We start from the raw sequence: 64,969 nt of genomic DNA on the forward strand, positions 1-64,969 counted from the left end.
TTCCCCTCCTTGTTTTACAGTAATTGGTTTCTAGGGACTGATAGGATTTTCCTTCGGTTTGTACTGTTACAAATTGGCGTGTTTGGGGTTTATTAATAATTGTCAAAGTGAAAATATGATAATGCTATCAAACCAATGCAAGAATATCAGCTACTGTATATTGCTGCCTATAGTCAGGAATGAAAACCAACCATATTGAGCATGCGTCTTCTCTTTTTTCCTGGCTCCACAGTGACATGGTAGAGTTACAGAGAGACAGTCACAAGAATATTCACTAATGGGCTTGCCAAAGGTAGTGAGAGGTAGGACAATCCAGTGAAATTCTTGATTTCCATGAACAGTTGTAAGGTTTCTAGTGTTGGAACAGAGTGACTGGGCATTAGAGAAGACACACAGAATCCATGGAGGCCGTTCAATGAAACATAAAGTAATTTCAGTGTTATTTTGTCTCTCCATTTTTGATTACCAGCTGCTATGCTGCTTTTTTTCATTCAATACATAATTTATTCATCTTCAGCTCTGAATATGTTATATGACACCCATAAGTAATACTTCTGTTTTGGCTGGAAGATTCAGTTTCTCTTCTGTTGTTTTCCTTACTTTTGTATGCACTGTCAAACTCTCCATCGGTTAACAATTTATACTCCTGTTAAGAACAGTCAGCATTGCATATTGCTCTGAACTAATCATACACACTCGTACCTCTTTTCACGAACGTATTTCGTACCTAGAAACCCTTTCATATAACGAAAATCCATAAAAAGAAAAAACTATTTCCATTATTTCTTAAGGGAGAAAAATTACGATCCGTTCCGGACCCCAAAAATGTCACTGCTACTTATTGTTATTGCAAACTAAACCAAGCTACTTGGTTATTCTTCCTTTTATATTTATTTCTATTTTTTCAATTTTTATTTATTTATATTTATTTATTATTTGTTCAGCATGCCTATGGAGTTTCTAGGGAACCTCATGCATTCTCTGCTGAATTTCAAGGGCCGAAGAAGTTTGACTTCCTCCATTTATGGTTTGTGGTAGAGGCCCCCAACAGATATTTAGCAACACTTATTATTTTGGAATAGGGAATTGAAAGACACAGATGAAGAACTTTTCTAGGACAATATAAATTAATCTTCCAAAATTCCTACTCACTGAGCAAATCACTTACATTTTCCTTGTAGAGTACAGTTTGACCCTTGAAGAAACCCATCCCTAATCCTTTATATTCATGTTATCCAAGAGCTGCAATTGTACACATGCTTTGGGAGTGCCAGGTGGACATGGTTTGGAAACTGCTTTCCTCTTTTCTGTCCACTCAAAAGAAATAGCCCTTGCTCTCACATAGTGTTTTTGCTAAATGATGACTCCAGTGCTGACCTCTCAAAGATACAGTTAAAAAACACAGGTGCTGCATTGAGAAGCTTGGCTTTCCATCCCTTCTGTCATTAATTCTTTTTCTGTTTGGCCACTCTTCTTATAGAGATCTCCACTGCACAAATCTATGATTTTTCAAGCTACTTAAAAAACAGTTCCTAAAGCTAAGAAGTAGATGTGGATGTTTGCCTGTTACGCCTTCCAGCATGTTGGGTCACAAACCCACTACCCTAAGATTATGAGTCTCATGCCAACAGACCTAGTCGGGGCCGTAAAGCTAAGAAGTACTGATTACTAAGTTCACATTATTCTCCTCAATAAAAAAAATACAATTCAAACTTAAATAAATGTCCAAGTCCATTTCAGTCTAACTTTTCTACATTATAAATATAAATTAATCTAAGAGGCCGCTGTTTAGATATTTCAGTCCTTGCAATCATTTGAATGAGATCTGCTAGTACTTTGTCATTACATATCATGAAATCGAAGCATACATGATTGCTCTTAAGTACCAGACACAAACAGGCAGAGTGCAGTTTTTGCTCTCTCTGCCATTCATATTTCATTGTACCTTATCTCACAAAGATTTCCCCTTCACAAGAGAGAATGATTTAGACACTCATAATAACGATTTTGTGGCTCTTTACAGGATTTTGCTGTTTTATCATGCAGCAAGCTGTCATCTCTTCACTCTGACCTGGAGGAACATAATTGTAGTTTTAAAATGCTTAGAAAATACATGTTGTTTGGTCTTTAAAGGACCAATGTTAGTGTTCAAGAAGAACACGTTATTTATTTAATGTAGAAATCAGTAGCTCAGTAGATGTGACCGCACGATTCATTGCTGCCTTACAGCGCTGAAGCCTTGGCTTCAGTTCCTGTCCTGGGGTGCTATCTGTGTGAAATTCTTATGTTCTTCCTGTGTCCGCTTGGGTTTCCTCTGGGTGCTCCAGATTCCTCTCACAGTCTAAAGACATACTGGTAGGTTAATTGGCTCCAGAGAAATCTGGCCCTGGAGTGACTGTGTGCATGTCTGTGTCTGTGTGTGCCCTGCAATGGACTGGGGCTGTACCCCAACTTGCACTCGTAGCTTGCAGAGATAGGCTCTGACTTCCCCATGACCCTGAATTGAATAAAGCACTCAGAATGTGGATGGAATAATAAAATTGCATGTATTTTTAAGTACCATAAAGATCACTAAGTAAGGAGCAAAAGGAGCAAAGTACATTTGGATGAATAGCATAATGGCTTAATTTTTCTTGTAGTCTGAGACATGTCTTAATGTGCTCTCTGATTTGTATGATGCAGCATGAGTGCAATTGTGAAGCACATTACAGTTATTAATTATGATCCTTTGACACCCCAGAAAGCAATATATTCAACACACAGCTTTAAATCAAACTGACAAATGAGCAAAATGAAAATTAGACAGACACCTATATTGATAATAATTGTTAAGTAAGAAGTAATTGCTGCTACTGTATAGTTAGGGTTAATGCAAACGTGACAGAGTCTGTTGCAGTTAAGAATTGTATTCAACATGTGCTGAGATTGGCCAGTAGAATGTAAGCAGACAGAAATTGTGGAAAGTGTGAAGCATGTTATTTTATATACAGTATAAACACTATACAGTATACAGTATATATATCACTACAAAATAGGGAGGAATGTCCCAGAGTGTTGTATTAATGTAAAAGTAAAGTGTAATCCTTACACCAATCTAAAATACCAGATAGCACACCTTAAGGAATGAAAACTGATCAAGAGAACACATGGATTATTTGTTTCTTTGGCACAGTGAGATGAAAGAGCAATGACAAAGAGCATTACTAAAATTGGAATACAGCAATTAACACATAAACACGCAAACTGTTATTTACAAATCATTAGCAAAGACTGAAATTCAGGCCTTCTACAGCCAAAAGGCTACATTATAACATAGGAAGATAATGCTGGTTTCTGCAGGACAGTCAGCTCTCTAAAATATATACAATACAAACATATGAGAATCATTTCTCAAAATCAGACAATGCATCCAGAGATACAAGCTCTGCCTGGCTGATATTAAAAGGGAATAAATCTTTACTCTAGTATAAACAGAAACAGTCCTTCACCCTTAAATGTATTTCTGGTTTCTTTCATGATCGAAAGCTGGTGCTTTGGATTTGTAGACATGTGGACATTACTCACAGCATCTTGCTTCTTCTGTTCTAGAGGTTGAGAATGAAAGATTTGAGTTGTGCCAATCCCTACTCTTTATATACAAGTTGATCTTCTTGGACAATCCACTCGCCTATAAGCTTACTGTTTTGTTGGCTTCTTTGTTTCAGCTTCTTCCACAGAGTATTCAGCCTAATTGGTAAGAGGCTCAGCATGAGTGAATAGGGATGAAGCACGTTTTCACTTTGTAACCTGCCACAACTGACCTCTTAGGGCATCTCATTTCCCAGCTCTGCTTTAGCGACAGCCTTCCTATTGGTGGATAAGTATTACATCAACAATGGCAATTGTTGCAACTTTTAACAACACTTCCAACCTGACCTGAGGCTTTGCAAGCTGCCCAGTGGAGTTAAGACATAGTGGAGCCACTAAAGCAGGTGGCCCAGGCAAGTCATCTGCGTCCCCTCATTGTTTACTAACCTGTATTGGTACAATAAGTATTGGTACAATAAGTACCACATCAGGTTCTTACAGTATGAGGTTATATCCTGTGCATAGTCCCTTTGTTTCATATTTAATACTTTCTGTGGTATATTCCTCATGTATCTTTTAATGCCTATAACAATAATGGATTTAGACAAACATTTCCAGTATTTGACATCCATAATGTAGCAATAATGCTCATGCCTCATATACAGCAATTAACCTAGTTGTTGTTTTACAGTAGAGTGTTTCCATCTGTTGATAGACTGTGCCACTTACAGATTGCGCATCCAACCTCATCCTTTAGAAAGGGTGCTCCCAGAATTTGCACTGAAAATAAAAGGCAGCCTAGTGCTGAACATCTGCAACAGCACTGTGCTGAAATGATTCAGGATAGCACACTCCTGCCCAGACTGAAGGTCTGTCATGTTTCTGATGCTGTTTGGTTTCCAGCAGAATAGGGGTAGATTGTGTTTCTGCTGGTGAGACAGATTACTACCTTTGCTTAGCTTCTCAGTCTTTCATGTAACTTTCAGCACTTTTCCTGAAATCTTCCTGCAGAGCAGACAATATGTATATAAAAAATGCATGCATTACTTTAAAATACATGTACTGTATTTGTAGAACTGTGTGCATCAAGTATATTCTGTAAAACAGTAGACAACAATATATATAGAATCTTTAAAATTGGAAGTTTTTTCATCAGAAAAGAATCAACGAATATCAAAATTCTTTGAGAAAGAAAGTAAACTTTGTAATGTGAGTCTTAGCTAAACAGATCACTGATTGTTTTTACAGGTTTGACCATATCAATTAAAATGAAATAGGTGACATCTTTTTCTGTCACATTGTGATCAAAAAGGCTGCAAATAACAAATGATGTGTTTAGCATCTAATGGTATGTGTTTTAGTATTAAACATACAGCACAATTGCTGGATAATATTGCCTTTGAGATGTAGAGTAGAACTATTTAATATAAAGTAAATAAGTTGGAACATATTTGCATTATGTTTCACCATAATTAGGTAATTATCTCTGTGTTGATAAATGCCATATGGTTATTATCTTTTATTTATTCCTTGCTGAGATTTTTGGAATGTCAACACCATGATGAACTTTATTCAGCCATGTTGATGTGTTTGGTTTTTCCTATACTTCAATAATCTTGAACAAAGGTTAACAAAACCTTTTTGAGTGTTATTGGATTTTCAAGTTTATCTCAAACAGTTTTACATTTTGCTGTGAAAGACCTTGCACTTCAGAATAGTCAAGGAGAATGTTGTTTATTTTTTTGCTTTAAAATTAACTAGATTGTGTATTGCCATTCTCATAGGAAGTTAAACTGTCTGGTGACAATCAGTCTACACTTAGGATTTCATAACTTAGTCAATGAAAGAAAATACTATGAAACCTTCATTACTGATTTTGACAAGTTGCTATGACGAACATGTAAACAGTATGTATCATGGTAGTTATGTTTTTGTGAAAAATGTTTTGTACTAAGCATTAACATATTCAGCATGTAGTTTAAATATCTTGTGAGCATTGAAAGATTGTTCAGTGACTTAGAAATCCTAATTTCTGTAAAGACTGATTTAATTTACCATTTTTAAGGTTTAGCCTTTGTAACACAAACATCACAAAATGTATTACTAGGAAAAATGCATAAAGATTTGTCTCAGCTGGTGGTTGGCAGTCATTTGATTTCAGCAGCTTAGAAAAATTCAGATAAAACGAGGGGAAATGGCCAGCTGTGATGTGTTTTTCTCCTGATTATTTGTAAAAGTATATATCTTTACAAGTGAAATACAGAAGTGCTAATAGAAAGGTTCAGGCATACAAGACATCCTGCCTACGAACTAGGAACATGAATCTCTGAAATACATCTCCTCAGCATGTTTACTTTATTAAAATATATCAAACAAAGAAAATATACACCCTATCACACTTTCTGCAAAACACTTTATTCTATCACAATAGGCTAAAAGGACAAAAATACCAAATTAACTACAGATTACCATGGCAACCATTTCTGTTTTTTATATACACATTGTACAGTATACCATTGATTGTGCTAGGTATGAATGACATGTAATGAGGTTTTGGTGTAATTTTTTAAGACTTATATTCAGTATCATGCAAAAATATTCAGACCCAAGCACAATGTTCACACTGTTGCTTTAAAGCTTGCAGTTAGGACACTTAGAATTAGCAAATAATATTTTTTTCTATACACAACCTACGCATATTCAAAAGCAACAAAAGGAAAGAACTAAGTAGATAAAAAAAATGAAGAATAAGTTGTGTAAGTTCAAACCTTTTGCAGTTTCTCTGTCTAAACATAAATTAATTTAGATGCATAAAATTGGCATGGCACGTCACAGTTATTTGAATGTACTCTGTCTGTGTACAATAATTCAAATTCAGTCTACCAGAATGTTGAAATCCCTGAATATCTCAGTGAGCACAGTCGACTCAATCATCAGTAAATGGAAGATGTATCATACCACCCAGACACTGCCTGTCACGCCCTCTGCAGCCAGAGGGCGCTCCTACTCTGTCCTGTTCCTAGTTTCCTGTCCTTTGCTCTCCTTCTGTTGTCTCTCTCTGGGACTAGATATTTCCGGGTCACTTATTCTGTTTTGCTCAGCATTGACGTTCGGATATCCTGAAACCCGCCTAGCATCCAGGTCGCCCCACGTCCGCTGCCTGAGGGCATTGGTTTCTATTCGACTCCTGAACTGCTGAGCCCGGGCTTTTTCCCCGTTCCGCCGCTACGCATATGGGTCTTTTTCCGCTCTCCTGCCTCTCCATGGTTTGTCCCTTCTGACATCCGTGACACTGCCTAGATCAAACTGTCCCTCCAAACTGAGTGGCTTTGCAAGGAGGACAATAATGAGGGATGCCACTGAGAGGTCAAAGATCATTTGGAAAGAGCAATAGAGTTCAGTGACTGACATGTAACAACATTGCGCATCAGTCAACAATATCCCAGTCATTCCACAAACTTGTCCTGTCTGGCAGATCAGAAGACCAATCTCAGATCCTGAATGGAGTTTGCAACCATGCACCTGAATAATCTTGCAAAAATGTGGCAAAAGATTTTGAGGCCAGGTGCGGCCATATTGGAACATTGTGATGTACATGCTTTCCTTTATTTTTGGTGCGGACAGAATCCAGCACATCTGTAGGTCAACACCATCCTTGAAGTCAAGCATGATTGGGGCAGCATCATGGTGTGGGAATGGTTTTCCTCAGAAGGGACTGGAAACAAAAAAGTGGATGAAGCAAAGTAATGCAAGTACTAGAGGAATACCAGTTTCAGTCTGCCAAAGACAAAAAACTGGGGCAAACATCCACCTTTCATCAGGCCAAAGCTACACTGGAGTGGTTTAAGAATAAATATTCTGGAGGGATCTAGTTAAAATCCAGACTTGAATCCTTTTGAGAATTAGTGGTAAGATTTGAAAATAGTTGTTAATAAGCAATTTGCAAGTAATTTGAGAGAGCAGAAGCAAATCTGTCAAGAGGAACTCAAGTGCACAAGGTTCTTAAACACTCAATAAGACTTGTAATTTCTGTCAAAGGTGTTTCCCACAAAAACTGAGATCATGGGTCTAAATACACAATAAAAAAATTAATTTATTTAGCTTACCCTTGGATGTCTTTACTTAGTACTGTACATTCAGATTTTGAATCAATGTTAATTTAAAACAATCCGTGGGCATCATTTTGTAATTTCATAAAATGGGATGCTTTTGTAGTACAAGGCACTGCCTATGTACAATACTATATATAATCTAAAACCCCTTTAGAATTGTTCCTGGTTCAAAAAAACAATCTCAATACAATTTCATATAAATTAGTCAATTAACTTCCTTACAAAATCAAATGAAAACAGAAAAAGTATCATCTGTCAAAATGCAATGCAAGTGCTCCCTGTTATTATTTTATGGTCTGCACTGTGTAGTTTGTATGATATGACTTTTTTATTATTTTCATTAATAAAAGGCAGGAAACACCCCATTTCATTGATCTATTTAGAAATACTCTGGCTCCACCTGGTGCCTGAAATTATTTTTAATACAGTGCCATGACATATACTGTATATGAAACATTCTGTATCGAGAACAAATTTAAGGAAATATCTACACTTTTATTTGTAATGCATGTATACTTGGGGATATTTTAATTTCAGACTTTAAAGCTTTAAAGCAATATATTTTAGGGTGTTTTAGAAAAATGCAGGGCACACACAGACACAAACACACACACACACTCACACCAAGGGCAGTGTTTCCAGTAAATGATTAACCTACCAGTATGTCTTTGGACTGTGGTGGGAAACTGGAGCCCTGGAGGAACATGGTGAGCACATACAAACTCCAAGCAGATAGCACTTCAGGTCTGGAACTAAGCCCAGGGCCCTAGTGCTGCAAAGCAGCAGTGCTCACTACTGCACTACTGGGCCACCATCATACTTGAAATCATTTTTGAAACATAAATGGATCACAGTATTACCAGTTTTGAAACAAAAGTCAGAACAGTGTCTTAGTTTCCACTTAGCGATGATTTTTATTGTGTTTCTTTTTTTTAATTCTAATGTTCACCAATTATATTTGTTTTATGTATGCATACATGAGAATGATTTACTTTAGTTTAGGTGGGTAGCTGCATCAGCATGTGTAGGCTGCAAAGGAAGAAACATGCCATTGTGTTTTCTTTCTTCTCTTTTCAGCATGGAATAAACCTATTACTTGTACATAAGAATCATGATCAGTTTTTTTTATTTTATTTTGGCATATTAAAATGTAGCCATACATTCAAGAATAAAAAGCAATGAAAACGAGTCACCTATGGTCACAATGTGAAATACCCTTGTAGTGGTGAACTGCTAAGAAACTGTTGAATTTAGATTTTGTCAGTATATTTTTCTGGAAAAATGTAACCTCATAACAACCACTTAATTTTTATAGAACATCAAAATAAGATATTATATACAGCATGTTTAATTTCTAAGTGTTAGGTGACCCCTGTACTTTTCTTCAAAAAAAAGATTTGTAAAATAAAAAAGGTAATACAGCAGTAAGAGGATGGAGGCAGATGGGTGAGGGTAGATCTCAGGGGAATGGGAAAAGAATCAGAGTCCAGGCTACAGAGGTGAAGCGATCATCAGGCCCTTATTTCAGCTGAACTTAAGCCACCCTGCAGCAGCATGAGAGGAAGAAAAAGTTTTCTCTCCTTTTTCTTTGCCCGTTTCCCCTGGCAGAGCTCTCTTTATAGCTAGATCACAGAATTTACAATTCTCATTCCCACACAGCTACCCTCTTCCAGCAGCTGCATGACTTTCCTTTCTTGCCTTTCTGTTATCGAAAACTTAATTTGGAGCTACCTGCGGTCTACACATTATGGCAGAATCTCAAGGACATATTGTTAACAAAAGAAGTGTTTTAAACATAAACAGCGTTTTACAGATGCAAGGGCATCGGTGCTTCAAGTACAGGCATAAAGTTACAAGGGTTATAATAGCAATCATTTTTAGTTTACTATGGTGTTGCATAAAAGATATATATTAAAAACAATGCTTCAGTCTCCCTTTCACCCACTGCAAACACAGCTAGCATGCAGATGCATTTAACCCTTCTTCACCCAGAGTCGCGTCTACCCCCGAGCATTGCTTTTTACTGCCATAGTCATCTTGGTCATCTCTGTCTTTGACTCAGCATGAGAGAATCAGCATGTTTCACCGTAGAATCTTACCATACCACTAAACAGGTACAATTACAACATGTACCTCCACACACCTAAAGAAGGCTCGACGGCTGAAACGTTGTGTCTCTTTTCTTTTCAGCATGGAATAAACCGTTACATGTTCCTTTGCAACTACCTACTTGAACGTATTCACTTACAATGTGGATTGTTTGGATTACACTGTGTGAGCAAGCCCCAAGCCAACACCCTGGAAAGCTTGTCTCCTTGTAAGCCACACTTGACTGTACTAACTCCACACGTTGCCCACTAGTCAGGCACACAGAGTTATTTGCCTTCTGGATTGGGGGCCTCGATGCCCTAGCCTTCTCCACGTTGCCAAAGAGCACTACACTCCACCCTCCCAAACCTACTCTATTCTGAACAGTCTCATATGCGAGCTTGTCTGTTCAGTGCCCAGTTAGCTAACTTGCCTCCACACTACTCATCAGGAACTGAAAAACAAAGACAGATTAATATGTGTGTAATCATTCATTCAACCCATTAATTCTGGAGATTTCTTTTTGTACCTGTAAATATAATGAGGTAAGTTAGTCTGACTCACCTTGGGTTGTTTTGAATCTGGTGGCAATTTCAACTTGAGATCAATATCTCACCTGGAGTCCTAATGCAGACAGATGTTCTGGATCCCATCTCAGATATAAACTTCCTCTAACCTGACTTTTCACATACACTTTCTCTCCTATTTCCGCTCTCGAAGTCTCCCTTGCTTCTTGTTCCCTGTGCTTTTAATCTTTTTCAGCCTGTCTGTCACGCACTTGTCTGTGATTTTGTCTCACCGATTGGTTTAAAATCCTGTGATATTTCAGTATTCGCTCTTTGAATAGTGTAGTATCTTATCAGTATATCAGGGTGCATCCCCTGGTAACCTCGTAGCACATCCTGGCCTTCAATCAAAAGGTGTCAGTCCAGTAGCTTTGGATGGGCTTGTCCTCAAACTCCATATAATTGCAGACAGCATTTGATGCCAACCCCTTCCTTCTGTTGAACTGCCTTTGCTAACTGTATCTTTATAGTCCTATTACTACGTTCCACTGCTCCTGAGCTGGAGGATGGTAAGGAATGTGAAACTTTGGTTTCACCCCCAACAACTGCGTGGCTTCTTTCATTGCTTTCCCTGTGTTCTGTGATCTGAGTCTATTTGATCTGATAGTCCCAGTCTTGGAAAAATGTCAGTCGCCAATGTGCCTGTACCTGTATTTTAACCTAGTAGCCATAAACATTTTTGCATATTCTCAGAAGCCTCTGTATTTTTTAATCTAATTTGCCTGTAAAGGCTGCAAAGCCATAAGCAAGGCAGATAATAATTAATGCTCTCCTGATGACGATATGTTGTACACCAGACAGCAAACCAATTCAGACAAAAGAGCACAAAGCCTGGAGACCCATCAGAGCACATAACCAGTAAAGCAATCAAATTGGAAGGCCTGTGCTCAAATCAGAAATCAAGACCATTGCAATCACTAACCTATTGCACCTGTCTGAGAAGCGTAAGTGGGACTGCCAAAACGTTTAATAAAGTTTGAAATGGAAATAGAGCGAGTACAGACCGTCTAGGGACGCCTCTGGAAAGATGAACATGGAGTCTAGGCTCAGGAGTGAATTTTTAGTTTTTACTGACGAATGCCTGCGCATAGACTTTCCAGTTTCCACCCAGGGCACCGACACTGTTCCCAGTGACAAACAATCCACATGCACTCACTCACACAACCACTCGCAGAACAGGACACAAATCCTGGTACTGACTGGTTCTGTTCCAGCCTCCCTCCAAGATGGGAACCAGGCACACAACACAGAGGAGCAACTCAGACAGACCAGGTATTGTCAGAGCAAGGGCATAAAAGAAGAGCATTGTCAAAACAGCACTGCATTCATTTTCAAGTATTTACAGTCCTCCAAAGTCCTGTGTTACCTTACACAGAATTTTCAGTTAATTTGTAAACCTTTATACCTGTCTTGCATAAAACCTTTTTTAGAATTTAGGAATATACTGTATTTAAATGTCTGGTTAATATAATTTTTTATTCACTTTCAATAGAATCACTAGTGCAATTAATTTCCTTTTCATACTCATTTTTAATAGCCTGATTCATAGTATAACTTTTTATATAATTAATTTATGCATGGGTTGTTTCAATTTGGAGACTTGATTCAATTAAACATTTAAGGCTTATCAATTTTGAATAGTCGTCTAATGTAGGAGGTTATTAGCAATCTATTTTAATTGTTTTAATTTCTAACTTAATCTAACATTGCAAATTATTTAATTGGATTTCTTAATCTTCGTGTCTTTTTTTTTTGCACCTAAACATCATAAAGTGCACATCTGCACTGTAATGATGTGATTCCCAGCGCTGGTCCTGGAGGAACACTGTGTCTACTAGTTTCATTCTGTCTGAGCTCTACATCTCCTGTGCTGACTGACGACATATTTGATCTACTTGCTTGTTTAGTCTTTCATTTTACCTGTTTCTATGACTTGGACAGTATTGAGTTACAGAAATACCCCAATTACTTCAAGAGACCTGTCTCCAACAACTTCAGTACACAGAACTTTACACTGTCTCTTCTCCAGTTGTTGGCCATTGTTTCTTACTAATAGATCAGTTTATGATGAACAAACACCAATGAGAATGAAACTGCAACAGACACTCCCACAGTGAGATCTTTTCCCTTCTGCAGAGGCTCAGTTGCTTACATTTCACACAGCACTCCTGAAGGGCAGTTCAGAAACTTTGAAATTGGTGCAGTGTTGAAACCGATTCCAAATCCCATTTGACCTTTTTTGAGAGCTGAAGGCAAATATCCAAAAAGGCCCCAAATACCAAACTGAAATTCAGTTTTCTGTTATAAGCAAGTCAGCAGGAGCAGCAGCCAAAAGAGAAAATGTTTGTACAGGGCCAGAATTTGGGAAACACACAGTAGGTGTAAAGAATGCACGTGTATCACAGCTCATACAGCACTGAGCTTGTTACATAAGGAAAGCAATATCACCCCCTTAGAATCTGGATAGTGTAGATATTCTAGAATTCTCCCTTGTCTGGAGTGTGATGCTTTGATCTCTGAAGCTGGAGGTACCCCTGAGTGGCTATGTTTGTGGGTGCAAAGCAGAACCTTCCACACTGGCGCTCTGATTAGGATCCAATAGGACTGTCCATCAGTTGCTGTGTTTGTTGTGTAGGAGAAGCCTACACAACAAAGAAGAACCTTAGAGGGTGAGAATATTTGGCACTAAACTGATAACAGAAGATGGGGTTACTGGAAATCATTTCATTCTCCCACAGTGGGGTCTTTTGGCTTAGCAGAATTCTCCACTGCCTGGGGAGCTGCTTTGTGTGGACTGAAGCTGGCGATGGCTGTATGTGGGCGTGATCGAATCCCAGCAGGGGCAGAGCCATGCTTGTCACAGCCGCTCAGGATATTGTGCTGTTCATTAAAATGTAAACACAGTCTTCAGGAACATGATGTACCATAATTGCACCAGAGCAACTGCAGGGTAAGTGCACCTGTTGTGATGCATTCATGCTCAAAACATACAGACCTTTGGTTCTTCCGTGGGCTTGCAGATGAAAAGATGAAATGGTAATTTTCTTCCATTTTGACTGGCTGTTCGGGTTACATGTACAGAACACACAGTTTGCTATATATGAATATTCTTGATTATGCTGCCTCTATTGCGAAATATTAAGAGCAAAACTGTGAATGAAAATATTAAAATCAGAACAGTGAACTCATTTTCGCATTGGTAGAACAAATTCACCATGGTAGTGTTGTTTGTTCAATCTTTAAGGCATGAGCTGAGAGGTTTTTTTTTTCTATGAGTTATCATTTCAGAAAACCATCTGTCTACCTATAGAACGGATGTGATATCGATGGTCACACTAATTTGTGCTTACTTTTTGAACATTATTTTTGTGATACATTCATGTGTGTACACAAATGAAATATCATAGTTTAGCAAACCAAGACGTTTAAGGCAGCAATGCAAAAAAGAAAGAAAATGTGATAAGAAACATTTTATGTTGCCCCTCAGAATTCTGACTTTCAGATACTGTTTATTGTGCACCTCCTACTACTCTGAAGACAGGTCACCCATGGACAATTGTTTGTAAAGTAATTTCCCACTTGGAGTGTCAAATTCCTGAGAGTGCATTATAATACATATATAGTACAGTATAAGCTGTCAGAACATGACAAGTGACAGAATCCGATAGTAAGAAAGGAAAATTCTCCAAGTGAAGTTTTTATGTGCATTATATTAATTAAGATATTAAATTAAATGTAAATTACATTTAACATTTTAGCATGTACAACAAAATGATCTGCTATGATGCATAGGCATATATAACAATACAGCCAGGTTGTCTGTAACACTTTTATGTATTATTGGAAAACCTCAAGCAGTTCGCAAGTATTGTAGTCATCATTGAGGGAGCAATGCTCAAATGCACCATCCAGATTTCATACTTTCCATTAATCCATTTTCTAGCTGCTTTCCAATACCAAGGCCAAAGAAAAGATGGAGCCTGTCCTGGCAAGCAATGGACACCCTGGAGTCCATCTCAGGGTACTTACAGACACAGACCCACACACACTCACACCGGGACCATTTTCCTCAGAAACCAATTAACCTACCAGTATGTCTTTGGATTGTGGGAGGAAACCCACGCAAGGATTTGTGGAGAATGTACAAACTCACACAGATAACACCCCAGGTCCAGAATTTAACCCAGAGCCCCAGCATTGCTAACCAATGCACTGTTATTCTACTTTCATGAATTAATTTTCAATTAAAAATATTTTCCTTTCTGTGTTCTAATTGATCTGTTTCAATAACATGTTGTTCATTAAATAAATAGAAAAATCCTGAATCCCAAGGTCATGTGGCTTGAAGGTTTTGAGCTAGGAGCCTTTTCTAAAATGGCAACTATCTTTAGAAAACTAATTAAACTTATACTCTGTCTGTACCCTGACTTCTGGGTATTTTTCATTTTTCTTTCCTTTCTTTTAATTTCCAAGCGGACAGCATTGATACTTTAAGCCTGGGGGAACCCATATATGCTTTCTTTCATTACTGCAAAGAAAGACTTCTTGAGAGAGGTCGAATACAGAGGCAAGGAAGAAGTATGCGCGCTTTTTGGCAGAGGATTGGAGTGACTTTATTATTGAGAACATATTTTAATTTTCAGCCAAGTATTGGGAAAGCTAATGTACCTTAGAGGTGATGAATGTACTCTGGCGAAGCTTGTGAATTGCTAAAATACTGTCAAATCTAATTTTCCCCCATTTCCTTACTGAGTTTATAGCACCTTAATTAAATGTCACCACACTGCTACAAACATTACAGGCTGATTGAGTACAAATCATATCAAAAGGTGTCTTCAATTTGTTCAGTTCTGCCACTAGCCTCGATTCCACAAGAGGATGACATTCCTGAAGTAAAAAAAAGCACAAAACTGAGAAATCTCAGTTTTCAAACTTTTCTCAAGCATTTTTTTTTTGCCTGGTTTAAACCTTCATGCTTTCATCATGCTTTCATTAGGTATGAATTAATGCTTTAATTTTCAGCCTATGCTGCAACTCCACCTCAGCAAAAACACAAAATCAGAGACTGAAAAATTGAAAAATGTAGATGTAAACTACCTCTGGTATCTTTAAAGCAGTAATGGAATCTGTATTTTGTTTCTCCAAAAACAATCATTTTCAATATATGATAACCAAGTTTGTATTGTGCATCTAACATAGATTTTGAAATTACATTGTATACATTGCAAATTTTTAAACAAAATGAATAAATAATTGATTCATTTGTTTAGGGCTTTTCATCCCAGAGGATTCAGAAAGACTTCACACATAAGAAAAGGACCCACTTCATCCTTCACTGAAGTGTTAGTCACTATGCAGGTTACAAGCCAACAGTCCCACTACAAAACAGATCAGGAGGAGAAGTGAGCACTTTACCAATTGAATAACGCTGAACGTTAAACAATTTATACATAGAAAGAGAAACAACCTCATTTAACATTGCAATGGCAATGATGTCTTCAGCTACAGTTCATTAAGATGCACATTTACTTGATAAGCAGTTAATGCTAATGCAATCAATCACATGCTAAGATTTGAATTTGGCATAGATCTCATACTGGAATACAACCAAAAAGTTAATGGACAATGGCAAAGAACTTATCAATGTCTTTTTACAACAAATACTCCAAATATTATTATTCTTAAGATTAAGCTATAGGCTATCTCATTATGATTTAAAATATTATTGGCCTTGCTTTTTCTTCACATTATTCAGTGAAGCATTAATGAAGACTAAGGGCAGCACAGCAAGAGCAGTGGGTAGTTTTGCTGCTTTGCAGTACCGGGGCCCTGTGTTCTAACTGTGCTCACGTGGGTTTCCCCCAGGTGCTCCTGTTTCCTCCCACAACCCAAAAACATACTGGTAGGTTAAATTTTATTTAAATTATTTTGATTTATTTTCATTTAATTTATTGCATTGTGGTTGGTCTCCCTTATCTTCATTTGCAAGTTGTCTAAATAAGGTGAGGCGAGTAACTAAGGGGAGTCTGTTTATGTTTTTTGCAAATGGTTTTGGAAGTCTGGAACAAGATACCCAATACTGTTGTGCAAGATGACACTCTAGTTTTTAGAAAGAAACAGTTGATTTAGAGCCCGTGATCTATTAGTTAATAGCAATTAAAGGAGATAGGTGGCAGCAACCAGTCAGCAGCAATATTACCCTGCAACTCTCAACTGGCAACCCCTGTGAAGTTAAGCATGTGTGAGCCTGGTCAGTACCTGAATAGGAGACCTCCTGAGAAAAAATAAGGTTGGTGTGGAAGTGGTGTTAGTGGGGCCAGCAGGGGGTGCTCACCCTTTGGTCTGTGTGGGTCCTAATGCCCCAGTATAGTGACACTATACTGTAAAAAGGTGCTGTCCTTCAGATAAGATGTAAAACTGAGGTCCTGACTCTTGGTGGTCATTAAAAATCCCAGGGTGTTTCCGGAAAAGAGTGGGGATGTTACCCTGGCATCCTGGCCAGATTACCCATTGGCCTTTACCAGTCATGGCCTCCTAATAATCCCCATCTATGAATTGGCTTCATCACTCTGTTCTCCTCCTCACTGATAGCTGGTGTGTGTTGTGTGTATTGTTGCAGGTGAATGCTGCACATTGGTGCACTTATTTTCAGTTACTTTTTGTGGGTTGATATTGTAAACAATTCATTATGTGATTAGCAATGTAGTGAACTCTTTTTTGTTCAGTCTGGTTGTCTCTGTAAATAATTCTGCCCCTTGTTTGCTGAATCATGAAAGTCTTTTTGTTAATATTTGTATTTATAACTTATTAATTATTAATATGTTTGATGTTTAATGTAAAGTCCCCATTTTGCTACTTTTTTGTACTATATACTGTTCAGTATGTCCTTCCTCACAAATAAAGTCATATATCAGTGTCATATTAAAATAGCATTACTCATATGGCTATCCATTTATGTCCCCTAGTTGCTGTTTCACTGTTGATTTTGAAGTAGGCCACTGGATTGAGTCCAATAATGGTGCTAAATCCATCTTTTTATAGTATGAGAAGCCCAAAATGACATGTAAAGTTCGCAATTCAAGTTCAACGGGCCGTGTCTGCAAAATATTATTGCTTCTTCGCAGCCTTTGGGTCAGAACAGTGGGAGAAAAACTGAAAACTGATGTGACTATTTCACGCATCAACCAGAAGAGGGCGTAAGTGTATTAAAATGCCGTGCTTTGTACAGGTTTCAAGATTAGACATTCTTATATGTTTTAACCCAGTAAATGAGATCTGTGTCTTCAACAGAACCGTTGGAAAAGAAGCGCTTCAGCAATAGGAGGCAATACTAGTAATGAGGAATGGTCTTTGGTCTTCCGTTATCAAAAACGTACAGATGCTAAAGAGATAGGGCTCGTATTCACTAAAACTTTTACCGGTATCGGGACTCAGTGCGAATTAAGCGTAAAACACAATCTCTCTGCATCTTTCTCAGCAACAAAATCATCTTCATAACTCAACACCCGTAGCTTACATCATGGAAGAGTTTCAAACATTTCAGTTTCTATTAACAACAGGCAATTACATGTCTTTAATCAGCAGTCAGAAATCGATTAAATAACATCCTGCAGATTTAAAGAGCAGTGCAGAGTATCCTCTTTGAAATTCCTGCTGTGATACATGTATAGACGCTGTGTTGGATTTCCTTTGCTAACGTTATTTTATACGGAGTCTAAATCGCACTGCTGGTGTTGTTTCTTTCTAAACATGTTAGGATGAGTATTCCCTTATACTGTATATAATATATGTAACACTAGAGGGAGCTACAATTTTATCAAATAATAAATTTGATCATTGTAATTCTTAATTACTTATTTGAGAAAAAATAGAACAGGCTTTTTCTAGAACAGTAACAATAATAGGTGAATTCTGGAACAGTAATAGGTGATGACACAAGACACATGGTTAATGCATGAGTGATATATTTAAGATTAATTTGGGAATTTTCACATGAATTGAGGTTTTCTTCAAAATTATCATATGCCATCAGAACGAGAAGCAAAAAAAAAGGCTGAATTTTCAGTCATTTGGTTGATCTTGGCTTGTTAGCAGTACAAATCACTGTTAGCAGTAGAAGTAAATGTTAGTGCATAAGAAAAGATTTAGAGAGGTAATGAAAGAATGTCATTTGGCCTAAGTGATCCAAGGATCCAGCCACTTCTTGGAAGCAACCAGGGTTTCACCCTCAAAAATATAGCTAGTTCCATCTTCCCACAAGCCGTTGTGTAAAGAAGTGCCTCCTTTTCTCAGTTTTAAATGCAGTTCTGCATAGTTTCTACTTGTGCCCTCTGATTAGTTTCACTCTTCATTCTGAAGAGATCCCCTGGGCTGACTTTGTCAGTCCCTTAAGGGTTTTGAACTCTTGTATCAGGTCTCCTTGTAATCTTCTCAGTTCGGGACTAAAGAGGTTCAGTTCCTTCAGCCTCTCAATGTAGGAAATTCCCTTAAGCACAGAATGTATCTGCATTTTCTTTTCTGGTCATGAATTAGAGAATTTCATTCATGTACAGTAGTACTTACGTGGGTGCTGTTCTTTGTGGATATTGCTACTGGTGTAATTGGAATGCTCAATAATCCCCAATTTTTCCCAGGAGCCACTTAACCTACCCGTAAATCTTTGGACTGTGGGAGGAAACCAGAGCACCTGGAGGAAACCCACACGAACACCGGTAGAACATATCAACTCCATGCTGATAGCACACCAAGTCTGGAATTGAACTCGGGTCTCCAGGGCTGTGAGGCAGCTATGCTAACCTCTACACTGGGGTACCAATCCATATAGAGCCTATGTACACTCACAATATTCCCTACATATTCCAATCATTTTTCTTTTTTTTTTAGTCTTGGAATAGCACTGGTTAGCACCTTGGAAAAAGACAAGTGGATGTGATGTCACAGGCAGTAATTATTAAACTAATAGACCCAGGTTCATGAAAGTATACTTACCAGGCAACTCAAAACTGTCTTTTAGACAACTGCAAACAGAGGCGAAAAGATGTAGAGGTGCTGTTATAAAATTCCCCATTCTTCACTTGTTTTACTTTGAAATTGAGAAAAATATTTGCAATAATTAATTGTTATTATTTAATATTTATAAAAAATTAAATTAAGAATAAAGGTGTACTTTTTAGTTACTTGAGTAACTACAAGAGTACAGTTTTAGCAATTGTTTGAGACAATGAATTCGTTCTGCATTGACTTTAAAGAACATTATAATATAGTGAGATTTTAACAGATCAAAGTAAACAAACAGATGTTTGTGTCTGCCCGTTTATCTCCTATAAAATGTTGTTGTTCCTGTAATTTTCACTTCTTTTTCGTATATTAGGTATTTCGTTGGTCGATCAAATACTTCCCTGGGTTATTAATAATATGCTTTGTTAGCTGTGTAAAGGATAACCCAGCCGTTTTCTTTGAAAAAGAAATGGATGTTGAAAGTACTGATTAAACCCCATGGGAGAACCAGAAAGAAAAATAACTTTTCATAAAACTATAGTAGTCTCACACTGAGGGAATTATAGTTTGAAACGTGATTGTAGTTCTTCTTTTTATCTTCCCATACATAACTCCTATCCTGAAAATTAATCGCAGTCTGTACATAAAGATTAAAGAGTGTGTGTGAAGTGAATGTGCTTTGGTTATTTTAGTATTCTTGATTTTTTATGATGCACACAATCTAAAAGATACCAATACATTATTATTTTATAAACACTCTTAAAGCAGAGTAACTTTCAAATGGAAAGACAAGAAAACCAATAGAAATTATAGATAAGTTTTTATTTACAACAGTTATACAGTGCAAATATTTACATACTGTTTTGCATAGCGTAATTCGCCGGTGAAACAAACATTTTCAACGTCAAACGTTATAAATACCGGTTAGGACTCTATATTGTACACTTATATACAGTCTCAAGACAGAGGAAACACATAGTTCAGGGACAGCCTCCAAGAGTAGATTACTTTTACCTGCCTACCTACATGATTCAGAGAAGTGCTTGAGATTGTGAGGTACACGCAAACACTTTTCTAACAGTGAAAGACCGACTCAGTATATATTATAAAAAGCGGGCCTTTTCAGTCGGATTCCCCCTAACATCCAGTCATTTTAACACTGTGCCTCCTCCTCCTTCAAAAACTTTTTGAAGGGAGAAACAAAGAAAAAACAAAAGTTAAACACTTCTGATTTAGGGTGCAATATGTGGTTTCGTTTCCTATTACTTTGTCCTTAGTTCTGAAAAGTGTTTGGCTTCCGTTTTTCACTTTCAGGTCAGGTTGTTGGGGTTTTCTTCTGCAGCCAAAACGTCACTTACTTAAAATGAAGTCGCAACCTCAGACAAAGGTGTCGGTGCGGAAAGGCAATCGTTCACTTTCTCGATGTCGGCTGTGCGGGTGACTGCTCCATGGTGACAGAACTGAGCGGGAAGCGTTCCTGTCCTGGGGATAGCCTGCAACAAGCCTTTCGTTTTGGGGATGTTTGTACGATAGCACGAGTCTCTCCAGGAACTGGGGTAAGGCTGCTGATTGTATGCGGGTGCTTGAGAAAATGAAATTGTGTACCCATTCCTACAAGATAGGTTTGCGTGAGTCGGGATCACACAGTATCTCTCTCCAGAATCCGCACTTCTGCTGATCGGAGGTTGAGTTGTACCTGAAACAGAACACAATGTATATTGTTTTTGATGTTGTTGATATGAGCAACCTCCACAGTGGTTGTTATACAACAGTTCAAAGAACCATGTAGATTGTTTAAATATTTTAACAGATGCACGTTTATTAACTGTATCTCTAAATGATTTTCAGTGTCGATGAACTGGAACAAATGTACGTGCTCTCAAATTTGTGTTAGAAAGTTTGACTGGATGGAACAAGATTTAGAAGATGCTAAACTAGAAAATGTTGTGTCTCGGATTTTTGCGTTAAAACGGGGATTTTGAACCTTACCATTGGGCCGCGGATTAAAGGTGCTGGGGAATTTCTTCGATCCTTCTCCGCTGATGTCTGAATCACTGTCATTGAAGTCGCTGTCACCTTTACCGCTGTCCTTTACGCTCAGCTGATCTGTGTTCCCAATACCACTTCAAATACAAATAAATGAATAATTAGTGTCTGTCTCCATTGTGGAGATAAATAGGCCTACTTTAGATTCCCGCTAGTTACATTACTGCTCTGGCAGACAACTGTTAAACTGTTGCCACAACAGATTTTCAAATATTTTTTTGTAATAAGAAAAAAGTGCATTTTATGGGTTCGTTCTTTGTTTCTTTTTTTTTTTTGTTACTTTTTATTGGAGTCACTTTTAATGGCTTTTTGGCACATCTGTGCAGTTATGAAACTTACCTCAATTGTAAACTGAACTTTTCATCATGCCATAGGGTGGTGGGCTCGAAATGTTTTGGACTGAAGGTACGGTTGGGTAGGAAAACCTGAAAGATAAATATAAATACACAGGTCAGAATTTATTATTATTATTATTATTATTATTATTATTATTGTTGTTGTTGTTGTTGTTGTTGTTGTTGACAATACTTACCCTAGTTTCCGAATCCTCGCTTCCCTCCTCGTACAGGCAGCTAGAGACATCCCCGTCCCGTGAGGATGCAACTTGATCGCTGGCGATAACTCGTGATCCAATGAATATAGATGAGCCATGTGGACTATGCATTGAGAGTGGGTTTCTTTCAAATATTCTGTGGCTAGAGTCCTTTTTGGCTGCATAATTTCTTCCTCTACTGTTAATTTTGCAAGAAACGGCGACACTTATAATAGCGATCAGCAATACAGCACAACCGCCGCCTAGCATGATTATAACGATGAGTGAGACGTCCATCTCAGAATGTGTGTCAACACTTGAGGGCAGCATAAGCACTACTTGATCATTTGAAAGAGGCATTTCTGTAACAAAGAAGCGTACTGTAGCAGTGGATGACAAAGAGGGTCGTCCGTTGTCGTTTACTGCAATCTTTACTTTGAGCATGTCTCCACAAACAAATGTTAGAGCGTTTTTTAAATAAATTTCACCTGTTTGCTTATTGATAGAAAAAAGCATTTGCGGATCTTCTAAAATTCTGTAAGACACCTCACCGTTAACACCTTCATCCGAATCTCTTGCCTTGATTTGGACAGCAAGGTAGCTAGACGGAGCATTATACGGTATTGGCACGTCTGCAGAGCTGTTTTGCAAAATGGGATGAACAATAAGAGGTGCATTGTCATTTTGGTCCTCTATTTTAACTCTGATTAACGCCGTATTTGTTAGTTGTGGAAACCCACCATCGCTAGCTTGAATTGTCACTTCAATTTGCTTAATTAATTCGTAGTTAAAAGACCTTACAGCATACAAGGCGCCCGATACCGGGTCAAGAGAAACAAACGTAGATAAGGGAGATCCCAGCAATACATCTCCATCAATGAGTTTGTAAGTGACTTGGCCATTGTGTCCCAAATCAAGATCGCGGGCCACTACAGTTGTTATGTATGAACCCGGGGCGTTGTTCTCCTTCACCGAAACTTCATACACAGGTTTGCCGAAAAGGGGAGCGTTGTCATTTTCATCACCTACTCTTATAGTGTACTGCTTTATGGTTTTGAACGGAGGAGACCCCAGATCTTCGGCTATCACGGTCAGGTTGTATTCTGCTGTCTTCTCTCGATCTAAAGCCGCGGTCGTCACGATCATGAAGGTGTCGCCGTAGGCCTGCTGCAGTCGGAAGTGCCAGTGACCTTGCAAGCTGCACTGCACGTACCCGTTAGCACCGGAATCCCTGTCAGAGGTGCTGACCAGCGCAACAAAACTGTCCTCAGCAGCGGCTTCCGTTATGTACGCGATCCCGTCGTTCATGGAAGTCATCGGTTTGATACGTATCTCAGGTGCGTTGTCGTTTACATCTACAACTTCCACAATAACCTTGCAGGTAGAAGGGACAGAATTAAGCCCTAGATCGTAAGCCTGGATATTAAGCTCATACGTTGTCTTCTTCTCGTAATCAACTTGTTCTCTTAGTGTGATGTGTCCAGAAGCGGGGTCTATTTGAAAAACCTGTTTGATCTCATAAGATAATTCGTCTACGAACCCATAGACAACTTCCCCGTTTTTACCTTCGTCGGGATCAAAGGCGTTCAGCTTTAACAGAAGGTAACCCACGGGCGCATCCTCATACAGTTCTACTTTGAGTTTACTGTGCTCGAAGACAGGACTGTTGTCATTGAAATCAAGCACTTTGATCTGAACAGTCACTAACCCTGAAACTGGCGGATTCCCTCCATCCACAGCCGACACCTTGAGGGTGTAGGAGTCTTCTGTTTCCCTGTCCAGCTCTTTCAGCAGCACAAGCTCCGCAAATTTAACTCCGTCCTCCCTGCTATGCACCTCAATGCCAAAGTGACTGTTGAATGTGATATGATAGCTCTGAATGTAATTCGGACCCACATCCTGGTCGACCGCTATGTCCAGTGGAAATCTCGTCCCCACTGCGGCGCTCTCCGAAATGTCAATGTACGTTTCGTTGTGCGGGAATTGCGGCGAGTTGTCATTGATGTCTTTCACCTCAATCTCCACGTGAATGAGCTGAAACTTTTCCTTGGAAAAAGAGATGATGTCGAAGGTTATGAGACACCGTGGGGACTGACCGCAGAGCTTCTCCCTGTCGATCCTCTCTCCAGTGGTTAAGAGCCCGTCAATCTCTCTCATTCGAATGAACGAGGAGCCGGCTTTCTGCATGAAGCGAAAGCTCGTCTGGGGGTCCTCCGCTGGATCGATCTTCAAATCCCGAGACAGGTTGCCAATCTCTGTCCCTGGAGCGTCTTCTTCATAAGTAAAATATTTCACGGTTTTGCTTTGCGCAATACACAGCAAAGCAAGGAGGACAATGGAGGACCCTCCTAGGTTTAACTTTCTGTGACTCATCTCTGTTACAGGAAAAAAAAACGCGATTTAATAATGTTTAAATCCCCTCGTCACTGGACAATGACTCTAATCTCAAGCTGTCACTGCCATGCGAGCCCTTCACCGCTGTCTTCGGTTGTGCTGCAGCTGGCCCAATGGATGGGATATATGACCAGCCCTATGCAAATGAGCTGGGACACTGACCAATGACCTGCGCTTGGTGACACAAATGGAGATGATCCCGTCTGAAATTTCTGGGTTACAAATGGTTTGCCCTTTGGTTCTGTCACCCAACTTTTGTTTCATACAAAAGGCTTCAAAATGTAGAACATTTGGAGATGTTTTGATATTGGTACCCTCGCTTAGACCCCCGACACAACTAAAATGTAAAGATTTACATGACGAAGTTCGTCATGCTTGAGGAATGGCGTCAAAACTAGATGTATTATTCAACGAATGCTGTCAGTGCTATTCTGCAAAGTACATATTTAACTCGCTTTCTTATTAATTAAACTGAAATAAGCAATGATTTAAGCAAATATGCTCAGCGACTTAAATACCTTAAGTACAAGCAACAAAACAACACATTGATTGGTTGTTAGTTAAATAATGACCGTTTTGGCTGCGCTTTAAATCTGATTTAAAGATTAAGGAGCCTGGATCCTGTTTGTTGGTAACAGTGTCTTTGCACGAGTAATACAAACGTTTAGCCATGGGATGGAAATCACGAGTTAGGCGTTAGGAAAGGTGTCGCACGTAAAAGCTTCAGAGGAAGTGCTTAAAGTTTTATGGAACTACTGGTGCGTCTGTCAGCATCATAATCATTTTATAGTTATTATGATTATCATTATCGTTGGTGGTGGGTATGGTGGTGTTGTTGACCTATTTGCCTGGTAGCAGTAAAAGTGTACCTGTAACATACTGTCTTTGAGATAGTTTACCCTCGCTAGGCGAACATTGGAATATCTGAGCGTTACTCATTTTTAAGAAATGAATATTAGAATAGAAGAAATCCTGGTTTTGAGAGGGTAATTAAAATTCAGAGGATACATTTTAAATAAGCTTTTTTAAACTGCGATTTGCGAGAGGCGTTTCTGCTTTATTGGTGGAGCAGCAGGCGTTTATAGATTCCAGAACGTCGGCATTGTGCCTAGACTGGAGGAGGATGCGGATACAGACCTGCCATCTGCCAAAAACCCGTGTTAGAGCAAATCGCATTGATTTAAACCCTTAATGTGTTGAACTGTTAGTATAAATACCTAGCTTATATGCTTAGTTGTCATGAAAGTGATAGGGTATTCTAGGATGTGCTACAATGCAACGGGAAAACAAGTATTCTTGTTCATTAGTGCGCCATCGGGTTTATGTCCAAGTTTGACTCGGGGCTTCACAGTAGTTTGTGCGAACAAATAATCTCAGTCAACAAAAAAAGTGATCTGTTTCATACCATATATTTGCATATGTTTAATTTGTCTATTTTCATAAGTCTAAAAATGTTTTTGGCCTATGCTGTTACATCAGAATGCAATCACACAATTCTTTTGGAGGGAATCTGCGTCAGTGTGCGAGTTGCAGAGAAATTCAAACGTTAAACGTTGTTTTTTTACACTTCAGCGCTAAATAACCATTTACTTGAACCTTTGCAAATATTTACAATATTTAAAAATAAATGCTGTGTTACGCCAACTTGTCCTCTTTGTAAAACAAACTTAATATTCTCGCTTCTTCAAAGCGTTGATTTACAATGATTCCATTTTACGCCTTAAATATAGACTACTTTAATTGTGGATTTTCAGTGATACGTGGAACTCATCTGGTACTGAAGAAGGGTAATTGAGACGGAGGTGTTACCTTTTTAGAAAGTACGTGCTAACTTCCAATATATAACAGTAGAAGATGTGCGCATACTTTGTTCTAACTAGGCGATCTGAACAGACAGGCTGGTAAAGGTGTCTGACACACCATCTGAAAAAACACCAATCCACATAAAGAGGTTGTAACACTTGCAGAAATGAAAACATTTGTCCTCTTTTCCTTCTTACAAATAATCTATAATAAGAAAAAAGACTAGAAAAGAACAATAACATACTGTACTTCACCTATACAAATAATAGAAAGATGGCTAGAGTTTTAATACAGTTGTTCCATTAAAAATTTAGCAGATATTTCAATTTTAATGGTATATGTGGCAATCTCCTTCAAGATAACGAAGTATGCAGTATGGATATGTTTGTATAGATTATGCAGCAGTGCCATGTTTTCATTTTGTTCTCTGTTTTATAGAACCTGTGCTCTGACCCCAAGCTTTTCTCCCTTTCTGTGTGCCTCATGGAGAGCAAGCTGGGGTATGCGAAAAGACAAATTCCTAGTGCAAGAAACTGAATATGGCCAATAAAGTGATCTTATCTTAAGTTGGAAAATACTTTGAACGTTTTTCCTAGATCCAATCACACATGTTGTGTGAAGAAAGGGCAAACCAACCACCGGATTGTCTTCCCCAGGTTGTTTTACTACAAATGGTATACATTTTACTACAATTTTGTAACTCAAATTCCAGAAACACCTAGATAGGCAGCATTATATAGGACTGGATTCTGGTTCTATATCACCATTAGACTAAAATTCCAAAAACAAGAAAATCACACAAAAGTACACTCTGTCAATATTCAGTACTTGGTGCACTGATCTGGAAAAAAAACAGCTGCTTTTCACTGAGGCATTTAATGGTAATCTTCTGGGGAAGATTTTTAATGACTCATTTTGTGTTGCAAGTGATCATCATTAAGAAAAAAGACAACATAAACACAACTTTCAGGCCTCTGATTGAGACATTTTCATTTTCAATGGGTACAGATCATATGAGCTGTAACCTATATTTAAAACTATTCAGTTTGTTTACATTACATTTTAAGCACCTCCAAATATCTTATATTTTAAAATATATTAGTATTATTCATATTTTATTATATTCTAAAATATATTATAGATATTTTAGAAGTTTGATGGGGGGGGGCAGTTAATCAAGGATCAAGGCTAAGAATATACAGAGTTTAATTTCCAAAGTTCAGAGTTTTTATGAGCACATTGCTAAAACTTTAAATCCCCAAGAGGTTTCATTATTCAGAAATTGATTTTATATTGTTTGAAGAAACCTTCTGTTACATGAGTCGCTCCAGTGCACGGACTCCAACCTGTTACCTATTCTAGCATATGTTACTAAGGTACTAACATAAGGCTGAAAGGTTCTAAGTCCATTGACCTATAGCTGCTTCATGCTGTCTCTCACATAGTACAATACAAAGAATTGCATCAGTGAAATTAGAGGAGAATAGGGATTTTGTGATCTGGCTGTTCTGTGTAATTTAAAAAAATGAGAGAAAATTACTCTGTTAACAGAACAGTGCAAAGATAAGTTGAAGATAAAAATATGATGACGATGATGATAATGATTATTATTAATAATAATAATAAAATGATTCTATATGTATCTTTAATTTTTTCAAATCTTTTAAGTGCATATGATACACAGTACTCAATATCCATTTAAAAGTTAGCATTTTAGCTGTCAGGAAGGATTTGCTGGAGTTAAAAGGCCTAAAAATCTAACCTAGTAGCCTAATGATTAAGAGTATTTGATAGATTTACTATGAAGATTAAAGCAGCTTGGCTGGGTCTCCTGGGTGCTGAGACAACACTTAAGCCACTTTGACAGAAACACACCGAAACCATGTTTTAGTCCTGAATATGTTAACAGCACAATCACAATTTTGAACTGTTGTGCAAAAATCTGGTGAACATTAGTGACATTTACATTTACAGAGTGTATATATTGCAGTTTTGTAACTGTACTTTGTTCAGCTGGTTTTCCATGCTGACAGTTACCTTAATCCTGGATTGTACTCTTAATGTGTGGCGGTTTGTCGGATAATTTCAAACAATCAGACCAAATGAATTGTTTGTTGCTAAGAAGCTCATGGGGATAGAGCTTATCTTCTTTTGTAAGAGGAAACTTAAGCTCCTTAAAGCAACAATATATAAAACAATTTTGATTTATTGCCAAAAAAAGTCATGTGGTTTCATACATGTACAGTGGATAGCAAACTTATAAGGTCACCTGGATAAAATATCCAGTGGATATAAACAATTCTGTCATTAATTTGACATTTTATCCTTAAATTGCCCACCTTTTCTCCAATCATAGCTGCACTTTCTCTAGGCATTCTGCCACAAGGATTTAGTTATTTATTTGTCTATTTTTAGTTAAGGATTCCTGGTCACCAGTCTAGAAAATATACTGTTTGCAATCTTCTTTTCACTCTCTATTCAATGTGGTTCTTTAACATTTTAACAGGGTTCAGGTCTGGTGATTTGGAAAACCACAGTGTTAGCTGAAATAGCTGTGTTCTTTTTCCAGCCATAAATAATGGACATTTTTATGACAGAATCTTGAGGGTCTGTATTATCATGTTCAATAACAGGCCCTTTATCCAAAGCTGCCTCCCTGTGTGAACTATGTGACATGTCTGCACAACAGCAAAACACTCCAAAGCTTCACCCAACAACAAACAGGAGCCTTATTCTTGACTCATTAGTCTAACATCCTTCCTATTGTTTCTCTCCTCATAGTCATCTACACTGTTTTTTTGGCCAATGTTTTCTACTGTGGTGCCTGTTCAACCCTTGTCTCATCAAAGGATTTGGCCTATGATACAGTGAGGTCTGAAATCAATTGTGACCTCAGTATTGGTTAGGAAATCATTCACTTCTGCCTTCTCTGAAAAACAGAAGCGTTTTTTTCCCCTTTCTACTATGTCTGCGTCTATGCAGTTATCAACATTTTCTGTGTTTCTTGCTTGTGCACCATCACTTTGCAACAGTGACTTTTCTTTCAAATACCTTCAAAAGTGTCACTTCATGTGAAGAATAATAAAGGACATACAGCCATGGAATTCCATTGCCTTCCTACATGCAATGGTAATTCAAATATTCATCACTGTCCATTCATTTCCTAACCACTTCTTCCAATACAGGGTCAATTCGGCAAGCAAAAGCCACAAGGCAGGGTACACCCTGGATGGGACACCAGTCCATCACAGGGCACACAAGACACAGATACACACTCACACCACGGTTCGGTTTCCCTCTACTTAATTAATCTACCACTATGTCTGTGGGTGGAACTAGAGCACTCAAAGGAAACCCACATGAATACGGGGAGAACATACTAACTCCACACTGATAGCACCCTAAGTCTGAAATAGAACCCAGGGTCCCAGCAATGCTAGAAAACTGCACCATGTGCCACCCAATATTCATTACCATTAACTCTGTTCTTTGGAGATGGAGTTTAACTTGTATTTAAGCTAACTGCTTACAGTAGTTTTTCATTCTCAGCAATGCACATCAAAGTTCTGCATGTATACTGTACACATGCATATTTGTGTTCTGACAGTTCCACTCAAACAACATTATCTAGATCACTGTCTAAAGTAGAGAATTGTTCAAACTGCTTAGATGGAAATAAATCCTGCAAACACACCCAAATGATAAAGTTAATATATATTCACCCTGTACATTAGTTAAGTACACTTCATAAATAGCTTAAGCATAAGTAATTATATAATGTCTCATAAAAAATTGTTTTAAATTAATGAAAACCTTGAAGTATGCCTTTGAAGGATTCCAGGAAAGTCCTTATGTTCTGGCTATATGCCTAACGAAGCTTAAAGTGAAGCTGGTGTTCAGCTTTAACAGGACTGGAAACAATAGTTACAGGCACAAAACCATCACGTAGGCACAGTCCAAAGTAACAAAAACTCCAGTGATAGCCAACATCTATCTAGAATCAATAACATTTCCTGTTCTATATTAAATATGACATAACAATTGCTACATTAACTTTAATATAAACTGTATATAATAAAATATAACATTTTTCCCAGATCTATCAGTATCATCAGAACACCCTTAAAAGCTGTACAGTTCACATTGTCCTGGTTCTACTGATAAGGTACGTGTTTATTCTTAATTGGTTCATTTTAAATAAACAAGCATCCTTAAATGCAAAGGAAAGGTTACATGTGAATATGGTCAAATAGAATATTACCTTTAATTTGAACGCAAAAACCTATTTTACAGTCCATATTAGACGTCATGAGTCATCTTTGTGTACTGAAATAAGATTTTTTTAAATTTGAATTAATAGTTCCTAACCATCCCTAAGAAGGTTATCAAGAAAGATCAAGACTTTGATAAGGCTTTGTGTGGAGACTGTAAGAGTATTAAAATCAGACTAAAAGAACTGTCCATCTGGCTTGGTGTTAAGTGAGATTTTTTAATTAACAGTAAGCACAGTAGGGGACATTAGCAAGTTCAATTCAGTAACGCACAGTGCACAGGGATGGATGGATAGATGTTTAATAGAAAAACGTATATTGAGCATTAAAAGAGACTCGTCACTTGCAATACATTCACAAACTCATTTTGAGGAAAATGACAAAATCACTTTTCTACCAGTTCTCGGGTATTTTATCGAACACACGAAACAGAGGCAAATTCATTTTGCTGATTAATATTTATCAGACATGGAAACTGGAGTGGGGTCTACTGTGAAAGTTCCAGGCAAGTGGTGTACATGTCCACCGTTTGAACTGATGCCAGCTGTTCATCTGTAACACTTACTTTGCACAAGGGGACTATCGCTCCATTGTGGAATTCGGTCCCCTTCCTCTCACAGAGGCTGGACAAGCCCGTGCCTGTTCATTGGTCTCCACACCCTGGATACCACACATTGTCCAAGCTTATCCCCCACATCCTGAATGTGGTTCACCTCTGGCGAGGAGGACATCCACCGCGTTACTGCCGCATTCTCATCTCACACGAACGCTGCTGTTACACAGCCAGTATGAAGCCATGCATTGTCATGCAGGAATATTGTCACCTCGGCAGGAGCTTGCTGGAAGAGCAGCATCATGGGGTCAGGAATGGCTTGATCAATGTAGCACCATGCAGTCAGCCTGCCATCAATTACCGCAAGTGAAGTTGCCTAGAGACTTGACAGACTATCACACCTGGACATCTCTACTGATTGGTCTGTTGTACACAACAATTAGCATATTGTCTTGTGTGTCTGCAGCACACTCACTGCTGTCCATCAGGGTGGCCAAACTAAACCTTGATTCATTGCTAAACAGGAACTAGCTTCACAGCTGGAGTCTCCACCTGAGGTAACTTAGTCCAGTGGCCAACATCCCAGTTATATAAAAGCATTGTTTTCCTGATAAACAGAGCATATTGGGTTTGTGTTTTTCTCCCTTGACTTTCACCCGACTTGAATTTCTACAGGTTAAGTCACTTCATCACCCCTGACCAATCTATTCTCTCAGTAATCTAACAAATTTAGTGTTTATGCAACTTTCAGTGTCACTCTTGTATCACAGTCTGTCATGAAGTTTGATCAATTCATCAAAATGACACCCAAAACATTTACTCAAAATCCAAAATAACAAGCTCTTTATTTTTCAAAAGCACATTCTTGCATACGTTACCTTTGAGGCCCAGTATATATAAATAATTGAAAACCAATTTAACCCTCAAACCTATCTGATAATTAAATGGCTTCCACATATCATGGTGAGAGGATTTCCTTCAATAACTTAAACTAATTTTCCATTCATGGATACATTTCACTCCAGAGGTGATACAAGGCCAGATTCAATATGTCGAGGTGCCATTTAATTTAAACCATTTGGCATGTCTGAAAGCAAGATAAAGCTTAGCACCCCACCACAGTGTTGACTGACTTAACAAATGGAGTGGTGTTTAACAGATGCAGAGGTGGCAGAAGGACAGACAAGGCTATTATACTTCTGGCTTTAGCACCTACCATGATTAGAGAGCTCTTCCTAGGCTGTACAAACAAGATTAATTCAGTTTAAGAATGTGATGTTATTTCCACTGCTGTTTGTGATATGCTCAAATTTAACAGTGATTGCATCCTAAAGAGTGACAATTGAATGATTATGATTGTGCTCACAAATACCCTATGTTATTCATTTACTGAGTAGTGAGCATGGGCAGTAAAAAACACAAAGTCTTTTAAATTATGCATCTGAGTGATTTCAGCAATAGAGTAACCAAAGGAAGCCTCATCTTTACAGGGGCAATTATAACAAAGCTCATGGTACATGAATTCTGAGCAGGCTTGTGGTACAACTGGTGAAAAGTGTTTCCTTTGATACCTTTCTTGTGGAATTTCTTGCCATAGAGAAAAGGATCCAGATCTTTAGAAAAAGTGAGGATATATTTTTAAACTGAAATGAGGTCTCTGTTTTCTTGATGCTGGGGCATTACAATGAGATTATTTTCGAAGTTGGGTATGCAAAATGTCTAATTCTCTCAGGGAATAATGTGTTGAGGAAATGTCTTTAATTATTTCTTACTCATCTATTCGATTCATATATTGGGAGTATCTTAATATCTAACAGAAAAGGCCCTTTTGCCAGATTTTGCTCCTAAACATTAGTCAGGAATTAGGTCTTCCCTATAAGGCAATTAGAATTCAAAATAGACTGATGTAAGAAATAGACCATGTTCTTAAACACCAAGCAGCATTATATCTGTACAAACAAATCAATTAATCTTGCTGGATGCACTTTGAGGGGAAAATTCGCCCTGGAGTGAATGTGTGTATGTGTCTGTGTGTGCCCTGCGATGGACCTGCGTCCTTTCCAGGGCGTATCCTGCCTGGTGCCCATTGCTTGACAGGGTAGGCTCTAGCTGCACCATAACCCTGTATAGAATGAATGAATGAATGTGCTTGGTAAACTATATGGTCATTAGTTCTCAATTGATTTGCTTAATAAAAGAACAATCAAGTATGAATTCAGATGAGAGTTAGAAAAGGTTATCTTTGAGGTGCCTGAGAGTGCTGAAAGTAAGAAGGAATTGATATAGGAAGATGCAGCAACACATTGAGCATAAGATTTGTATTGGAACATCACCATATCGAAAGAAACTGAGCCATCACACAATGCCCACTGCATCTTTCCTATTGTGCTTTTTCAGAGAAGATCTTTCCCAGCACATAATTAATCTGAGGTTTTCATTGATATACTGTAGCACAGGAGCATTTGCCTCAACAATAAAATTAAATTTCTCCTTTTTGCTATGAGGTCCTGAAAAAGCTGTGTAGTGTGCAGGATATCTTAGGGAGACCATGGAGCTACTTGTGTTTGAACAGTTCTTGGATTTTTTTTTATGTAGAAAAACATGTTTTGTGGACCTGTGCAGATTTCTTAACCTTTCAGAGGACATGTTCTCTTTGTACCAGGTAGTGGTTTTTTAAACTCTTGCAGAACCCAAGTTTTAAATGCCATTTATGCCACATTTCTATCACCTCTCAGGGTGCCTTCTTGAATTTTTAAAAGCATAAAGTTAAGTGACAAAGAAGCCAAGTACTTAAATGTTTACAATGAAGATCTAAAAAGGAAATGTTTATAATGAAAAGTACATATTGAATATTTAAACAATAAAATTTTTTATTTTCACTTGAACAAGAATTCAACATATCTCATTGTTAAACAAAGAACTGTAATTACACAAAGAGGAAAAAATATCTGTGAAGTCTTTCAAGTATCAGCTGGTTTTGTTATATAATGTAATAAACTGTAGATTCTTTTGACTAATGGGACATGTCTGAATTCAAGCCATTTCCATTAAATCATCCTAAGTCTTAAGACAGTGTGAGGTAGTTATTTCAAACCTTCATAAACAACACAAACATGACATTATCCGTCTTAATAATATCGATATTCATTTCAGATGTCTTCTTTTGAGAAAAGCTATCAGAATATAAGATGAAAATTAATAAACACATTTAACAAATACGGATTTAGTTGGGCACTGACAAGACAAAATACTTTAAAGACTATTCTCAAACAGTTCAACGATTAGATCGGTTTCTGAATGTATATGTGTTAGTAATTTTAGAAAAGAGGCACAGATCATCTAACACAAAATGGCATAATTACAATCTATCCTTTATGTATTTTTTCTATAAATAATCCAATGTGTATTTGTTTTCCTTTTAAACATCAGGGCTGTTTAAATATGTTAATGATTTAGGACTTTAATGTTGAAATAGTTTATATTGTCATAAATCTAGTAAAATCTTGTTTAGTTGTGCGGCCATAAATCAGGAGAGCACGCCACCTGCAGGAAGTACGTGGTATTTGTCGGTTTTGCAGCTACTCGTGATAATTTTTAAAAGGGCCTACATCAATGTTAGAAATTAATTATTTAGTTAGGAAAATCAATTAATTTCACTGTACTTAATTGTTTTATTACAAATAGCAGACTTTACTCATTTCTTGGTAGTCCTTGTTGTATCTTGCCTGTGTAATAATGTTTCTAAACAAATAAACAATTTCCTACAAAATAAAAACTTTTCTAAACAATATCTCTGAAGCATACCCAGGAATTATTTTTACTTCCTTTTCATTCCAGGAAGTATACCACCCCTTAGTCTGTCTCTGTGGGCTCCATCTCTGGAGTATCACCAGTAGGTCACCTTTCACTTTGATCCAGCTCTGGAGCTACAAAAAGAACAGAGCAAACCGGGAGGGGATTGTTCTTAACTTCTCTGGGATGAATATGAGTAAAAAGAGTTTCCGAGTAAAAAGAACCAATAACCTTGGGATGCTGGTTTCAGGTTTAGTAGATTTATTTCATTATTCATTATTATTTTAAATGCCAATCCACATATTTATATCAGTAAATCAATATGTAATTGTTTGGACAAAATAAAACATATAATAGGCCTGAAACATTATTTTGTTAGAGGTAATAGTGAAATACTCTATGTTCTCTAAGAAAGGGATTTAAATTGAGTAATATATTACCAACAAAATAGAGTACTACACAAAATGATGTTTCCATTTAATGTTATATTATTTGTGTACACTCTTATTCAGCAATAGTGCTTTATAGCCCATACTTCTCTTCACATTTGCTTTATTCAACTGTTTCCCAATTCTCAGTCCTTGATCAGTGATGTACTGTTTGTCTTGTTTTCTTACTGACAAATGTAAACGCCCTGATAGCATCCCAAAAATTCCTTTTGCTAATGTCATAAGGTTTCTTTTCCTCCTCCTCCTGAAGTTATCTTTGTTTGCGAAATAGTTAAGTGATGTCTTTCCAACTTCGTGGTCAGATTCTCATGACAGCCTGTATTGTGTTTTGTCCTGCTGCAAACACTGAAAACAGGCTAAAACATTCTTCTGGTTGATGTGGAGAATATTGAACTGGTGATGGCTGTCCACTCAAGAACTGAAAAAAAAAAGATTTCTTATCTTAAGTAAACCAGTTGTCTGGAGCCTGCCAGTTTTACCATAGGTGTTAGAAAGAGGAAAGAGGCACACTCAGAACAGCTTCCAATCCTACAGGGGGAGGGGGTGGAAACTCAATAGAGTTGCAGCCCAGTGTGTGATGTCCTGTCACAGCCTAAGGAATTCAGAGGGAGTTTTTCTCTTAGTAATGTTATATGTGATGCATGTAAATGTCCAATGATTTGTTTGTACTATAAATGTCTGTAAATGCTGTGTTAATTGCATCTGATTTGACAACATTGTAACTCGTCAGTCGTGCCAATCAATTTCTTTGAATTGTCTGTGGTATGTCAGGCACAGGGGGCCATTATTCCAGCATGTGGCCTTACTATCTCACCAACTAACAGATAGCTGTTAATTGAGGCCAATTTAGAGTGAAGGGGGGTTGGTTAAAATGACGTTTAGATTCCTTGAAGAATGGATTATTTTTTTTTGTAATTATATTAACTGGTATTAATATTAATTAACGTATATCGTGTTTTTATCTGGACACTCTACTCAAAGAGTTTCGGCTATCAGTGGGGAGGAGAACAGAGTAATGAAGCCGATTCATAGATGTGGACGCTTAGGAGGCCAGTACTGGTAAAGACCAGGGAGAAATCTGGCCAGGATGCAAGGGTTACACCCCTGCTCTTTTCTAGAAACATGACCACAGAAAGTCAGGGCCTCGGTTTTATGTCTCATCTGCAGGATGGCGCCTTTTTGCAGTATAGCGTCCCTGTCACTATTACAGAAGATGTGCATTGAAATGACAGAATCTGGTTCTTGAATTCAGAAAATGAAATGCAGCAGGATATTAAACAATTGAAGAGTACTGACTATCACTTTGGAGTCACCTTAGATAATAAATGTTATGTTAAGTGAAGTAACCTAGATTGAACAGGTTGGTGTTTAATGTAAGGCAGTAGAAAGTGGTGACACTCGGGGACCTTCTCTCCCAGCCCTGCTCCACAGCAAAGACATAACGTCTTGGAACTGGCATCAGGCCTCTAAACTGGAGCTCAGCAAATCCTACCATGGAGCCATCTTTAGGCACAGTCCAATTTTTTTTTCTACTCAGCCTGAGGTTTCTCTTTACTCTTTCCTTCTTTAATGTTTTTATTAAGCTAGATCTTTATCCACAACATCAGCTGCAAACAGTTTCTCACTTCCAGTGACAAGCTGTTGTCCCATTTTTACGACTGGACTTTTGCTGGAAAATTCCGTGCGACGGACCGCGTTGAAGCGACACCAGTAGTGTCCTGCGAGGGTTAGAGCTGCAGGCAGTTCAGGCAGTTCAGTACCCTCATCAAGCTGCTGGTTATTGAGTGTGTAAAACAGAAAAACGAATACTGAACAGCTGTCTTCTGTCAGCAGGTCATCATAGAAGGTGATAGCAGGGATATCTAACGATAATATATGTTAAAAGAAATGTGAAATTAAAAAAAAAGTTATCTAAGTATCGATAGTGACACAGATTTGTTCCTTTTTCATGTCATGATACTTAATTGGTTGTCAGGGGTTTGGGGAGCCTGTCAGCTTCCACAGAGGAGATGTTTTATTAATCTTCATTGCTGAGCTGTAAGTGAAATGCTGAATCACAAAAAGTGTTAGTCAGCCTAGAAGATACCCTGCAGCTTAATATGTAATTTGGTTATAATGCTTAATAAGTGTTTATCATTAATAAGTAACTATTTATGTAAAAATGTTTAAAATATACACACACATATAAATTATAGCAAATTTGACTTACTGAGTGTAAGTTGATTGCCAGTTTGGTAGTAAGTGATATTGTAGAGTAGTGGAGTAGTTTATTGCCATACTGTATGTACACGTACATTGGAATTCTTAATCACACTGATCTCTCGGAACATACACAGTACAACAGACAACACCACACAATGTAGACAACAAGAACAATACATATGTTGTGGAAAAATAAATATGTAGTAGTGAGAACAAAAAAAACATGCAAATAGTGAGTAGTGTATTTAGGCACAGCAGTCAGCTGTTGAGGATGCGTACTGCAGTCCTATGGTTCTGGGCTGGAGTATAAGAGACGGGAGTATTAGGGTTCTAGTGCATTCTGAAACAAAGCCACAGCTGATCCAGAGCTCACACACCCTGGAATGCAGTGGCCCAGACATTCTAGTCCAGCACAAGATCATAGGGGCAGCTTAATCCTCCAAAATAGTCTGAGGAAAAGACTGAATTGCCAAAGTGGTTGTTTTGTAGGATGGTTTGATTGTTTTGATCCTTAAAGATAAATCCTTGTTTGACTATTTTTGTCAAGATCAGTGGTTCCATTCGCAATCTGTAATGTATCCATCAAATCTCATGAGAATCGTTTACTTGCAAATTCAAAGGAGTGCAGGTTTTGCATCCAAGAATCAGTTAATCTAAAATAAAAAGGCAATACAAAAAATAAACAGCATTGAGCAAAGCATAATAGTGTTCTTACCTGTATGAAAAAATAAGGAACCTTTTGGGTTGAACATTGATCTTTATCTTTCATTCCTAAAACCACTACAAAATCCTTAGACTGATTTTAGATTATCTGTGCCATTCATAAGAGATTAATTTGATTACTAAAACTATTTTTTCATACTTTGACAGAGCGTCTTGTCTTCAACTTCCAGCTACTTCAGGGTGTTGCAATGCTCTGTTGCTCTATCCCATCCAAAGTCCTGTCATTTATAACATTACTTTATTAACCCTTTACAATTTCTTGCATTAGGAATTATCTTTTTGCATACCCCAGCTTGCTCTCCATGAGACACAGACAGGGAGAGAGCTTGGGGTCAGAGTGCAGGGTCTGCCATTGTACAGCACCCCTGGAGCAGTTGGGGTTAAGGGCCTTGCTCAGGAGCCCAACAGACTAGGATTCCTCTGCCGGCTGTGGGATTTGAACTGGCAACCTTCCAGCCACAGGTGCAGAGCCTGAGCCACAGAGCCACCGCTCTGCCCCAACTCCTTGTGCATTTCAGCATTTTTGAGTCAGGTTATATTTTTCATTTAAACATTTTTAGTTACTGCTTACTTGAAAGCAACAATGTGTAAGTATGTAGTTCAGATGGGTATCTGCGTCAGCACACCCGAAGAAGGCTCCACAGCCGAAACGTTGTGTTTTCTTTCTTCTCCTCTCAGCATGAAATAAACCTATTACTTGTTCCTAATGTGTAAGTATGTACAGTGTAGGTTTTAAATCATATTGGTAATCTCATGCTTTCAACATTGTTTTGTACTCTTCTCAATGAAAGTCTTAGGTTCACAAAAGCTGAAGTGAAAGGAAAATGTCAGTTAAAAGAGAGTGTAGAACTGATAGGCAAATACTTTCAATACTGGATGAGTATCTTTGTGAGAGCAGATATACCTATGAGAGGTTTTTAATCCTGGCTATTAACTTTGATGGATATCTGGGGAATGTATTGTCTTTTCTATATCAGAAGCTTTTCAAGAGCTCCAAGGGATGATGGTCTCAAGGCTGTAGACCTCTTTTATGTTGTAAAATATCCTGTAATACTGCAGTTCTGTATGACACCATCTACACTTTAGCACGTCATGGCATAGTAGTCAAACATGTTAGAAACAGTCAAAAATATGCTCTCAGGGCACCATTTTGTCATTTCAAGGCTTTTTTATTTTGGATTTTTTTTTCCATAACTGAGCATCTGGTTTTGATGCAGAACTTCGAAAATCTCAGAAAACCTTGATTAACTTATCTTAAAGGGGGGGTGGTGGAGCGGTGGCTCTGTAGCTAAGGATCTGCGCCTGTGGCTGGAAGGTTGCCAGTTCATATTCCGTGAATGGCAGAGGAATCCTACTCCGTTGGGCCCCTAAACAAGGCCCTTAACCCCAGGTGCTCCAGGGGTGCTGTACAATGGCTGACCCTGCACTCTGACCCCAAGCTTCTCACCCTGTCTGTGTGTCTCATGGAGAGTTGGGGTATGCAAAAAAGACAAATTCCTCATGAAAGAAATTGTATATGGCTAATAAAGTGATCTTATCTTATCTCTTATCTTAAATTTTAGAAAAGTACATTTCCTTTTTTTGATGTCCTGTATGACTATTTTTTATCATTGACTATGCTCATGGAATATTTTTTATTTTGAGTTGGAATGTGGACATACTAGTGAAAGGTAAGACAGAAAATTTCAGGTTGTGCAAGATCATTTCCATAAGAACAGAATTCTTACATGTAACTTGTCCAGTTTAGTTGCAGTTCAGTTTAATATTGAATATTGACATATTGATTTTTCACTGGCGAGCTTCTTGAATATTAGTAGTTCCACCGGTGCTATAGAGTCCTGGAAACATAAAATTGTGTTTTGTGTTTTTTATTGTTCTGATTTATTAAAATAATAATAATAATAATAATTGCTTACACTTATATAGCGCTTTTCTGGAGACTCCACTCAAAGCGCTTTACAGGTAATGGGGACTCCCCTCCACCACCACCAATGTGCAGCATCCACCTGGATGATGCGACGGCAGCCATAGTGCGCCAGAACGCTCACCACACATCAACTATCAGTAGGGAGGAGAGCAGAGTAATGAAGTCAATTCACAGAGGGGGATTGTTAGGAGGCCATGATTGATAAAGGCAGATGGGGAAATTTGGCCAGGATGCCGGGGTTACACCCCTACGCTTTTCAAGAAACACCCTGGGATTTTTAATGACCACAGAGAGTCAGGGCCACGGTTTTACGTCTCATCCGAAGGACGGCGCCTGTTTCCCAAAATGTGGGAAAAGCCTGAGAATTCATGAGAAATGCATTTATTTTGTATATAATTCATAAGGGGGATACATCAACTAAAACAGGTAATCTGCCCACAGAGACACATGGTTATAATTCCATATCCAGAAAACGGAGTTCTAGGTAATAATATAAAATGCACAATGGATACCTTGGGCACAGTGGTTAGCATTGCTGCTGAGGCCCTGTGTTCAGTTCCTGGGGAAAATTGTCCCTGGTGTGAGTGTGTGTGTGTTTGTGTCTGTGTGTGTCCTGTGATGAGGTATGTCCTGCCTTGTGCCTGTTGGTTGCTGGGAGCTCTGGCTACGCTGTGACAATGTATTGGATAAAGAAGTTAGGAAATGGTTTGCTGTATGCTTTACATAAAGTGATAAAATTAATAGATATAGGTCAAACATGAGAAGCAAAGAAAAAAAAAGAAGGATTATTGCTTGAATTATGTGATCATCATCATCATTATCATTATTATCATTGCCAATACTTGAATATGTGTGCTACAGAACAAGGAATAAAATAATGTACGTTCATATGAATCACACCATTGGAAGGTCATCAAACAAAATTCCAAACTGGCTGTAAAAAACACAAGTACTCGTGTGAGGGAGTCTGCAGGTCAGTAACAGAAATATCATATGACACAGTGTTAATTATTACACTATGGCATGTCAGTGAGACCAAGAAGAGTTTGCATGTTGCACAGTTGTGATTGTCTAAACACAACAATGTTCAGCAGTAAAACAATAAAACCTTGATTGTTTATTGATTGACACCTTTATCAAATTAATATATTCTTATGCTTAGTTCACTAACTGATGAGCATTGATGAATTTATGTTTGTTGAATACTGCAGACACGTTTTGTAGTTGTTGGTATTTTATCAGGTTTTGTTCTTTTACAATGGGTTGATTTTTTTCTCTGTCCATTAGCCTTTTAAATTTGTTGCGTCACATATTTTACTTTTGGCCTCCGTATCTAACATTTACTTCCTCTTGATTCTTATCTGTTAACATGAAAGCTTTCAACATCGAACCAATAGGAAACATTTTCCTCTATGATGCATGACTGCACTGAGTGCTTTATACTTCTGAACCATCTCAGCATGACCATTCCTATTGTAAAGGTTCAGCTCTAAGGACATCAAAGACCAACTGGCAGGGACAACAGACGAAGCACAGTGGGAGAGCTGACAAACCTTTCTCCAAAAGGTAGCATTCTTGGCAGCTGGTCATAGAGTGTGCACTGCATCTTGTTTAAAGCAAATAAAAGACCATTTGTATGAAGCTTATAAAACAGAAGGAACCTTTAAGTCTCCCACTGTATGTAAAGATGTTATGTGTATGATTTTAAAATAATCCATCCATCCATATCCTCACTGCAAAAGAGGGGTGCGGGAGAGCTGAAGCCTATCCCAGCAAGCAATAGGCACAAGGTGGGACATACCAAAAGAGGACACCGGTCCATCATAGTGCACAGGGCCAGTATTCCCAGAAGTCAATTAACCTACCAGTAGGTCTTTGGACTGTGGGTCAAAAACTGGAGCACCTGGAGGAAATCCACTCTTACACAATGAGAACATGCAAACTCCAAACAGATAGCACCCCAGAGAGAAATGGTAACCCCTGCACCACTGTGCTGCACTGTTGGTAAATAATAAAGCTTAAAACTGTGGCACCCATTAATCTGTTAGACTAATTATTTATCGTAAGTGCCTGTTAGATACATTAGATATGGGATTAGACTGCATAATGTTTTAAATATGCAAGAATGTCTAATGTGGCCATTATTGAAGGTCATAACTCTTATTATTAGATTATATACACTTTCTCTTGTAGACTGATGCACCACTATATGCAGAATCTGAAAAATAGATCAGTATTGTCTAGAATTATTTATATTTAAACATCCCTAACAGCTTTTCATATCTGTAAAATAATATTGACCCACTAGGTGTGAAGTGTGGCAACCAAATAGGTATGTGTATATTATCATTTTATTAGAAAAACTTGAAGTGAATGTAAAAATTAAACTGTTTTATAGAGTATTTTTAAAGGAAAGCAGGCATTACAGAGCACTGAGTAAAACTTAGTTTGAAGAGATTCACTAACTAGATTAATTGTTTTATCACAACAATGTGATGGATGGATGTGATGGATGTTTTGTCACATCCGTCTTTTTTCTGGGGAGTTTTATGGCAGCAATTTCAGGCTTTGAAAAAAACATAATATTGTTTAAAACGTTATCAAACGTATTAGGAATTGCTCCAAAATATCAGTCCAGATAAATAAAACTACAGGTCAAAGCAGGATGACCACAACAATGTGAAGAAATAAAATGTATTATAGGGAAACCGAAACTGAAGAAATCTGGTAGCGCTGATGACGCATGCAGCGAGCAAGGAAAGGTAAGATACCACGTTTAAAAGCAGATTGGTGGCGGGATCTCGGCGAAAGCAATCCTAAATTCCACCACATGGTGGCAGTAGTGAGAAAAAGAACAGCTTACTACAGTGGCTTTTTCGCTAGTCCCTTTTCTACAGTGTTTTAGGTAGTGTGTAAGTTATTATTAAAGACAAGTGGATAAACAATTAATGTAATATGGCACAACTACTAAATTATATCGGGCGTAGCTGCGGATTTTGTCGTATGAAACTGTGGCAACTGATGTGCCGCAAAGAACAGAATATTGCTGCAATCAAGTTATGACCTACTTTCCCCGTTTTATTTCGTCTAAAGAATTAAATAGAAGCCCATTCCTAGGTTTGTCAACACAACCATCAAAATAGTTAATCGATTCTGGATTAATGTGTTCTTTTCAATGGCACTACAAGTCTTTATCTCAAACTGGCGGCTCCACAGTCACGCTGTCCCTTTCTTTTGCATTGCAAATGCAGAGTGCAGTCAGCTGAGCTGAGATGTCAGATATGAAACACATCCTTGTGCTTTAGAAAGCATGCAACAGAGGTAAACCCATCGTTGAAGAAGTGTTTTTAATTCTTCTGTGGCTATTTCTTTGTTTGCTTTGTGTTTCCTCTTAGAACCAGCCCTTTTGGGGCTTTAAAATGAGCCCCTTCCTCATTCCCTCTCCATCCATTAATTTCCAAGTAAAAGGCTTAAAATTAACAGTCCCTGCTGGTGAGCTATTATTTAGCCAGCATAATTATAAGTCATTCACTAATTAGATGAAAACTGAACATTAAAAATACCTTGTATAATATAAGCATGTAGACTGGGATTAGTGCAGGTTATCTTAATTAAAGTACTAGAAGCCGATTCATTAAAGCCATAGAATTAATTTGATAAATTGGCATTAGAAAAAAAGAGCTGGTCAGTAAAACAGCTAAGATTTATTAATTCAATTGATAGATGCTTCCTGTCTTTAAAACCTTTTTATTTTGTAAATACTTTTGAATTATGGAAAAATGTGTTATTTAAGAGGTTTTTCAAACATCTGTAATAATCATTTTTGATGTCTTACATTCACAATTAATTACTGTAGACTCAAATTTCCAAACCTTTCTTCTGCTCTGATTCACAACAGACATTGCCCCAAGACCTGGACCGATCTTTCTAGGTAGTGTGTTACTTTTTTGCGAATTGAACAATTCATGTACACATTTAGAACCCCTTTTTGAAACTAATTAAACAGGGAGATGCAGGATACAAAACTGATTCAGAGTCTGTAACATAATGCTTTTTAAAAATATTTTAGATGGTCGGAAGACATCTAAGCCCAGTTCATTTTTTTCTAAAAACAGAAACTAATTCTGTTGTCGGTTTCTGCTTTCTGTTTGCCAAATGAAACACACGCAAATTACACATATATAAAAACACCATAAATTGCATAATTCAGAAGAGAAATCCCATTCAAATTAAAATCCCTCCATTGTAAGATCTTGAAATCACAACCCAGCATTAGGGGAACAGGAAACCACTGAATGAATCGTGAGAGTCCCACTTCCATGTGCCTTTAAAACCAAAGAACAGAAATGAGGTGCATTCATTTTGAAAGGTTTTGCCGTTCTGCTGTCTGTAGTCAAGTAAAGCACCCACAGAACCCAATCAAACAGAATCCTGCAGGGCAAGAAATGATTCAAGTGTAGTGTGTAACACAGCCTTCTATTGTATGACCAAGAGTCTCAGGACACAAGTAATTGTGAAGAGGGGGAAGAGGTTAATCAGATCCCAATGCCATTATGAAGAGCAGTTATTTCTAAAGGTTCTTTGAAGGGAATAAGCTCTAAGTAAAAATGAATCACATCTCAATGCTTTAAGGGAACAAGAATGGATAAAAGAGGCTTTGTGGAGTTCTTAAGAGGTTGGTCTTCTTAAGTTCCTCAAGAAGTGGAATCCTAGAAACCTAATTAATTATCTCAGTTTAAAAACTTTCATTCATACTCTGTTGTAAGTTCTTCTGTAGCTAACCCAGCTTTCTTGAGAATTCTGTGACCATCAATGGTTTGTTCATTTGTTCTTATTTTACATTCTAATCAATAGTCATAAACGTAACCATGAAAGACAGATTTAGTTGTTGTTGGCAGGACACGTTTTCTATGGATAGTAGCACATGAAACAATTATTCCTTCATTTAAACAATGGAATCAGTTGACAAACAAACACTAAAGCTTGCATCAGTACAGATGTAAACCAAATAGAGTGCACGCTTTCTGTGATTTTCAAAAGCAGACATTTATTCATTTGGTATCAGAAGCAGGAATTTTGAATCTCTCATATCAGTAAACTGAGTGATGTCAGTGTACAGATTTCCAGATTCTGTCAAGTCCTTCACCTGAAAGTAATTAGTGACTGGCGCTTGCTTTTGGGTAATTTGGTAAATGGATTAGAACATTTTGTTGGGCATAAAATTAATCAGATAATCTTTCAGCAAGAATGTTAATGTCTATTTGCCAAATCAACTAAGCCTTTACTCTCTGCCACCCATTTAATAATTGAACAGTTGTCAGGGGGAAATTTGTTAACAGCCCAGACAATGCTGCATTATGCTTAGAGGTATTTAAGCAGACGAGATCAAGTGAGATGGAAAACTAATTTCCATGTCAGAAAGTGGGGATGTTACTGGCAGAAGGTGTTTTTGATTTGTATCTCTCAAACAGAATGCACAGCTCTACATTGTGACAGGCAATATTAAAAGAGGTATAGCAACTAATAAAGCTTTATCCTGCTTCCCACAGGAGTTTAATTCAAGCAGTTCACTTTTCACTGTTTTAAAAGCAGGGAAAGATGCAAATCACCCAAAGGCTCTCCCTAGGGCTGCTTAAACCACGTGACTTGAGATTTACATAAAACCTTATACAAGTCAAGCAAAATAGGTTTTGAGCCTAATACAGAGATATAAAACAGGACAGGGTAGATATAGAATCAATAGAGAAAGTATGTAAACAGTTTAAAGGTTTTTTTGTTTGAAGAACAGGACAGATTCATCCCAGCAGTAAACAAACCAAAGGATAGAAAATGATCGGTCAAATACTCTAATATCTCAATTAAGAAAAAATATACAGAAAAAGAAAGCTCTTTATTAAATGCAATTAAGAAATGAGAGATAGGCATTTTATCACCCTTTATTAATACTTTTTTGTTCAGCCAGTCAAGACAAGAGTAATTCATAGAGCCTGGAAAACTACTAATGTAGTGTCAAACAATAATAATAATTGCATACCAATACATTCTACTCTGTTACATGTAAGACTATGCAAAGGAAATTCTAAGGGATATTCAACATGGTTTTAAAAATGGAAGTCTTGGCTAACAAAGTTGTGAGAGTTCATTGAACAGAAAACAGTAGTAAGTGATGTAAACAGAACATGTAGGCACTTAGATTTCCAGAAAGCTCCTGAAAACATTCCTCATGAAAAACTCACAAAAAACTCTCCTTCTTACATAGTAATTGTACAAGGCACTAGTAAAACATAATTTAGGGTTTTCTATCCTATTTCAATGACCACATTACTATATATTGCTGCTAAAGTATAGGTTCACAGACCAGGTATGGTTGAGGTTGCAAAGGAAAGTCCCATGTTGAAAAGCTAATACAACTACAGTTCACTCCCTTTAACATTGAACAGAGATGACTATGAGGGGGGCTTGATTCTACATTTTACAGGATGATCTCTCAATTACAGCCTCATTTCACTGACCACTGACTTTCTTGTCCATAGTTCCCTCAGGAAAATGAACCACTCTCATGAATGTGCAATGTAGCAATAATATAAGAAAGAAAACTTTTTTTTTTACTGGTATTAGAGTATAGTATGACTGTAATGCAAATGTAGCATTAAACATACAGTAGATAATTGTAAGCAATTAAGAATGATTTGTTGTGTCCTCCTGTTTACTGGATCTTCAATATCCATGGGATGTGATACCACCTTGTACAAGTAACCAGCTCATAGCTGGCACAGATGATCCTGGCACATCTCTCAAGCTAGGTAAGGCCGGACCTAGTCAGTGCATCTTTGGTATTCTTGCACATTTTGAGCAGTGATCCTATGATCATCACACTTTTTAACTTTAATCATCACCAACTAAAATAAAATGAAAGCATTCTGTAATTTTAGAAATGCAGTGACAGTACACTGTTTGATCTTTTTTTATTTCAGGATCCATCCTCATTGAGGTAAATTAGGGTTATTAGAATTGGTTGTGATGCTTTTATCAAATTCTGTATGACGTGCAGGAGTAATTCTGAAAGCTCACAGGCTGGAAGATGAACAATAATCATTCATTGTATACTGCAACAATGTCTTTTTTTGCCTGGCTACTTGAAAGGAGTTTACTAAGAGGTTATATTACTAAGGGCATATTATACAGTATAGGAAAATAGCCAGGGTTCAGTCTGTTGCAAACATTGTAGTCTTGAACACAATAAATGTGATAAGGTCATGAACTGTCTTCACACACATTGACCTTGTGGAGTGTAGTACTTGAAAATTGTATTATAACAGTACGATAGATACTATAGATACACTATAGTACTATAGATACATATAGTAACATGAGGGAAAATTTAGAGAAGCAGCCACAGATAATGAAGGTATCACTAAGATAAGTTGAATTTCATCTCAGATATATATCTTGTATCACTGTCATATAATTAGAGTTCAGCTTGAACCATGCTTAAGGGAAGACAAGCGTATCTGTCTTCCCAGCAGACAACATACAGTACAAGTTTCTTGGTATAGAACAGGGCAATGGCACAAGTCCCAAAGTACAGGAGAGAGACGCTGCAGTGGACAGTCCGAAATAACCAATATACTGACCTAATAAGACAGTAGATGGGAAAATATTCATAAATTATTGGCAGAAGGATATTGCAATCTACCATGAAAAGAAAAAGCCTAAATAAGGAAGAAGCCAAATAATCATTTGGTTTGCCTGCCTTAATATACCAAATGATTTTAATATAATAAATGGCTACTGAACTTAGGGGAGTCCAAAAGTGGGCAAATAATTAAACATTTTCGTTGGTAATGCAAAACATGTATAGTGCTAATAATGTTTTTCTTAAACAGAACATGGAGAATCCCTATACCTGAAAATAATGTGATCACCTTCTGCATCTGCAAGGAAAACCTGTGCACTTCTCAGCTCCAATTTATCATTTATAAACTAAGATATTTTTAAGTGTCTGCCATCAGCAGAGTCCCTATTAGCTGCACCATATTAATACATTCAACAGCACGCAGAGCAGAAGAGCAGTTCGACCTCTCCTTAAAGTAATGAACACTGGAGAAAATGTATTTTAATATTTAAACTGCAGGCCTCAGTTCTAAGATCATTTGGAGTACCTGATTCTTCAGTCTAGGAGATTATAGTGTAGATCACATATGCATTCCTTTAAAGCTCAAGCAGCTTAATGTATGTGTAGCTCCTCTTGGGAATGCCATCTCTGTATGGCATCAACATAGCAAAGAAGACTCGCAGTTATCACCAACTCGACCTCCCATCCAATCCATAGTTTCACTGATATGGGGAAAAAAAGGTTGGGATGCCACTTAATTTGCATCGGATTTCTCCTCAAAGCCTTCTGCTTCTTTTTAATGAAGATATAAGGACCTCCTGGTAACAAGCCGAGGGCTTAGTGAATATAAATGAGCAAATTAATCCCTTTGTTTATCAAGGTTCTGGCAGGGCAAAGTATATATATATTTTTTTTTGTTTCCACTTACAGCAGCTGGCAGAAATATTTAGTCACACTTTTAAATAGTTTATTATGTTCCTTTTGTGCAGTAAAATTGGTTTGGATTTGAATTTTAAATTATTTCCTAATATATTTATTCTTCAAGTAATGTGCACCACAATTATAAATTGTGGGAACAATTATTTTCTCTATCCATTGCAGTACAGGCCTACATTTTGTTGAGCCACTTCAGCTGATATTTTCAGAGCTCCTTCAATCTTCTCTCATCCATATTTTGTGACTCTGAAACCAGGAAGGGATAGATAGCCTGTCATGGTTTGTCAGTCATGTGTTTCAATTCAACCTTGTGTTTTGACACTAAGCTGTCATTTTCAATTGAAGTCTACTTGTCTACTTCAGACAGTATGTTTTCCATGAAGATTGAGTTCAACATCTGAACCGAAAACATTCACTTTAGCCTTATCAGTAAATAAATACATTCATCATATAGAATTATAACAAAGTTATGATGGAAATGTGGGAGAGAGGTTAGATTCTAATCTCACACATTTCCACTCGCCTATGTATAAAAGTCTCACACCTGGGACTTTCTGTACCTCATCTCTCTCATACAAGCACTGTGCATCTCGTGTAGTTACAGAAAGGCATGTCTCACGTTCAGCATTGCAGGGAACTTCATTGTGTTCATTCGGGACCACTCAATACACAGAGGCTGTGGACCCACCATACCATTGATATAGTATTTTTCTTTCAGGTCTCCTGATGTCAACGAGTCCTCCAAATTCTCCAGCCCTCCCTCTTCCCTCTGTCTTCCTACTCTCTCCCGCTATACCCTCCATGAGTGCAAGCGCAAGGAGGCAGTCCACACCGGACCCAGGCTTCCCCGTTCATGTGCATGGTGTCCCTAGCCAGGCTCAGGAAGCAACTACAATGGATTCCACACCTCCCGCCAAGCTGGGCAAGTCACCATGACGACCGATACAAACACAATGATGACTTTGGCATAACTTGCCCATACGGCATAGCTGGAAACCCAAAAACCAAGAAAATAACAACCTGCTCGCTTGTACGCAAGTGGCTCCTATTCCACTTCCACGTCTCCACCGTCCACACAGGTAGCTCCAAGCAACTCCTTCTGGGTCAGTACACCCATCAGGAATTTTTGTTTTCCTCTCCGCCATGCCCGCACGGTCTCCTATCACACCGCATACCGCCCTATACTTTCCGTTGCAATTCAGAGTCCGCAGGAGACCGAGTCTCTTAGCAGTTGCTTCCCCACATTCTCCAAGCTACCTGGTCTTGCTGCTACTGCTAGCCGCCGCCCTTTTGCAGACTCGTGTTCTGGCACCTGCAGCATACATGCTTCTCAAGCATTGCGTCCGAACCCTCTTGCACATACAAGTGCAAAACTGTGTCATACTTGTTCAGTCATTTGTTACACACGCAAACTTTGGTTAAAAAATTGAGGCTCCTTTGGGAGGCTTCTGCATGTTGTCTTCTTCTCCATGTGGGTTTTCTCTGGGTGCTCCAGTTTCCTCCCACAGTCCGTAGATATGCTATCGAGGTTATGTGGCATCTCTATATACTGCAGCTGTCTGTGTATTTGCCTTGTGATGAATCAGTGTTATGCCTAGTATGTAGTCTTGCCTTGTGCCTTGTATTTGGCTAGTGAATGGGCTCAAGCTCACAATCATCTAGGCATGAAGCTGTTACTGAAAATGGAGAGTGTAGGCTTGCTTTTTGTTCTAATTACAAGCAATCCATTAAATCCTTTCTTGTGTTTTCCATTTTATTTGCTCAGTATTTAGTCTATCATATTGCCTTGAATATGTATGTACTTCACCTCCCTGATAATCAGGCCATCAACTCTCTCATCTGCATTCATTGGTCTGCTAAGTATCATTTTTGTTAAATGTCATTTGTCCAGAGTGACACATTCATGCAGTGATTAGCTTTTTTGTCTTGCAGATCTGAAGCCCTGGGTTCAATTCCTGGGGTGCTTTCTGTGTGGACTTTGTATGTTCTCCATATTCCCATGGGTTTCCTCCATATAGTCCAGTTTCCTACCACACTCCAAAACATTATTGGTAAATTAATTGGTTTCTGGAAAAATTGCAACTAGTGTGTATGTTTGTGTTTTCTGTGTGTGCCTGTTCGTCTTCAGGGTGTATCCCTCCTTGCACCCATTGCTTGCTGGGATAGGCTCCAACTTCCCCATGACCATGTATTGGATAAAGCAGTTAGAAAATGGATAGATGGATCAATTGTCTATTTTTAAATGTGAAAGTCTATTATGGAAAATGTAATGATGGATTTTATTCATACACCAACTTTCATGAGAGCGAAAGGTATAATGCTCAACTTATATTGATTTCTTAACTCTTAAAGGCATCTTTACAATCTCACCATGTCTCAACTTTTAAAGGTGTTTTTAAATTCTTGGCAAGTCCCATGCAATATTATAGTCACCCTGATTTTATATTGGCATGATAAGGTACAGGGAGATCAGAAACAGCCCACTGGAGAACATTATGCTGTCACAGAAGTTCACATCATTCAGATACATGTTATACAGTATATATAAGTACTCAGTGCAATGTGAGCAGATGCTTCAATACAACCCTTTCTGGAAGAAGACCCTACTATAACATATGGTAGGGGTGAGGGTCAGACAGATAAAATGTTTCAGAGCGCCAACAATGGTTAACAACACATGAATAAAATTCTAACACATCGTAACAGTGTTGCAAATAATGTTGGAAAACAGCTTTGAGCTACGGGCAGGAAATCTGTTTCTCAGCCCCACCCACACCCTTCCAGTTCATTAGTGTCTTTGTGTGTGGAAAATGGTGGTTTTGTGTTATCTCTTTGCAATCTGTGGTCCTCTCTTTGCCAGGTTTCTAATGACTTTCCAATGATGATTTAGGAGTGTTTTGTTGTCCGGTGTTTCTTGAGAATGTGGCTCGAATTTCTTTTCAGCCTTTGCCTCGCCGACTGCTTTTGTGCGATGCCTGCCTCAGTGCTCCCACAGCTCAGAGACTCTGTCTCGCCATTCTTAAGAGGTCAAGAGGTCAAACTGGCATAAGAAATGTTCACCAAACCTAATACATTTACACCCAACTAAGATTCATGGCAATTTGTAACCGTGGTGGTGGCCTACCACACCATTCTCCTGCAGCCAACCATGACCGTTATTCTTCAACAGAGAAACAGGAATCAAAAAGTTATTGCAGCACTTTAAAACACAAACATCCAGGTAAAAGCCTGTGTGTATGCACAATGGCAGATTCCAACTTTCAGCTGAATTTTGTATATAGTATGGAAGGGGTTGTTCTGGTAGAAGTGTGTGTTTTGGAGGTTCTTAAAGGAATACTTCTGAGAGTACATAACCTCTGTGGAGAGCGCTTTATACAATTATGTCTTAATTTAATCTGACATTTTTCTTCTTCCATTTTCAGAGATAAATATAGAAGAACAGTGCATGTGTCAAGAAACAAGAAGAATCGATTCCAAAGAACATTTGTCACTTAAAAGTAGATTTCCTTGGTTTCTGTGTCTTAGTAATGTCTGCAAAACTAATTTAAGCATCCGAACTGTGTGAGGTTGCTTTTCATACTCGAATGGCACCTTTGCTATTTCTGTTAAGCCACCATTGTTTCTGATCCCCACAATTTCAGTCCCTAGAAAACAAAAGGCTTAGAGGCATCTAGCTCTAAATTAGTAAATAGTTTCCTGATACTTGATAAAGTTAATTTGAGTTTAAATCCATTGTGATAGCCGTGACCCTCACCAGGACAAGCAGATTTGAAAATGGATGGATGGCTCTATTGTAATAGCAATGGAGTTTTATGCAACTGAGAATGCGGTGATCCATTCTATTTTCAATACTGATGATGCGCCTGCAGTGCTGCTCAGTGCAGTTATATATAATCCAGTCAATTTTTTATGACCATAGGTTCTGAGTAAGATGTCAAATAAATTTTACGCCTGGCTGACATTGATGGGAATGTAATGTTTTTTTGCATTTGTTCTGTTTTTTCATATGCCCACCAGGGAAATGAATATACATGCAAGGTGTGTTTGGTTAGACATGAAAAATTAAATAGATATTTGTACCACTTTTCTTCATAAAAGCTCTTGAACTGTGTTTTTGTGCTCAATTGGGCCTGTTTTCTCCTGTTTGGAAAGCCCAGCACTTAGTCTTCAGTCTTAAATGCATCTCTGTACTTACTGTCATGTCTTTCGGTTGATTTATTCTCTCTTAGGAATTTTTCATAGCTCATGTTTGTGTTTTCCATACAAGTTATATACAGCACCTTGTTTCAGAGTGAAGGATATTCTGCTTCAAAGAACATACTTCATCTTTGGCAGAATATGAAGAATGTCAGTATGTTCAGCACATACATTGATGATAGTGCTTCTTAGTGAGATCATAAAAAGTAAAAGTAAAAATGTGCTGTTTAAAAATAATCAAAAAAGCAGTCCAATATCATAAATGTCTTTACTGGTGATACAGGAAAATGTTTTGTGAATGATTTCCTATTGTTTAATACCATATTGATGTAGCCCAATTATTTTCTGTGACAGTATAAAGAAAAAATATTATTTTAAAATAAATTAAACATTTAAGACAAAGTTATAGAGCAGCATGATGACACAGTGGTTATCACGGCTGTCTCACAGCACCAGGGCCCTGGGTTCAATTATGGACCTGGGCTGCTATCTGTGTGGAGTTTATATGCTCTCCCTGTGTTCACATGGGTTTCCTCCAGGTCCTCCAGTTTCCACTCATAGTCCAAAGACATAATCATAGGTCAATCGGCTTACTCCTGGTTGAGTGTGTGAACATCTGTGACTGTGTCTGTGTCTGTGTGTGCCCTGCAATGGACCAGTTTGAATCCATTGCTTGCTGGGATAGACTCTGGCACCTCCATGACCCTGTACTGGATTCATTCATTAGAAAATGGATGGATAAAACACATAGAAAATTAAGAAAACAAATACTGTATCTAAGATCCTGTATCTAACTCCCTCCTATGAGTACCTCAGATAAATACTACAATCTCTTGGTCAGTTTATCATGTCATTAAGAACTATAGTAAAGTCCAAATTCTATACGACTTTATCAGATTTCTTATTATAAATCTCATGACTTGTTATTTTTGTTATTTTATTTTTAGCTGTGAAAAAAATGTAACAGTAGGCACCCTTCAACTTTTTTAGAAGGATTACATTTCAGCAAAAATAATCTTGATACAAAAGAACCTTGCATTGTTCCCATAGAACTCGCAACATATTTAGGCTATCTGTTTGTTGCAGATGGATTTGCAGTAAGGAAATGTAAGAGTTTCTTTGGTTTTTTGATGTAAAGCAGTAATATCTGCTTTTTCCAGAAAACTGTTTTCCTATCCAATCAAAATCCCAGAATTGTTTTGCATTTTTTGCAGAAGTACTCAATAGCATGGTTGTTTTAGTAGTTCTAAGAGAATTTATAAAACTGAGCTTTAGGTAAAGAAATTGTCTTATGTAGTTCAAAGGATTTAGAACAAGAAAAAAAAGGATTGATGTTTGCGCGGAAAACTCTAGACTCCACTGCCCTGCAGTCCAATCAGACACCCATAACCCCCCTGACTCACAACAGCCTTGGGATTTTCTCTGCCTATTCAATGCTGATGGATGAGCCATTCTTTGAATTTCATTCTTGTGCTTTCTTTTTCTGAAAAGCCCATTCATTCAAGGAAAATGTGTAGAGAAAAGTTCTCTGCTTAAGCTTTTAGGTGCTGAAGTGTCACTCAAGAGCACTCTAGTCCTCTTCTCTTTCTTCCCAATAAATTGTACACTCTTTGTTTTTAACCTCGCCCCTTCACGTGCCTTGACTGCTACTGAATAAAGAACATTAACTTGGTTTTCCTGTTTTTTCCTCAGAAGGAAAACTGCATCACAGACACAGTCGTACAGTTTGCCTACTTTTCTGTAGAGTTTTGGTTAACATTGGTTATCTACCCTTAAAAACAAACAAAAAAAGAATGACTCTAGTTAAAACCCAAATCAAAGTTGTACTCCTTTCTGAAACTGGATAATTTTTCATGTGTTTTAATTAGCAGGTGGTAAAAGCCAGCACAACAGAGAATAAATAATCCAATTCTGATTTTTTTAGAACAGTAACAATCATATAGCATTATAACGTCACACGTTTTTTTTTTTCTCTTTAAAAACACATTTGGAAAGGGTGCGAAAAAAAACAAAATTTGTAATCACCTTTCTTAATAATGATAAAAATTGAATTAAAAGTCTACATTTGTCTACAATTGGTATTTCCATCCATTTCATGGTAAGTAAACTCTCATTTAGTCACATAAGTAGAAAGTCAAATGGTTCTCCGTATAAAATAAGGGTTCTAAACTGGCTGGAATTCAACAGTTTTCTATGTGTTTTAAATTGTAAGCATTTTGATACATGGGCACATTTACTATATTCCTCATACTCAATTGTAGTTGAGCAAATGTGACCTGCATATTAATGCAACACACTCTTCATACAGTGCCAAGGGATGATTGCAATTTACAATCCCTGAAAGCTGTGTAAGTCAACATGTCTGGACAGGTCAAGACGTCCGGAGCACAACTAAGGTAAAATGATGGTACATGTTAAATGAGTGTTTCCTGTTGTTTGGATAGGGTTGAATGAACCCTACAGAGTACAGTTATGTTCTGAATTTATCTTAGATTGGTAATAAGACACATTTTTGCATTTTCACATTTCATTAGATTGCTGTGAGCCATACACATTTCTGGCACCAATACAGACCCTGGCCAAAAGATTTCAGAAACTATTGCATCTTCTTTCCAAACTAAGGACATGACTTAGTAAGACAGAGGACATGATTTAAGGACTATCTGCTTTTCTGATATGAAATTCAATTGGACTATATTTCTCTAACCCTGCTTCATTGCAAAACATTCCATAGTACCTATCCAGCATTTCATTTCAAGGAGAAAATAGTGCCAACTTCCATTGTGGAGCTACAGGATTCTTTCATTTCTCTAGTGGCAAAGTTAACTCATTTTGTAGTGTCAAGCTTCAATAAACTGAGACATCTAGCCATGCTAAAGCTGGTAATCAAATCCAGCAGGGCTTCTGTCACTGCTGGCCAAAGAATCCAAGTAAGCAAATCAAACCTGAAGGCTTCCCAGCCTGGGATGCACCAGGAGGGCATAAAGGACGGATTAAAAAAAATAATATCTTACAAGTCTGAAAGGGTGTCTTACTCAGAGGTTAAGAACCACAGAAAGTATTCTTGATGCATGACCAAGCTTCATATAAACTATCAAGCACAGCAAGTCTCAATTTAATTTAATGATTTTGACCATTATCCTCAGACACTTAGTCCTATGGATGGTCAGAACTAACCCAGCAGACGCCAGGTGTAAGTACTACAGCCTTGAGGAGGCACCCACCCATCACAGGACACACAGAAGCACACAGGGACAATTTAGAAGAACCAATTAACCTAGCTGTCTTTATAAGGTTGTGGGAAGAGTCCATAAAGAAGGTGCCCCAGACCTGAATAAAAATCAGGATCCAAGTATGCCCAGATCCTGTTATCCCTCCATCTATTTTCTAACCAATGGATGGTTAGAGATTCAGGGTCATGAGGGAGCCATAGCCTATCCCAGCAAGCAACTGACAGGAGGCAGGATACAACCTGGACGGGATGCTAGTCAATTGTAACCTAATAGTATATCTTCAGACTGTAGAAGGAAACTGGAGCACCTGGAGAAATAACCCGTGAAAACAAGCTCCACACGGATAGCACCCCGTGACTTAGAAATGTATCATCTCAACCGGGACATCTGAATTGAGCAAAATGAGAAGACCGATCATATATTGCAAGAGAGACAGAGTTATGCTTTTCCACCCTACATGTTAGAAATTGCGGGATTGTAACAAAACATGATAAAAACGACATTTAAAACGTATATCCTGATAGACTACACTACACGTTCAAATGTGTGCAACAAATATTTTATTTAATACAGATGCAACCTTTTACAGTTGCAAATTTGATAGGGCATGCTTCATATAAGAAATGGGGGGGTTTTGAATAGCATAACAAATTTTTAAGTAAATGGCATTGCGTCTCCAAAATATCGAGTGTTCTTGCCGTGTGTGCAAATCTGAAAAATAAATAATGGTCACACATTTGATGAACAGATTGTACTTTTGTGGTTGTGTGCACGTAGGTGGCAAATTTACTCCGCATGAGGTACTACCAGGATGCCATTCAAGATTAATTTACATAATCTTCTGTCTCTTTGTAAAAAGCACACCACCCTTTTAACAATCCACTCTTCTTTCACTCGCGTGCCTTGGATGCCATGATTGCATTTAGCAGGAGAATGCAAGTAATTATCACATGTTTAACCCCTACAGCGAAGACCCCAAAATGATGAAAGTGTTTATTCGTCCCATCTGTTACATTTCAGAGAAACGATAGCTGTATCTTGGAAAAATACAGTAACCTATTTTAAACAAGGGGCTTTAAATGAAACTCGTTCTCGCGTTTTTGAACGACAAAACTGTTGTTTTCTCTAAATCTAAGTATAGCACTTCTTTAAATTTTAGTTTTCTACAGCTCTATATCGGCACGATTGTCGATTAAATCAACAAGGCTTCATTTCAGATTTGACAGGACAAACGCGTAATGCGAATTATACCCCGAACAAGATATAGTCTGTCCCCATTGTTCGGTTATTATAGAATCCTTAAACTATTTGTTTCCCTACTTATATAACCAGTCACTGAAGACCTTAGTTGAACCTCTCAGTTTTTCTGGGGCAAAAGGCTGGAGGGGAAAAATAACCAGCTTTGTACTGCAGAATGAGTTTGAGTGTTATATATATATATTATGTAGTATATTAAAGCCTCCTTAGCTGCATCACCAAAAATCCACCTTCTGTGAGTCAGGCAGTCTTTAGTTTTAAAGCCATTGTTATTGTTAGCCTATATGTTTTCTAAAAAGGTAAAATCCCTACATTTTAGGTACCCAGTTGAAGTCCTCGGTGGAAATGTTACTAATAACTCTTTATAGATACACTGACCTACCAAAACTGATCGGATTTTATATTTTGTATTGCAGATGTTCTGCCGTCACCAGTGACAGCGCCGTGTTTAAACTGTGTGGATGAGTACAATTAGCGAGATTATAATCTGAAACCTGAAGCTAAAATCTCCTTGAACATTCTTGGAAGATGAAGAGAGAATCAGCCTAATGAGTGGTTTGTTGGATGCACACAGTACTCGAATCATTTTTATCTCGTTAGAACGCCTGTTAATGGGCTAAATCATATTAATATGCAAATTGGGGCAGACTAATCCCGTTTTTATGAAAACTACCAGATATACTGTATTCACACTTTCTCACGTTGCGCTGTCAGCAATACTCTAAATTATTTTAAAAATAAAGAACGGGGAGAAAGGGGGGAGCAGATTTTCCTTTTGTGGCAGATGGTTTCAGATCTCCAGGTTACTTTCTCACTTAACCTCCTGCAGATGTTTGAGTCGAACGAAAAGCAATTTGAAGACAAGGCAGAAAATCTGTAATATACCGTAACCAAGTTGTCAATAGAGGGGACGATTAAACGCTTTTTATTGCCACCGCTAACTGCGTCACGTCATTCTTCATAGTTGGAGCTAATGTCAGTAATTGTGAGTGAGATGAAAGGCAGAGCGAATGCATGTAGTGGCGTGGCATTATTAAGAAATAGTTCTGTGGTGAATGCGTGAAAGGTCTGGACGGGTTTCTAGTTTATGTAGTAATGTTGCTGCAAACTGGACGTTAATATATTGTCTCCTTTCAGATGTCCAGCCAAGCTATTTTCCTTCTTCTAATGAGGTTGTCATGCACTTTATTTCGCTATTTAAAACCTCTGCATCTGCTGATGCTGATCGGTTTGCGATAGAATTCTGTTTAGGCCTTGACCAGTCATTTTTTGTCCAATTATCTCAATGCGCCAATAGTTTTAGCCAACAGAACTAGCGGGAAATCTGTAAACACTCTAGAAACAACCAGCAAACCTCACAATTTACTATTACAATAATGTTTACCACGGAAACGTATCCCATTCTATTTTGACACATGACAGTATAAGTTGTTTCTATCACAGAATATTCAGGGCTTTTAAATAAGACACCAATTTTGTAATTAACCTAATAATAAATACCGTTTCGAGTTCTGCGTGAAAACATTTATGCAACCCGGAGAAGAAATGAAATAAGTTAATTGACTCCTCAAAAGACAGGATAATCAGTTAAAGATCCAAAACGAAAGAGATAAAGGCATGGTTATATATGATACGTCTGGTTTGTTTCAGATAAAACCATTGTGGTTCTTTCCCCGCTAAATGGTGTACAAAAGACCAACGCCACACGAAGTCATTGTGCCCTAAACACCATTAAGAGATCGAAGCTGTAACTAACCAGAAGGAAACTCCATTGTTCAAATTAGTATGTGGGTTTTTTTTAAAGAAGCGCCAACATTCTTTAATCATTAAACTGCAAATTCAGTTTTCTATGTCTTATGATTGCATTGTTTTTTTTTTCAAATGAAAACGGAATTGAAAGCCCTCTTTTATTTGAATGATTGGTTTATTTTCCTAGCATTTATATTTCTGTGTTGGAGTTCTAACATGTTATAGAGTGAGAAAAGCTGTAAACTTATTTGTAAGTATATCGTATTAATTATAATATTGCTTTGTTCCTGTGCGTTTCTCATGAATCCTAAACCTGTGTGCATTAGCGCGCATATAATACACGTCTGAGGCAGAAAGTGTGAAATTTATACATTACGAACTTGAAAAGATATGTCCCTACGCAGCATTTGAAAATCTCAGCAGTCACGGAATCTCTAATGGATCTGGGCAGAAAGTTTCACAGACATTGTGCTTGACACAGGAAGACTCTGTCATCTATTGTGTGGAGGCTAGTCTTCAGATAAGAAGGCCAGAATCAGTAGGTGCCAAATTAAGACCTGGACTATACTCACGTGTAAATACAGAGTTGTACTACTCAGTGCCTTAAATATGTGCAAGGTGGCGTTGCAGAGCAAAGGTCTTAACAAGCAGGATTATGCAGGTGGAAGAACCATATCCTTTTTCGCATAACAAGCACTTGAAATGTTAACACAGGATCAAAACTAACACCAAGATTTCTGAATTCTATTTAAAGTAATTTATCTGACCAAGATGTACCCTGTGGAACACCTCACCCTGAGTAAATAGATTAACAAATTTATAACAGACAAACATTACAAACCATTTATGCTACATAATTCTCCTGATGCCATGGATGACAGTATCAAAAACTGCAGATAAATCGAAAAGACTATTAAGTCAGATTTACAGTAACTGCCTTACCAAGAGTGGTTATAATAAAGTCTTTGTCTAACCCTCAACAGGAAAGTTTTTAAAAGAGCTTGTTAAATACAAGATTAAATTATAGCAGAGCTCCTACCATCCATTACAGACCTTGGCAAATTGGACTTAGGATAGCAGCAAGTAGATGATACTTAAATGGTTGAGTATTTGAGAATGGTGCGACTAATTATTTCCCTTTCAAAATTTAGTCAACCCTCCTCATAAAAACTTAAGGGTAAAATTATCTGTTCAGGATTTTGAAGAAATAAGGAAAAGAGACATTATGTGCTATGAATATCACTATTGCTTCCAATATATGAACTTTTTATGTATTTTAAGTGAGAAATATAGTCAAACAGAATACAATTAAATGTCAAACTGATTTAGTTTCTCCAGATTGACTTTATTACTAATGCCCTTGCAATGTGGCTCTAACCACAGATTACATAAAGATGATTGTCTTAAAATATGCCCGAAGAGGAGGATTCTTGCTAAATCGAGTAGTACCACACAAGTGCAAGTGCTTCGCACAACACAATTTTCTTTTACATCATTTTTCTTTCATACTTCCCTGGGTATTGAGTGCAACTCCTAATGCCACCTCACCAAACACACATCTCTCAACCCTGTACTGGATAAAGCAGTTTAGAAAATGGATGGATGATTGTAATACTTAGAACCAAATTACCTCTTTGGATGTATTCACACAGTTATGATCATTTTGTGTCTTCCTGTATGAAGACACATTGCCCCATGTTTCTAGAGGGGAGTGTTTTATTTTCTTTTTATGAGCAATGTTTCTCTTATCTGTGTTTCTTTTACTTTAATCCTTCACATCCCATCATTCTTTCGCTAAAAGGCACCTCAGTACCAGTTATACCCCATGATGTTGAGAAAACAGAACAAAGCTGTAACTTAGTACAAACGTGTTGTGACAATGTAAATTTCCAGACTAACAGGCTGTTGTCAAAACATTTGTTACAGTGTTGTCGCACCACAGCCAAAACATGACAATAAAATAATGCTGAAGCAATATTAACACATTACCAATGGATTTTGTAACATTCTGACATCTTAGTGATGTGCATAAAAGAAAAATGTCTTCTAGAAACACACGTCATGTCTGAATGCGTCTCAGTTGCATCTATCTCGTAATGTCACAAAAACCTTGCTAAAACAGTTTGTCTAACGTACTATACCACAACATTCCAGAAACATCTGGAAATGCTGTCACAATGTCTCTTGCAGGCTGGGTAAAACCCAGTGGTGGGCAGGCTTCGCAGTGTTATTTAATTCCCCTTCAGCACCTTTCTCAGAAGCCCGTCCTTCATCTTTTAATTGACTTTGCTGGTGAAGGAGACTTAAATTAGGGATGAACAATTGAAAGAAAGGTTTTGGAATGGAATGCAGGAGAGTGCAATAGAATGGCAGTGCCAAAATTAGCCCAACCTGATATAAATTTTATTTCACGCAGATTCTCCCTGAAGGTCATCGACTCCTCTTTGTCCTTCTTATTCTGAACTTGACACTACCTAATGTAAGTCATGAATCAGGCTTTATTATTTCAGATTCCTAAATGTTCTTACCTGTGGGATGTCCTCTCCATTACAATGCCTTGTTCTAATGACAGTCTGTTTCATTGTTACCTCACTTTGCCAATTAGTGTTTTCTGCCTTTATCTTTGACCTTCTTGGAACGTCTTCCCCCCGGGTTACACAGAAAGTACAGGCATAAGCTTACAAGTGTTATGATTGCCATAATTTTGAGATCATACTGATGTTATACAGAAGATATATAAAAAACACAATCCTTCACATATTCAATTGATATTTAAAGTACTGTACTTCCTTGAAGTCCATGACACAAAGGAAACCTCTGAACACTCAGAGCTGTTCCCATGCCAGTTACAGAAGTAACCCCCCACTCCCACCCCGCATGCAGTCTAGGCAGTGTAAAACTCTGCTGTGAAGGAGGACTGGCCTCGTGGCATGGCCTGCAAGTGTCCAGGCCTGAATCCCAGCTGGAGTATACATACAGCATAAAAAAAATAAGGGGCACTGCTTTCAAAATAAGAACCGCACCATTTAGAATCTTGGAAAGCACTCAAGGCAAAGGACAACAAGAGGATTAATTGGGCATTTTAGGAAAGTTATTTTTATCTTAAATATCCGTGTGGAGTTTGTATATTGTCCCCTTCTTCACTTGTGTTTCCTCCCACAGTCCAAAAGACATGCTGATACTGTAGGTTAACTGGCATCTCTATGAAAATGTGGCCTGGTGGCCAGGAAAGTTTCAAAAGAGCTTGTTCAACACAAGATGAAATTGTAACAGAGCTCCTACCATCCATTACAGTCCTTTGTCAAGAAAAGGCAAACTGGACTTAGGATAGCAGCAAGGTTTTGGAATGGAATGCAGGAGAGTGCAATAGAACTTGGTCTGTGACTGTTGAGATGGATTTGGCTCCTGTCCAGGGTGTATCCCACTTTATTTTGCCCAGATAGGCTCCAGCTCCCCTGCGACCCTTAATTGAATAAAATGATTACAAATGGATGGATAGTTGGTTAGTCTTGATATGGATATGTATATGGAAATTGCATTCAGTGACACCAGTGTTGCCACATTGAAGTCTACATCTCAGAAGCTAAATAAGCCAAGGCTTTGTCAGTATAAGACCTTAAGAGCTATAAGGAAAACTAGATGAAAGTGGTGGTAGACTGGTAGGTGTCACCAGATTTTCCAAACCATTGCTTCAGGATGGTGGCCAAGTACACCATGCTATAAGAGATGCCATCCTGAGTTAACCCTAGTATCCTGGCTGAATTCCATTCTACACTTCCACTGGCCACCATACAGCTTGCTCACATTTCAGTGGGAGTACCTGAATGTATTCTTTCACTTTTCCAGCTGATTTTACTGTGTGGGGCTGCTGGATCATAATGTCTGGTAACATCACCTAAGGTGCATGTAGCGCTACAGTGGTTGATGGTGTTGTTTCTCTCCCATATGCAAAGCACTTTGCAATTTTTTTTAAAAAGTGCTATATGAAACCCTTTAATTCTTGTACTATTTGTGTCATTTATAATATTTTGGAAGGGGGCATCTTTCAGAGATACAATGAACATTATTTTGTAGCACACAGCTGTTATCCAAAAAGGAAACAATGTGTTTGTTTGTCTACAACCACTGCTAACACAATCAATAAAACATTATATTCAAATACTTCTGATGTATTTTCGTGAATTTAAGATGTCATGTGGGCTTTTTCCCTGGTGATTACAGATCCCAACTTTAATATAGACACATCATTGTTCTCCATTAAATAAATTATAGAGTTTTCAAAGCAATTTTCAGTTGCATTAAAGCACACAAGGGGAATAGAGCACATAATGGTACCTTTTAACATTCTCAAAAGAACATCAACTTAAAAGACATTCTCTGTCACAAAACAGTTAACACTGGCTTTCTGGTCAGTTTTCTTCTGGGATTAGTATTATGTCAAAATCTTTAAAAAGCACTTTAAATAAGGATTTTAATGACAGTGTATTGCAATCTTACTCTAAGATGATAAGAAGAAAGAAAACATATTTTTAGAAATAATCATGCATCCTAATGAGACAAGCCTTTCAAATATTTATTAGGCATAAAATTTGATTCATCTACTTGTGATTATCTTACATAATTCATTTTTTACATAGCAATTATTCATTTTTTCCCAGAATATAGCTAAAAAAATATATATGTGAGAGGCACAAGTCAGATACAAGGTGATTGTGCAAGACTTTCGGTTTTGTTCTGACATTTTAAACAGAATTGCATATGGAAGAGCTCTCATGAGAACCTCAACACACACGTTTTGTTTTCAAAACACTTATTTTGCCCCATAAAGCTGGAGAGTTAATAAATGCCTGAGGATCTCTCCGACTTCTGTTCTCAATCACGAGCCCTCATCAAATGTTTCTCGCACGAAGTTTCAAGATATGCAATCTTCTTAAGTAATACTGTTCAATCACTAAACATAAGAAAAGTTGAGGTCACAAACGAGAAGAGGCCTTTCAGCCCATCTTGGTCCTGTGTTGCAGGCCGTAGTTAATCGATCAAGGTTCTCATCCAGCTGTTTCTTGAAAGAAGCCAGGATATCGGCTTCAACACCATAGCTGGGCACCCTGTTTCACACTCCCTTAAACCTTTGGGGAATGGAGTGCCTGCTGTTCTCAGTTTTGAATGCACGTCCAGGTAGTTTCAACTTGTGTCTTCTAGATCGTGTTTGAATGTTCTGAAGAAATCAGCCTGGTACACTTTGCCATTCCCTTTGAAGATTTTATATACTTCTATTAAGTTCCCTGATCATCTTCGCTGTTCAAGACTAAAAAAGGTTCAGTTCCTTCAGGCTGTCAGTGTAGCACAATTGTATTCACACTGAAAAACACACCTTGTTCATATTTGTAGAATAGACGTCAGCAAACAATCTTGCTACAGCAGATTAGCCGAATAAAAACCATTGGTTTGTAACTTTTCTTTTTAAAACCATTCCTTCTGAAAGTTATATCAGCACAAAAGTACATGATATTTATGTTAAAATTAAACAAGTGATCAAGTTTAAGAACACAAAAGAAAGGATTGGGACTGAAGAGAAATCTTAATTACTATTCAATCATTTAAAACATTAGAGTGGTGAATATCATAATAGACTAAGGCAAAATAAATCCACGCATATTTATATATTTGAAATACTTGTTGAAATATTTGCTTCAAATCACGCGTTATTCCCCTCGATGGCTGACAGTGAGACAATCAACGACACTTAAGACATTAAATATACTTCTGTCTCGCGTTTGTTGTTCGTTTGCTTTTAACACCTTTGCTCAACAGCCACACTTTTGATTATCTCAGCAGGGTGCTGGAAGATTTACTTTGGAAAGCAGGCGCCTTGAACAATCAAAGCAAAGGAAGACACGCGAGCCCGTGACACGGATGTGTGCACACAAGACACTACCTGAATCCCCACGGAGACGCTTTTG

At 37.9% G+C, this 64,969-nt stretch overlaps 1 protein-coding gene and 1 long non-coding RNA gene across 2 annotated transcripts; one reads left to right on the forward strand and one right to left on the reverse strand.

The window, feature by feature from the left end:
* Nucleotides 1–20,179: 20,179 nt before the first annotated feature.
* On the reverse strand, nucleotides 20,180–24,396 carry pcdh8 (protocadherin 8). Its single transcript, XM_006639060.3, has 4 exons — nucleotides 21,909–24,396; nucleotides 21,716–21,801; nucleotides 21,320–21,453; nucleotides 20,180–21,026 (listed from the first exon to the last, which is right to left on the reverse strand). Exons 1-4 carry the CDS (start codon nucleotides 24,279–24,281, stop codon nucleotides 20,689–20,691), a joined length of 2,931 nt encoding a protein of 976 aa, XP_006639123.2. The 5' UTR covers nucleotides 24,282–24,396; the 3' UTR covers nucleotides 20,180–20,688.
* Nucleotides 20,803–53,098, forward strand: LOC107079441 (uncharacterized). The gene is made up of 3 exons (XR_001480392.2): nucleotides 20,803–20,886; nucleotides 49,292–49,676; nucleotides 51,996–53,098. It is a non-coding gene; the product is annotated as an uncharacterized lncRNA (long non-coding RNA).
* Nucleotides 53,099–64,969: the final 11,871 nt, after the last annotated feature.

The sequence above is a fragment of the Lepisosteus oculatus genome, chromosome 15, assembly GCF_040954835.1.
Source record: "Lepisosteus oculatus isolate fLepOcu1 chromosome 15, fLepOcu1.hap2, whole genome shotgun sequence".
In the NCBI taxonomy this organism is placed as follows: domain Eukaryota; kingdom Metazoa; phylum Chordata; class Actinopteri; order Semionotiformes; family Lepisosteidae; genus Lepisosteus; species Lepisosteus oculatus.

Bases quoted from the DNA above. Each gene is read 5' to 3' on its own strand.
- pcdh8 (XM_006639060.3), bottom strand. From the start codon at position 24,281: ATGAGTCACAGAAAGTTAAACCTAGGAGGGTCCTCCATTGTCCTCCTT. The intron at 21,454-21,715 runs GTAAGTTTCATA...TTGTATTTGAAG, and splicing joins AAGTTCAGTTTACAATTGAG to TGGTATTGGGAACACAGATC. The intron at 21,027-21,319 runs GTAAGGTTCAAA...GTTCTGTTTCAG, and splicing joins CTTTAATCCGCGGCCCAATG to GTACAACTCAACCTCCGATC.